General features: G+C 32.4%; 2 protein-coding genes and 1 long non-coding RNA gene across 4 annotated transcripts; 2 read left to right on the top strand and 1 right to left on the bottom strand.

Moving 5' to 3' along the window:
• Nucleotides 1–11597: 11597 nt before the first annotated feature.
• LOC101256448 (monolignol oxidoreductase AtBBE-like 13) lies at nt 11598–13329 on the top strand. The gene has a single exon (XM_004233104.5). It carries the CDS (start codon nt 11670–11672, stop codon nt 13275–13277), a length of 1608 nt encoding a protein of 535 aa, XP_004233152.4. The 5' UTR covers nt 11598–11669; the 3' UTR covers nt 13278–13329.
• Nucleotides 13330–15095: 1766 nt separating this feature from the next.
• LOC101264289 (berberine bridge enzyme-like 22) lies at nt 15096–17042 on the top strand. The gene has a single exon (XM_004233835.5). It carries the CDS (start codon nt 15275–15277, stop codon nt 16853–16855), a length of 1581 nt encoding a protein of 526 aa, XP_004233883.1. The 5' UTR covers nt 15096–15274; the 3' UTR covers nt 16856–17042.
• A 2090-nt stretch (nt 17043–19132) lies between these two features.
• On the bottom strand, nt 19133–60378 carry LOC104645901 (uncharacterized). 2 transcript variants are annotated; one of them, XR_011214730.1, is made up of 7 exons: nt 60250–60378; nt 59985–60178; nt 51045–51238; nt 35178–35371; nt 26365–26558; nt 20446–20627; nt 19136–19842 (listed from the first exon to the last, which is right to left on the bottom strand). It is a non-coding gene; the product is annotated as an uncharacterized lncRNA (long non-coding RNA). The 2 variants fall into 2 exon arrangements; XR_011214731.1 differs by lacking the exons at nt 59985–60178; nt 60250–60378 and adding an exon at nt 51310–51438 and having other exon boundaries at nt 19133–19842.
• Nucleotides 60379–60597: the final 219 nt, after the last annotated feature.

Below are 60597 nucleotides of genomic sequence, written 5' to 3'. Positions count from 1 at the left end.
ATACAATAAAGACAATCCGTCTAGATAAGGATGGTGAGTTTACATCTCAGGCATTTAATGATTATTGTATGTCTACTGGTATAACAATTGAACATCCAGTTGCGCATGTTCACACTCAAAACGGTCTAGCAGAATCATTGATTAAACGTCTGTAATAGCTAGACTATTACTAATGAGAACAAAGTTATCTGTGTCTATGTGGGGGTATGCTATTTTGCATGCAGCAGCACTTGTGCGCATAAGGCCGACCAATAATCATGAATTCTCCCCATTACAATTGACTTTTGGTCGAGAGCCAAACATTTCCCATCTTAGAATATTTGGATGTGCGGTGTATGTCCCAATTGCTCCACCACAACGCACAAAGATGGGGCCCCAAAGAAGGTTGGAGATATATGTTGGGTATGAATCTCCTTTAATCATAAAATATTTGGAGCCTATGACTGGAGATTTATTTAAGGCAAGATTTGCTGATTGTCATTTTGATGAATCAGTATACCCAACATTAGGGGGAGAACATAAGTTGTTGGGAAAAGAGATAGATTGGAATTCATCTCTATCTCATCTGGATCCTCGAACAAACCAATGTGAGCAAGAAGTTCAAAGAATAATTTATTTGCAGAACATTGCAAATCAGCTACCAGATGCATTTACTAATCTTCCAAGGATTACTAAATCGCATATTCCAGCTATTAATGCTCCATTTCGAGTTGATATCCCGACGAGACAAATTGTTAAGGTAAATGAGTCTAGACCACATTTAAAGCGTGGTAGATCAATTGGTTCCAAGGATAAAAATTCTCGAAAGAGAGAAGGAATAAATGATCATGGGTTGAAAGAAATTTCTCAAGATGAGACCAAGTCATAAAATATGATGATAAAAAGGTTCAAACTTCTGAAAACAATGAAATTTCAATGAATTATGTCTCGACGAGAAAGTTGTGGAACCGAAATAATGTTGTGATTGACAACATATTTGCCTTTAATGTTGCTATTGAAATAATGCAACAAGATGAAGATTTTGAGCCAAATCTGTTCACGAATGTAGACAGAGAAATGATTGACCAAAATGAAAGGATGCAATTCAAGCTGAATTGACTTCACTAGAAAAACGTGAAGTTTTCGAACTAATAATCCGAACACCTGAAGGTATCAAGCGAGTGGGGTACAAATGGGTTTTTGTACGAAAAAGAAATGAGAAAGGTGAAGTCATGAGATATAAGGCCCGACTCGTTGCTCAAGGTTTTTCTCAAAGACCTAACATTGATTATATGGAGACATATTCTCCAGTGGTAGATGCAATCACCTTTAGATATCTCACAAATCTGGCAGTTCATGAAAAACTTGAAATGCGTCTAATGGACGTTGTCACAACCTATCTATATGGCTCATTGGACCACAACATTTTCATGAAAATTCCTGAAGCATACAATGATTCAAGAGAAACTTGTTCAATAAAGCTTCAGAAATCTTTGTATGGATTAAAACAATCAGGATGGATGTGGTACAATCATCTGAGTAAATATTTATTGAAGAAAGGGTACAAAAATGACCCGATTTGTCCCTGCATTTTCATTAGATGGTTGAGGACTGAATTTGTTATAATAGTTGTGTATGTTGATGATTTGAGCATCATTGGCACTCGTAAAGAGCTTTTAGAAGTTGTTGAGTGTCTGAAAAAAAATTTGAAATGAAATATCTCGGCAAGACAAAATTTTGTCTTGGCCTACAGATTGAGAATTTGTCAAATAGAATACTTGTTCATTAATCAACATACACAGAAAAGATACTAAAGCGTTTTTACATGGATAACTCACATCCATTGAGTACTCCAACGGTGCTAAGATCGCTTGACATCAATACAGATCCATTTCGACCTCAAAAGAATGATGAAGAGCTTCTTGGTGATGAAACTCCTTATCTTAGTGCGATTGAGGCACTAATGTACCTTGCTAACAGTACTCGACCAGATATCTGTTTTGCAGTAAGTCTACTAGCAAGATTCAGTTCCTCCCCAACAAAAAGACATTGGAATGGTGTTAAACACATACTTCGATATCTTCGAGGGACCATGAACATGGATTTATTCTATTCCAATGAGTCCAAGTCAGAACTGATTGATTTACGCAGATGCAGGGTATTTATTTGATTCGTATAAAGCTCGATCACAAATATGCTATTTGCTTACATGTGGAGACACAACCATATTTTGGTGATCAATGAAGCAAACGTTGGTAGCCACTTCTTCAAATCATGCAGAAATAATAGCCATTCATGAGATCAATAACCCATCATATTGAGAAAATGTGTGATTTTTCTTTGAAAAAGAATATACCAACCACAATGTACGAAGATAATGTTGCATGTATAGCTCAATTGAAAGGAGGATACATCAAAGGAGACCGAACAAAGCATATCTCACTAAACACTTTTTCACGCATGATCTTTAACAAAATGGTGAGATAGAAGTTCAACAAATTCGTTCAAGTGATAATCTTGCTGATTTATTCACTAAGGCATTGCCAACATCAACGTTGAGAAGTTGAGATACAAGATTGGGATGCGCCGTCTTCGAGATATCAAGTAAAGTTTTCATCAGGGGGAGTGAAATACACGTTGTACTCTTTTCCTTAACTATGGTTTTGTCCCAAGTTGGGTTTTCCTGGTAAGGTTTTTAACGAGGTAACATTCAAAGCGTATTATGAGATATGTGTACTCTTTTTTCTTCACTAGGCTTTTTCCCACTGGGTTTTTCCTAGTAAGATTTTAACGAGGCACATAATGTATGGATAAGCAAGGGGGAGTGTTGTAAATCCATTGTATAGTATATATGGATTATCCATTAGATTTATCCACTATTAAATGGGTTCATGTATAGGTGCTTCCAAGGTGATAAAAACTTCTAAGATAACTATGTATCTATTAATTATATGACTTTTGGAGTGATATCTCAACACTATAAATAGAGAATCACTCACCATTTGGAAGATATACTTGAATAAGAAAATTATCTCCTCTATCTTATACTTCTTGTCTTTTTCTTCTTATATTCTGAGCTTTCTTTACAACAATATGTTATTTGTATACCTATGTTGAACAAATTAAAATCACATTAAATTTTGATATGTTTTATTGGATGCACGTTTAAATTTTATATTTGCCTAATCACCCCATAAACTTGGTAATTTAAATAGCCTGACCCTTCTAAACGCTAATGTGACAAAGAGCGTGAATACGCTCTCTTTTAGGCGTGTGGAAGAGAAGGAAAAAAAAGGAGCAACTTACAAAAATGACTACATTTATAGGGTTATTGAAGTTCAATATCTATAAATATGTTATTTACTAGAAATGACTACACTTTATGTCAACTAGGTGCATGTTTGTATAATATTTTATTTTATTTTATCGTTATTATTATTATTTATACAATGCACTAAATAAGGTATGCTATGTTACCATAACTTTCAAGTACCAACCATTTATTATGTTCATAAATAATCATTATTAAATTACCAACTAATAATTACAATTTACATACTGTATGCAAATATGATTGATTCACATAAAACAAAAGGTTGTATTTATATTTCTAAATACAATATATTCACTAAATACTAATCATAAAGGTATTCATAAAATTTTGAATATAAAAGTTTATTCATGTCTTTTTCTCGTTGTATTTTTGCATATGTTTTTTATTTTTATTTATTTATTCACTAATACAATTGTAATTAAAATAAATAAATAAGAAAAATGTCACTTATACAATTAGCATATGAATACTTTGAATTCAAATTGGTGTTTCTATTTATAAAACTTAAAGTATTAATATATCAAGGATACAAGTATTTATAAAATTTTAATGTATTAATACATCAAACAAGGTAAAGTAGTACAATTTTAGCATATAAATACAGCAATTTGAAAAATGGACACACTATTGTTAACAAAAAAAATGAATACACCAATATACTATAATATGAATACACTGTTGTTAAATATGAAAATGGAAAAACAATAGAATGCGTATGTATCAAAGTGTGTAAGTATTCGACTATATAAAAATTTAAAAAATCAACAAAACGTCGATTTATTTTTTGTGAAGTTCTCTATAATACTTGAGGCTTGACGTTAATTTAGGTATTTATTTATAAAAATATAGTATTGATGTATCCAACTATACTTGTATTGCCTAATCAAATTGGATAAATTACTTATGTATCCAAATATATTTGTATTCGCAAATCACCATTTTATTAATATTACAATACAATTATCTATGTATATAAGTATTATTAAATATAAACATTTGACATTTGATTGAACCACAAATATAAGTATAAATATATGTATAATGAATTGAACCACAAAAATCACTCCTAGAATCATACAAACGGATCTTGAATTGGAAGGAATTGGAAGGAAAATACAAAAATGTCACGACCCAAAATGGGCCGCGAGTGACACCCACACTTATCCTACTATGTGAGCGAACCAACTAATCTAAACCCCATCATTTCAAACATAATGAACTAAATACATTGCGGAAGACTTAAAACTCATTAACAAAATAAATCAAATAACTTCTAAAAACTCAAACACTTATTATTATCCCCAAAATCTGGAAGTCATCATCACAAGAACATCTATCCTCAAATTACTAATCTAAGAGTATCTAAGAAGCTAAAATACATAAAAAGCTAGTCCATGTAGGAACTTCAAGGCATCAAGACATGAAGAGGAAGATCCAGTCCAAGCTAGAAGCATTAGCTCACCCTGAAATCCGGAGTAATGAAGACTAGCTAGAGTTGCGGTTGAGTTGAAGACGACGGTATGTTTGCTGCACTCCACATATAACAAAGAAAGAAACATACAAGTAGGGGTCAGTACAAAACACAAGTACTGAGTAGGTATCATCGGCCAACTCAAAATAGAAAGCAATATATATCAGATAATAATATAAAATCAACTACATTACTCAACATGTAGCAACAACAAGTACTATAATCGTTAATAAGTACCGCCAAGTTCACACATGAGGACTCAAGCCTCAATACCATACTCATTTGGGAATTAGGTTCATTAGATTGAGTATATTAACATCTTTCAAGATTCATCACCTTTATTCTTGTGTTGGTACGTGACACTCCGCTCCCCTACTACTATGTGTCGGAACGTGACACTCCGATCCCCTAGTTCTACGTGTCGGTTCGTGACACCCGATCCCCTAATTCTACGTGTCGGTTCGTGACACCCGATCCCCTAATTCTACGTGTCGGTTCGTGACACCCGATTCCCTAATTCTACGTGTCGGTTCGTGACACTCGATCCCCTAATTCTACGTGTCGGTGCGTGACACCCGATCCCCTAATTCTACGTGTCGGTTCATGACACCCGATCCCCTAATTCTATGTGTCGGTTCATGACACCCGATCCCCTAATTCTACGTGTCGGTTCGTGACACCCGATCCACTAATCTCATTCTATTAATTCGTCAAGCTTTCTTTTATACCAAGGCATCATCAATCTCATTACTTTAGTTCATCAAGCCTTCTTTTATACCAAGGCATCATCAATCTCATTACTTTAGTTCATCAAGCCTTTTTTTATACCAAGGCATCATCAATCTCATTACTTTAGTTCATCAAGCCTTCTTTTATACCAAGGCATCATCATTAATAAGGGGTTTTCAAGATTTGGGATTCAATAGCTTCATCATACTTATTTCATCACAATTATATAATTACATTCATGCAAGCATACAATTAAGCATATAGAAGACTTTACAATACAACCCAACACATATCATTCGCTATTAAGAGTTAACTACGAATAGTATAAAAACCATAACCTACCTCCACCGAAGAATTGCGATCGAACAAGCTAATTCCCCCAAAGCTCTGTTGTCCCCTTCGTTCCTCTCTCTCTCGATCGATTCTCTTTCCCTCTCCTTGTTCTTTCTATTTTTCTTATTCAAACCCTCTTTCTTTTACCCTAATTAACATATAATTAAGTATCAAAAATGGTAAAAGTAGCCCACTAATTAATTTAAGGTTATCTCCTTTAACCCTCAAGAAATTGGATTATTAATATTCACCCACTAAATTTATAATTATAGCAGGAATAGTCCAAAACGTCCCTTAAAACATTTAAAGAATTCCGACCCAGCCTGGGATTACATAGTCTGTGACGGGCCGTCGTGCCTGCGACAGTCCGTCCTGCTGCTTCCGTCACAGAGTTCAGAGACTAGATTTTTACCAAGGGTTTGTGACGGTCCGTCCTGCCACTTCGTCGCGAAGTTCAGAGAGTCGATTTCAGTACCCAAATTTCAGAATTCTAAGTGTTTTGGAACGAGACCCCCACGACGGTCCGTCGTGCCCATGACGGTTCATCGTGGGATCCGTCGACTTAGCCAGTTTTTCCAGAAATAAAATTTGTTGCTCAAAACGAATAAACAGGTCGTTACAAAAAAAAATCTGTAATATAGGGATATTGATGAAAGAGAATGTATGAGTACATAATTAATTATGACTTTAATAAATAATTTTCCTATTTATTATTTATTTATATTAAATATGAAAAGAAACTGATTATTGATATATAATTAAATTTGCTATTTATTGTATAGTTATAGTCATATAACATAAAAAAATTAAACTATAGCTATATTATTTAAATGTATATTGAAGTTTGCCATATTCCGTAGTTTTTCCAAAAAAAAAACTCTACTTTAAAATTGGATATTATTCAACTATTATTTGTTACATGATATTATACGAATTTAAAATATGGTACTATAAGTAGAACTATCAAAATGGATTTGTCTTGCTATATTGGTCTAACTCAATCCTAGTATTAGATGATATTTGACTCAATTTTTCAGCCCATTTAGAAATAAGGCTTTTTAGCCCAATCTTATTGCGTCCGCTGACCTCGTAGCAACCCGCAAAACTTAGATGCTAGCTCTCGGACTGTGAATTTTAAAAATATTTAGTATATATATTTTTAAGTAGTGTTTTACTTGTTAAGATATTATCAATAAATATTTTTAAAATATCAATATATAATCAAAAGTATATTTTTTACTTATCTTTTACATTTTAGGGTCATTAACCCACTTTGTTTTTGTATTAGCTCAAGTCCATTAATCCTTACTCCATTATAACTATGAATCTTTGACCTTTTTTTAATTCCCCCCCCCCCCCTAATTTTTCACTTCTCCTTTATCGTCATGTTTATGAAAATAGTGATCATATAATGGTTTTTTCTTGGATGAAACTTATGAATATTGTATCTTGACTATTATGTATTATTTTGTAAATATTCAATGAAGTATGTGTAATCATCAATATTCATATTCTTTCTAAGAGGAAAATGTTGTCCCTTTTTTTGTTGAAGGGTCAATCCGTCCTAATCCGTGGCCCGCTTAGATTTGGGTTGGACTGCTATTTTATAGACTCTTCAATTAAAACGGTCAGCTCGTTCCAACCCATTTAACTCCCTAACCTGTTAGAGTTGAGTTGGATTCGGTTGGGCTAGTCCATTTAAACAGCTTTAAGTATAAGTTATCCATTAACTCTTATCGGACTACCAATAAGATTGTGATGAAGTAGTAAGTACTTCTCCATTCATTCTTAATCAAGAGATTTTGAGTTTAAGTCTCCTTAGACCAGATGTCTTTACCGAGGTAGTAAATAGTATTTTTTACATTCAAACACTAATCAAATATGGATTATCATTGTTTTCACTGTCCCGAAAACATTGGAAGAAAATTTCTTCAAACATGAAAAAAGCATCCCATTATTTAATGTGGTGTAAATGTATGATTTAATCAAAGATCATAAGTAATATCATCTAGTGTTTAAAGGACTGTTATAATATTTGAGTATTAAAATTTACTTTTAGTACTTTATAAAATAGATGCCCAAATAGAATTTAACAAACAATATGAAAATATTTTTAACATTTTACTGAATAGGAAAAATTGAAATTATTAGGTCATAAAAGTTTTAACAAATATTATGTTAATCTCAAATGTTTTTTAGAACATTCCTTTAAGTCTGTGAATGATTTTACAACATTACTTAAGTCTATGAATGATAGAGATGTGTGCAAGATGGCTAGGTTATTATCAATATAAACAAATTTGAAATGAGAACATATACAAACTTTAATATATATATGGCAGAAATTATTTTTTTAAATAGCAGTGAAAAATAAAAGATATTTTTTAAAAAATATTTTTCATTCACCAATCCACTATTAAAAAATATTTTCAAAAGATATTTCTATTCACCAACTAAATAAGAAAAAATAAATTTAAAATTCACTTGTTTTTCAAAAAACTATTTTCTAGAAACATTTTCCTTTCCGCCAAACTCACCCTTAGATTCCAGAAGATTAAATACAGTTCACTAATAATAATATATATATATATAGTAAGTCATTCAAAATTTTGAATATATTACTAAGACTTACTCTAGAAAAAGTGTACTCAATATGCACTAATAAGCTTAACAATCTTTAGGATTATAAGAGCAAAAATTTGCTAACATCATCTATTATCCTCTCTATATTTCTTTACAGTTTTTGCATAAAGAATAGATTTTTTGTCTTTGGATGCCAACTTTAAAGTGTAATGATTTGAACATCAATAATCGAAATAACGAAACTTCTAACTAAATAAATTATTAAAAAAAGGGATAATTTAATAATTTAGAAGAAAAGTAAATAAGTAATGAATTGATATTTTTGATTAATTTTGTAGTAGTAAAAGTAAAATAAATATATATTTATCTTTTGAGTTTCTCATTATTTTTAGCAGAAACAAGACAAAATCATTCACAAATACTTTTGTAAAAAATCTTTTAATAGGATTGAAGCTATTTGCTTTCTTGGAGAAATCTAAAATTGATATTTTAACTTATCAAAAAAACATTATTAAAAAACTTAAAAGCAATTATAGTACATCATCATAGTAAATAAAACATACAAAAAAAAAAACCTTATTATATATGAATTCTTTCTATGGATACTAAAGGAAGTATATCATCTTTTTACTGAAATTTCAATTATTGATTTTATTTCTACATATAAATTATTGATTGTTTTTTTCATTTCAGAAGGATAATAATAATAATAATAATAAATAATAATAATAATTGATTTTCCTTTTTTCTCTAGAAAAATGGATAACAAATTATTATAAATTAAGACTCATGTTTTTTCACTTAGTAACATCGATCCACCTTCATATAAATTAAGAGACCAACTAATTTTTTGAAAGATATTTTTGTTAATTTTTTTTTTTTTGAATACACTACCATATGAAAGCTCTATTTGAGTTTACAAAGTTGCATTTTGGTTGTATCAAATTAAGCATTTAAAAAGCACTTTATTGCAATGTGTAATTAAGTGCTTTCTTTCACCATCATTGTCACTAAATAACATTATTACTTTGTCTTACAACTAGTCAGATTTGAAAGAAATTTAATACTTCCTCTATATATATATATATATATATATATATATTTTTTTTTTAAAAAAATATTTTAACCTATTAATTATTGTAATTTATAATATTTCTTGTATTGTTTTTCTATCATACAAATTTTATTTCAAAAGATTTAAAGCTTTTAGATTTAATTCATAATTAAAGTTTCAAAATTTAAAATCTTAAAATTTTATTTATGTAATATAAATTGAGACAGAGTAAATTCTCCCTCCATACAAATTTATGTTTGGGCAGGCATGGTCGGAGTCGACTCAAATCCAAAAAAGTTTTAGATTTAAGGGTTGGACTTTGAATTTTATTTTCAATATTTGAGAAATTCTTTAGTATTATAAATTTTTACATATTCAAAAAAGTTATGCATTGTATTCAGTCTTACTCATATCATATTTTTTAAAAGTTAATAAATTCATTTCAAAAGGTAAATAGATTAATACCCTACTATTTTGTGGAAACTTACATAAATCTATTAGTTGAGGACTAATTACTTAGATACATTTAGTTTGTAATATTAAGTGTAAATCATTCTAAATATATACATATATATGTATCTAATATGTTATCTAGTGTGATTTTCATATATCTGGAATACAAACAAATCTCGCTCATCTCCCTCTCAATCTTACTTGCTTGTCTCTGTCTATTTTTGTGTATATGATAGTAAAAATACATGTATTTAAGTATAAGATAAAAAAAAACTCTTAAATAGTGATAAATTAATTAATGTGATGTAAAATAATATATATGGATAATAGAATAACTTCAATTCTTGTTAATAATAAAAAGTCACAGGAATCAAAATATTAGGTGAACTTTGGAGGAGACAATCAAGGGAAAAACATTCATTTCTAGGTGAAAAAGAGAGAGTAAATGATGGTTCTTAGTCAAGAAAGCATAAATCTTTTTTTTCAGTCTAAAAGATTTCCTTTCTTTTCTTCTAAAGCTCCAATTTACTTTGCCACAAGTCCACGATCAAAGTTCCAAGTGTCTCCATACTACTTTTGAGGGATCATTCATTAATTATCTTTTCCTAAATATTATTTCCTTCTACTTTTAATTCTGACGATTTCTATTTTTAGAGTCAAATGATAAGTATTTAAGCTAACATTCTATAATGTACTTCTTCATCCTATTAATATGCAAAAACATGCAATCTATAGTACTTTTCTTATAATTTTTGAATATCTAAATTTTTTGTTAAAAAATGTTAAATTAATGTAATATGATTTCACTTTAAAAATTAGTCAAATTGACTTTCAAAAAGCGTAATATGTCAATCAAAAGTGGACATACGGAGTAGTAGTAATAGTATTAATTGCACATTCGGACACTAGTCAAATCTCGGTTCCTTTTTAATTATCGAAATTTACTTTTTGAAAGTCAAACGATAAGAAATTTGACTAATATTTTAAGATGTATTTTTATCATATTGATGTGAAAAATATTGCAATTATATAATACTTTTCGTATAATTTTTGAATATCTATTTTTCTTTTAAAAATAACTAATTAATATAATCTAATTTAATAGTAAAAGTTAGACATATTGATTCTCAAAAAACGCAACATCCATGACAACTAACAAGAAGCGGTGGTATAAACTTTACTGCTTGAGAGTAGTGTTTATTGTATTGATATGTATGTGTATTTATACAAGATAGTAAACAAAAATAAAGGAAAGAATCAACTAATAAAATTTTTATAATCTTCTCTTAATTACAATAAAAACTAAATCACTATTAAATTTTTTATAATCTTCTCTTAATTACAATAAAAACTAAATCCCTAATGAGATATTAAGATATTGAATTTCAACGAAGATACATCCTAATATCAATCTGAAATATATATTATATATTATCGCTAATAAGAGAGAGTGAATAATGATATGTGCAATATGTCATACAGAGTCAGCATCAAATCTCGGCTTTATTATAGTTAAAACTTATCCGCCTTGACTGTTCACATCAAGCCAATAATGTATGTCATGTATTTAAATTTATTATTTTATTTTTAATTAATTTACATGTGCTTTACTTTATTAAAATAATAAAAATCACATTGATTTGATGTAAACACTCGGTGCAGATGTTTTATTATCAATATATAAACACCATCAACCCCTTACATTTTCATCAATCAAAAAAAAAAAGAAGAAGATGTTATCAATTATGGCTTCTTCAAACTGTACTGTGATTACATTAATCCTAATCTTATTGTGGAGTTCTTCTTCTGTTCTTTCTGATACAACAATCCCTGAAAAATTCTACCAATGCATTTGCAAGAATTCTGATTTCTCTGACCCTTTTTCCTCTGCTTTCTATACCCCAAATGATGCTTCTTTTAACACAATCTTGAACTCAACAGCTCAAAATCTCAGGTGTTTGATGCCATCAGTACCTAAACCTGACCTTATTTTCACTCCAATAACAGAACCCCATGTCCAAGCATCTGTAATTTGCGCGAAAAAGCTCAATCTTCAGCTGAGAGTTAGGAGTGGAGGCCATGACTATGAGGGGATTTCATACATTTCTGAAATGGGGTTTCCTTTTGTCATCGTTGATCTTTTGAAGCTTCGAGGGATCGATGTGAATACAGAGGAGAATTCAGCTTGGGCTCAGGCTGGTGCTACTGTTGGTGAAGTTTATTATAGGATTTCAGAGAAAAGCAAGACTCTTGGATTCCCTGCTGGACTCTGTACTAGTTTGGGTATTGGTGGTCATATTACTGGTGGTGCTTATGGTTCCATGATGAGGAAATTCGGGCTTGGAGTTGATAATGTGATCGATGCTCGTATAGTCAATGCAAATGGTACCATACTCGATAGACAATCGATGGGGGAAGACTTGTTTTGGGCTATTCGCGGAGGTGGAGGAGCTAGTTTCGGGATCATACTTTCATGGAAAATGAAGTTAGTTACTGTTCCATCGGTTGTCACTGTTTTCACTGTCTCGAAAACACTGGAAGACGGAGCAACAAAGGTTTTATACAAGTGGCAACAAGTTGCTGACAAAATCGACGATCGTCTATTCATGAGAGTAGTTATCAATGTTGTAGACAAAAAACAGGCAAAAGGGGAAAGAACGGTTCAAACAGCTTATAACTCATTGTTTCTTGGAAATGGTGAAACTCTTCTGCGAATAACGAACGAGTCTTTCCCTGAACTGGGATTGACGCAAAAAGATGTAACAGAAATGAGTTGGATAGAGTCGATTCTGTACATTGTAGGGTACGCGAACAACACGCCACCAGAAGTACTCCTGCAGGGGAAACCACAATTCAAGAATTACTTCAAAGCTAAATCAGACTTCGTAAAAGTGCCAATACCAGAAACAGGACTCGAAGGGCTATGGGAATTGCTATTAGAAGAGGACTCGCCATTGATGATATGGAATCCTTACGGAGGAATGATGGCGAATATATCAGAATCAGACACCCCATTCCCACATAGAAAAGGGGTGATTTTCAAGATTCAGTATTTAACTCTATGGAATCAACCTAATGAAGAATTAGCCACGAAGCACGTCCATTGGATGAGGAAACTCTACAATTACATGACTTCTTATGCATCTATGTATCCAAGAGAAGCCTATGTGAATTACAGAGATCTTGATTTAGGAATGAATCGTAATTCGAGCTTTGCACAAGCTAGTGTGTGGGGGAACAAGTATTTCAAGAACAATTTTCACAGGCTGGTGCAAATAAAAACTGTAGTGGATCCAGAAAATTTCTTCAAACATGAACAAAGCATCCCAGTAAAGGGATGATTGATGTTCTAAGTTTATATTTGGCTAATAGTAATAATATCTTTTACTTAAATGCTGTTTAATATGGTATAATATATGGTTTAATCAAGATCATATAGTATAAGTAATTTCACTAGTGTAATATTTGCTTATTAAGACTTCAAAGTTCAAAGTAACAATTTTGATATGAATATAGGAAGTTCTAAGTCGTTAGGACAGATTATGATAGTGTTGTTTGGTACACGATATAAGGTAGGATGTTTCAGATTTAATCATGTGATATCTAACTTTATTCTGTCAAATTTGGGATTGTTTTATCGCATTAGTCTAAACATTATAATCTCAAGATAATTTAGTCCGCATATCAAAATAACGCAAAAATATGCATACAAGTTCTTCTAGATAGAGATTATACATAAAGTATGAGTTATTAAGTGGTGAATCATAATCACAATTAATGTAAGAGGATTTAGAACAATGGGCCTTAGACTAAATAGTAAAGGGGTGTTTTAAATGGCCAGATTTAAAAAAAAAAAACTATTTGTCCCCTTATATTTAGTTAAAATATTAAAGGTAAAAGAGTGAAAATAGTTAAAAGATAAAATATTATTCTGGCCAATTTTTTTTTTTCAAATAGTAAGTGACATATTTTGAATTGACTTTTGATGACCAATGTACCTAAAATTCATATTAAGTCAATAAAACATGCACAAATGTCTCTTGTACAATGAATTTTGTAATTGACTTGCAAATTCTTATCGCATGTGCCTAGGAGCCAATATCTATCTAACTTTGTGCAGAACCTGTGGAGGCAAATTGGTGTACGTGTCAAAAGTTATATATTGTTGGTGCTTTGTAACAGATTATTAAAAAATAATTTTTAACGGTAATAAATAGATATATTAAAAAAGGGTGTTTAAGTTTTTATCGATATTAGTTAAGTGACATTAGATCCAATGTCCCTAAAGCCTTTAGGCACATATATAAAGACTACTAATTGCAGCTAAAAATACATATTTAACAGCAATTGCTAATTAATTGTCGTTAAAGCTCATTTTTGTTTATATATTAATTTCATGAGCAAAAACGAACATTACGATGTAACAGATGTCACTTGATGTCAAGTTAAATGACACATTTATATATTATTAGTAATAAATCCTATATGCAATCTAACAAATAGATTCATAAAGATAATACTCTCTCCGTTCCATTTTATGTGACACTTTTCGTATTTCGAGATTCAAACAAGTCTATCTTAGACCGTAATCTTTTCATAGATTCTTATAATATTTTGAATTGTCAATTAACGTGACTTATAGTACTCTTTACGTAGTTAACAAATATATAAATTTCATTTCAAAAAATATGAAAATTTTATACGCAAATGTCTAGTCAAAATTAAATTATTTGACTCTCAGAAAATAAAAATGTCACATAAAATGAAACAGATGACGTAACTTAGAGATTACAAATTAAACTATATACTGATAGTGTGAGCAATTTTTTATGTTCTTAATATATATATATATATTTAGATATTCCAAGATTTTTTCAACTACAAGCTAAGTGACAATCAGCATTCGGCAAAGTGATATATTTTTTTAAAAGTATTGTAACATATTCCCAATGTTGCATTCTCCACCTAGAAATTTCCAAATTACTTACTGAAGTTCATAAAAATAAATAAATTAAAACCGACTGAATTACAAGAAGACAAACTACAATTCCTCAACTACTTCTAGATAACTTCTCATTGTTCTTAACGAAGTGTCTTGCATTGATAAATTAATCGAATATCGTTAGTATACGCTCTACTCTTTTCAGATCTAACTGATTACATCGAGTATGTTTTTGAAGTATAGCATGCAATACTTATAATAAATCCTCAAAATATTACTCTCTTTCAACAAAATTGCTTGTTCATATATATGTTAGATGTTTGAATAATTTCAATTTCAAGTACCAAAAAAATCCATGATATACCTAAATTGCTCTTCCTTTGATGATATCAAAACATGGTTTATTGTATAGTACTACTAGTTTTCTTTCTTCTTACAATTACACCAATTAGCTATGGAAATCTTCAAGATTTTGCTACATGCATGTCTCTTCACACTACTTCAACTTCTTCAAGTGTTGTTCATTCCCAACAATCATCTTCATATACATATCTTCTACAAGAATCTCAACAAAATCCAAGATGGTTAAATTCAACATCACTACTTAAGCCATCATTCATAGTGACACCAAAGACACAAAATGAGACCCAAGGGGCAATTCTTTGTGCCAAGAAACATGGTTTACAAGTTAGAGTGATGAGTGGAGGTCATGACTATGAAGGACTATCTTATCTTTGCAAAAAACCTTTCATAATCCTTGATTTAGTCGATTATCGATCGATTAACATCGACATAGAAAATGAAACTGCTTGGATTCAAAGTGGTGCAACTATTGGTGAAGTTTACTATAACATAGCCAAGAAAAGTAACATTCTTGGATTTCCAGCTGGCTTATGCCCAAGTGTTGGTATTGGTGGACACTTTAGTGGAGGTGGCATTGGCACTATGATGAGAAAATATGGCCTGGCTGCTGATAATATTATAGATGCCAATTTGGTTGATGCAAAAGGTACAATTCTAAACAGAAAAACAATGGGAGAAGATGTATTTTGGGCAATTAGAGGAGGTGGAGGAGCTAGTTTTGGAGTAATATCAGCCTGGAAAGTGAAACTAGTTCGCGTTCCATCTCTCGTCACAGTTTTCACAATTCACAAGAGGTTAGATCAAGAAGGTGTCGAGCTTGTACATAACTGGCAATACATAGCTAGTAAGCTACCCGAGGGTCTCTTCATTCGAGTACTCATTCAACAAATCGATAGAATTGATGGCCAGGGGAATGTGAAGCTACCTGAAGTCTTGTTCAATTCACTCTTCTTAGGACTTAAATCCGACTTGATTTCTCTTATGAACGCGAATTTCCCTGAATTGGGATTGAAGATGGAAGATTGCACGGAGATGAGCTGGATACAATCCGTCCTCTACTTCATCGGTTACAAAAAAGGCGAACCACTAGAAGTCCTGTTGGATAGAAAAACACAATACAAAAGCAACTTCAAGGCAAAATCAGATTTCGTCGTTGAGCCAATGCCTGAAAGTGTTTTCCAGGGGATTTCAGAGAGGTTTTTGCACAAAAAACTTGTTTTCATGATAATGGATCCATTAGGAGGGAAAATGGATGAAATTGAAGAATATGAAATACCGTTTCCTCATAGAAAAGGGAACATTTACAACATACAATACATAGTGAAATGGGATTCAAATGAGGGATCCAAACAATACTTGTATTGGATTCAAAATCTTTATAAGTACATGGAGCCATATGTGTCGAATTCACCAAGAGCATCTTATCTCAACTATAGAGATCTTGATTTGGGAATTAACCAACAAGGTAATGACTCGAGTTATGGACAAGCTATCATGACTTGGGGTACCAAGTATTTTAAAGGTAACTTTCAAAGACTGGCAAAAGCAAAACATCAAATTGATCCAAATAACTTTTTCACAAATGAACAAAGTATTCCTCCTCTTTGTTGTTAGTAACAAAATATATGACTTCAACAACTTTTATTATAATAGTTGGCATGTTATTATTGTTCATCAGACAAAATAAATCATAAATGCCATTGCAAAAACTACTTTCAGTTCAAGTAGTCATAAATGTAAATGCAACACGTTTCTAATTACACACACAAATGTACCTGATCGCGCAAGTAATATAATAGTCCTAAAACAGGAGGAGCTTATAAACAACACACATATTTATATTGCACCAGAAACTAATAAATCTCAATTAAACATAAATAAGAAATACCATAAATAACAAAATCCTAGTAAGGAATTCCAAACTACTAAAGGATCCTGATTTTGGTTTATTTCCTAAAACTTTTCTAATTTTTCACCAAACATGATTATTATAACGTAATAACACAAACTTATGGATATTTGATATTTTTTTAAACTTATGTGTATAAATCATATATATTTTTAAATAGTCAAATATTCTTTCCAAAATTTATAACTAAACACATGGTGAAACTTCACCCAAAATTTTTTAACAAACATATTTAAAAATAATATATAGTCAAACACTAACTAAAACGCACGTAGAAAAGTGATTACAAAAATTGGAAAATTATTCTACGGACAAACAGATTATTAACTAATTTATGCTTATACAGTTATACTAATGACCTTTCAAATAAATATGAACAAATATATGTCCAGATTTAACGTTATTTTTTACTCCAATCTTCATTTAATATAACTATCAAACAAATAAAAACTATGCTCTTTCAAATAATAGCATATAATCACAAATGACGTGATCTCCCAATAACTATAATTATTTATTCAGGTTGGGAATAGAATGGACTGCAATTTTGTCGAAAAAATAATACTAATATATTCAATTTATTGAAAAGAAAAAAAAAAGAAAATAAATATCGAAGTCCATGCATTAGTAACATCTTGACATTTTTCTTTTTTCTAGTTCTATAAATTGACTTCTTTCTTTAAGTTTTAATGAAATCCCATGTCATTTTTATTACAATCTGAAATTTTTTATTATAATATTCTTCAATCTCAGTCGATCTTCCAATTTCCTTAAGCATCGTTCTATTTTATCTAGCAAATCATATATCATCATATTCATGTAAGATAAAATACAATACAAGCTCTCAGTGTACTCTTTGTCATACACTGCTTCACCTCTTAAACAGTCGAAAGGTTATTACATCAATGCCCTCACCAAGCACGTGGACTAGGTAAAATCTCGCACAATGTTCATCAGTGATAACCCCACAAACTCATTTGATCTCATATATACTCAATTTTAACTTACTGATAAATCAGTAACTACAAACTCACGAACAAACATAAAAGCATCATTCAATGCTAACAATTCGTATGCAACATTCTTATTGCGCCTTGCAATCCCAGTGACCTCTACTATTTTCCTTATTCTACTCCGACAAAAGTTATAAAAGGGATCCTCAAATGCAACAACTCTTATCAATAAATTACGAATACTAATAACAATCTAGCACATTTACTGTATCTCTTCATATGCAAATGAATTGATGAGTGTTGATTTGCATATGAAGAGATACAATGAATGTGCTCGATTGTTATTAGTGTTAGAAGAGTTATTGCGCTTGAGGATACCTTGTATAACTTTTGTTGGAATAGTATAAGGGAAATTAGTAGAGGTCATTGGGGTTGCAAGGTGCAAGAAGAATATTGCTAATGAATTGTTAGCATTGAATGATGTTTTTATGTTTGTTCGTGAGTTTGTAGTTGCTGATTTATCCAGTAAGTTCGAATTGAGTATGTGATCAAATGAGTTTACGGGGGTTATCACTGATGAGCATTCTGCGTGATTTTACCTAGTACACGTGTTAGGTGAAGGAACTGATGCGACAACCTTTCGACTGTCCAAAGCGATGAAGTATTGTATGACAGAGAGTTATCGAGAGCTTGCATCGTATTTTATGTTGACTTGCATGTCATGACTAGCAAAATCATATATCATAACATGCAAGTTAGATAAAATACGATGCAAGCTCTCCATGTAGTCTCATTCATACACTGCTTCGTTGTAGATATTGTTAATGAAAAATGATACGGATATTGTTAAAAAAAATGATATGGATATTGTTAAAATCTAATAAAACCTCATTATTTTCATGTAGATTAGTTATTGATGATTTTCTTTTGATTTTTCAAACAGAAATCAAAAATCAATGTACATGGAAAAACAACTCCTAAGTTGGTCAGAACGAATATTAACATTCTATAAATGCATGGAGTCATATTTGTGAACACTTCAAGCAACATTCATAGAACAAACATTGTCATTCTATTAATAGAGTTATATTTGTGAACTCTTGAAGTAACATTCATTGAATGCCACCGACGAGCTAGGAACTATCATAGATTAGCCGTTGATGATCTTCATAAATATTAGTCAACTTTATTGTATTCTGAATGACTTCTACCGAATCGATAGAATGAGTTTGAATTTCGTTAAAACATAAGCGAGAAGAACTAATTTACATGATTTGAAAGAGATAATTGTCGAAATGATTATTAATGTATGTGCTTCGGACTTATTTATTCTTTTCCCCCCCAATAAATTAAGAATATTATTTATTGAACAAACAAATACTCATAGTCTAATACTACTTTTCAGAAAGCCAATCCAAAAGATCTCTAAAATAGAAAGAATTTATTACAACTTTCTATTATGAGCAATCCTATTTAATTATAAAATTGTTGAATTAAGTAAAAATATTTATTAGCTTTTTTTTTTTAAGTTCTTCATATATGATCTCATTTCTTTAATCTCCTTTTGTATTTGTATACTTGTACCTTTCTTGTTTACATTTTGGCTTGAATTATTTTCTCCGGTAAAAGAAGTTCACAACCCATGGGCCATCAACCATGCCACGTGGTAGCTTGCTTGTAGAGGTACTCCAAATAGTAATTGTAAATTCCTTTACTTGCTTCAAGTGCATTTCATTGATCTAGAATAAGAACCGGTAGTCAACATCACCTTTTATAACCTAAATCTTGCTAAAATTTTTATGTCCTCTTTGTGTTTGTTACATTATGCGAACGAGTAGTAATACAGAACAATGTTAAGTACTAAAGTTCAATCTTTAATAATTATGACAGCAAAAAATTGTGATATTATGTTTATAGTCACTCATTATACATTATGACAAAAAATTTATCCCATGAATCAAATAATCGATACAGTTATCAAATTGCTGCAATTAAAGGGTTGATATTAATGTTGTCATTTAAAAATGATAAATGCTTCAAATGTAGAAAAATTATGAAATAAAAATACTTTGTCATTAAAAAAAATCAGAAACCAAAAGTGTTAATTAAAATGATCTCATAATTATAAATCTATTATTGAAGGTTTGCAACCATAGAAATTTAAAGGGGGTGAACAAGGACCCGACCCTTTTATTAGGTATGTTTTGGGAATAACAACTTCTATAATTTAAAAGTTTTGTGAATTCAAATATAAAATTTCAAATTGATGAAAAGATTTTTCCACCAAAGGAAAATGATATAGTTTAATGGTGGAAATTAATAAAGAAGGGAGATGGGGTTACCCTATCAGATCAAAAGACATATGAAGGATCGATGTTATTGAGGCCATCAGTAGTGAAAATCGCATAGACAAAGCTTGAATCATATGGTTATTACGAGTTTTTCCTTTTCTTTTCAAAGCTACAGTAGAGGAGATGGTCTTTTGTTCCTATATCAAAACCATGTTAATCAGTGGAGCAAATATCTGCAAAAGAGGAAAAAGAGGTCAGAACAAATAAGAAAAATGGAAAAGTGCAAAAGATATAGTAGAGGTCCACCTCTGCGAGTTAAGAAAGATAAATTGTGGTATAAACAGGACGAAGATGTGATGATCTATCGCATAAGAAGGAGGAAGGTGGTGTTGGTGAAATCACCCTGTAGCGGCGACATTGGAGAGGAAGAAAGAGATTTAAAGTTTGAAAACCTAGCTACTAGGTTGTTATTTAAGGAGTGGTCGGTTCAATTTTTGGATTGGGCCAGATATTTTTTTGGGTTCGCTAGGCCAACTTTGTACGAAATTATTAAGTTAATAAAAGAACTTCAAGATTAGACATTTAAAAGAAGGCCTTTTATGACTTTGAAAATGAGAAAAAGACTATGTGGAGGTGATGAGAGTGACACCACTGCCATGAATTGACTGATTTGAACAAAAATCGTCATATCTCGTTAGGATTGATTTAATTACGATTGTTATGTTCTATTTGGACAAGAGGATGAATGTGAGAAATAAGGGTAATTAAGGGTTATAAAGTTCGTGTAAGTGAGCCAGAGCATCAAACTTCTCAGATTTGGGTATAGAATGACCTTTAATTTTGCAAAAAAAAATGATAATATCTACAATTTATCTGAAAAAAAAAAAGATCAAAGACCATACATTAATGTCATTCTCTATTTTTAGTCCTATAATTTGAATCTTTTCTCTTGATTTTTTAACAAAATCCTTATTCTTTTCATTACAATCTAGAAATTTTGGCGTATCATAAAACCCCTTTTCACTTCACTTTAAATTATAGATGCCGTATACATACATATACATACAAATTTTGTTGATTATTGAAGGACCAAAACTATTGATGGTATAATTTTTTAGACTATTTGAATACTTAAAATTATTTTCTATTTTTTTATATAACCGCACATAATATAATCACCACTAGAACTATCTTCCCTTTTTTTTACCAAGACAATTTTATTTTCTTATAAGAACCAAAAGGTTCAAATACAATTATCTGATGATATTTACAAATTAAAATTATTATAATTCTATCATTGTTTATAACATAACGATGAGACTCAATTATTTTCATCATTGTATACAAAAATTTAAATTGTATATATGTAAAATATACACGTACATAATTGTTGAGATGTTTTTTTTAAGAAATGAATATCAGTTACATATATTTTTTCGCTGATTCGCTATGAAACTCATTCTTTTTCCAAAAGAAAAAGACTTGTGGGATCGATTGGCATATGAAAAATAAGAGATAATAATCCAGGATAAAATATAAATTATTTTATTTTGTATTTGGTTAGAGGTGTTAAATTAGAGAACCTATCTTACACAAATATTTCTAATATTTTTACTTTCTTCTTATATTTTGAAATAATTTTATTTTGTATCATTAATTCATAATTTCATACCTGATTTTAAGTTAGACACAAAAAGATTCATATTTATTCTATCGGATACACAGAAATAGGGAGAAGGGCTAGTAACAATGGTACGAAAGCTAGCAAGATTTGTCTATATATCTCATATACATACAAATCACATTATATACACACTAAATACATGTATATGTATGAATCTAGTGTAACTCATATGGATATGGAATATCAAACAAATAGGAGAGTGGCGAGCAAGATGGGAGGGAGGCTAGGGAGAGTTGTCTATGTATCCAAGATAAATGCAAATCCACTTAAATACAGTATATCTAGAACAAATTACGCACAACTATGTGTATTCAGAGATACGTACATCTGAGCGTATCAAAATCTAATATGATTCATAATAATATAAATTAGTGTATATCTAAATAGTTAACTTATAAACTAGCAAGACTTCTGTAAGTTTATCCAATTAGATTAGTCTTGAGAATATCTTTTTCCTCATTTAATTAAAATAATAATAAAAAATAATCAAGTGACTTGATTAAAAAAAATCGAAAGTTGCTAGTAAGTGTGTGGGGTATTTTTACCCAATTGCCCAAGCCGATATCTTTCCATACAAATCGAAGCAAAATGAGGTTTATATGTTATTACATTAGTTTTATATTTCCATGATTTATAAAAATATTATATGAATTAATATTGGATGATATGCTTTAATTAATGTGTATTAGCCGTTGGTAATGAACTCATCGTCTTCAAATTCTGAAAATAGAAATATGGAAACTTCAAGTCATTAGGACAGTTTTTGATAGTGTTGTTTGGTATACGATATAAGGTGGAATATTTCAGACTTAACCATGTGATATGAGATATCAACAAGGTAATTGATCGAGTTATGGATAAGCTATCATAACTTAGAATACCAAGTATTTGCGTTAATACCTTAGATAAGTTTATCATTTTTTTAGAATAATAACTCTCCATTAAATCTAGACTAATATAATGTAGTATGCAGAATTAAACTTAGACCAATATGACATAATCTGCACAATTAGACTTAAGTAGGTTCTTAATGAAGGACCTATTTTTTGAATTTAAAACAAAAAATTACAAAACGTGGAGAAAAAAGAAAAAATTAAGAGACAAGGAAAACAAAAGCGTACAAAAAAATTCCAACTCAGGATGCAAGACATCCAATGCAATGCAGCGCCATTGCCAATTGCACTTTCATTTAAGAGGTGTCCTTTTAATTTATATTACCATTCAATATTTTTTTTTAATTATGAGTATATTTTGTAAAATTTTTCAACGAAGTCGTGTCAGGTGACACCCTTTACATATACATAAATCCACTCCTCTCTGCAATCATCATTGTAGCTTCATAGTTGTGGAGGTTGAAATTGATAGTGTGTCGGTTGTTGCCAAAGACACCGATCATGTCGAAGCGAGTGTATTTCTTTTTATGATATGCCAAATTTTTCAGATTGTAATGATTAATGACGAGGATATTATAAAAATTTAAAAGAAAAAATTAAATTTATTCAGCAAAAAGAGAAAAGTCAAAATAGTAATTAATGGGTAGGCTTTGGTCTTTTTTTAAATTTATTTAATTGTGAATATAATCATTGACAAACAAATACATACAAACTAAAGAAATAGACCATCTCCCAATAAGGGAGCCCAATCCAAAAGACTTCAAACTAGAAAAAACTTATTACAACTTTCTATTGTCAATAAGTATATTCAGTTACAAAATTGTTAAATCAAATAGAGACATTTATTACTTTAGTCGTTCCATATTAGATGAACATCTTACTAAACTATTTGTCACATTTTACTTTATCATTTAAAAAATTAGAATAAAATTAATTAATTTTTTCTCATTTTACCCCTATAACTAATATGACCTTTGGATGTTTAAAAAGAATTTGAAAATCTATTTTTTTCAAAGACTAATTAATAAGAACAAGGACAAAATAATAAATTTAATTAATCTATTAATGATTCCTTAATCATAGTGTAAAAAAAGTCCATCTAACATGAGAAAGGAGAAAGCAACTTTTTTGAAGTCTTCATATGTTCAATCTGTTCTTAGTAATTGAGCCTACTCATCAAACTTATATTTAAAAAAATAACAATATTTATAAATTACGAGGAATAAAAAAAGAAAAACGACCAAAGTCATAAATTAATAACAATCTTGACCATTCTCTCATTTTAGACCAATAAATTGAATTTTCTTTCACTCAAGTTTTGATAAAAGTGCGTTATTTTTATTATAATCTAGAAATTTTGACTTATTATAAAACCCCATTTCACTTTACTTGGACATGATCAATTCATATGCAATTATCATCATACTACCGTCATTAGTGCACCCTCTGTCATACACTGCTTCATCGATGCAAGCTCAGTGTACTCTATGTCATACATTATTTCACCGCTTGGACAGTCGAAAGGTTGTTGCATCAATGCCCTCACCAAGTATGTGTACTAGATAAAATCACGCACAATGCTCATCAGTGATAACCCCCGCAAACTTATCTAATCTCATACTTAATATTAACTTACTAGTAAGTCAACAACTACAAACTCACGAGCAAAACATAAACCATCATTCAATGCTAAATTAGCAACATTCTTATTGCACCATGCGACCCCAATGTCCTTTACTATTTCCCTTATACTACTCCAACAAAAGTTATACAAAGAATCTTCAAGCGCAACAGCTCAACTCAATAACTTACATAACACTAATAACAATCGAGCAGGTTCATTGTATCTCTTCATTGATGAGTGTTAATGTGTATATGAAGAGATACAACGAATGTGCTCGATTATTATTAGTGTTCTGTAAGGCATTGAGAAGATTTCTTGCGCACGAGGATCCATTGTATAACTTTTGCGGAGTAGTATAAGAGAAAATAGTACAGGCCATTGGGATTGCAAGGTGCAAGAAGAATATTGCTAATGAATTTTTCGCATTGAATGATGCTTTTATGTTTGTTTGTGAGTTTGAAGTTGATGATTTATCTACTAAGTTAGAATCGAGTAATGAGTTTACGGGCTTATCACTGATGAGCAATGGGTGTGATTTTACCTAGTACACGTGCTTGGTGAGGGCATTGATGCAACAACCTTTCGACTGTCAAAGAGATGAAGTAGTGTATTAGAGAGACTCAGAGAGTACATTTGATCAACTTGATTTTATTCTTAATGACTTCTACCGAGTCGATAGAATGGGCTAGGATTTCATTAAGACATAAGAGTGAAGATCTAATTTATATGATTTGAAAGAGATATTTGTCAAAATGATTATTAATGTATATCTTAGACTTTTTTATTCTTTTTTCCCCCAATGAATTAAGAATATTATCATTGGACAAACAAATACACGTAGTCTTATACTACTTTTCAGAAAGCCCAATCTAAAAGACCTCCAAAATAGAAGGAATTTATTATAATTTTCTATTACGAGTAATCCTACTTATTTAATTATAAAGTTGTCGAATCAAATAAAAATATTTATTAGCAATTTTTTGAGTTCTTCATATATGTTCAAACCTTTCTTTAATCTCCCTTTGTATTTGTATACTTGCACCTTTCTTGTCTACTTTTTTGGTTTCAAACATTGTAGGTTATTTGCTTTTTTATTTGTATTTATGTACTCCAAATAGTAACTTTAAATTCATTTATTTGCTTCAAGTGCCTTTCATTGATCTAAAATAAGTACTAGTAATCAACATCATCTTTTATAACCTAAACCTTGCTAAATTTTTAATGTTCTCTTTGTATCTGTTACATTATGTGAACGGGTAGTAATACGGATTAAAGTTAAGTATTAAAGTTCAATATTTAACAATTATGACAACAAAAAATTGTGATGTTTTGTTTATAGTCTCTCTGCATACATTATGACTATAAAATTTATCTCATGAATTAAATAATCGATACTATTATCAAATTGCTGCAATTAAATGGGTTATTTCATAGTAATGTTTTTTTCAAAAAATGATAAATACTTCAAAGATTTACAAAAATTATAAAATAAAAGTACTTTGTCATTAAAAAAAAAAGATAAAACAAAAGTGTTAATTAAAACGATCTCATAATTATAGATCTATTAATGAAAATTTGCAACCATAAACATTTAAAGAGGGTGTACAAGGACCCGACCCTTTTAGGAGATATGTTTCGGGAATAACAACTTCTTTAAAAATTTAGTGAATTTTTAATTTTAGATTTCAAACCAATAAAAAGATCGTTTAAACAAAGGAAAAGGATATAGATTAATGGTGAAAATTAATAAAGAAGATAGATGGGTTTACCTTTTTAGACAAAAGACGTATGAAGGATCGATGTTTTTGAGGCCATCAGTAGTAAAAATCGCATGGACAAAACATGAATCATAATGATTATTACGTGTTTTTCCTTTTCAATTTGAAGCTTTAGTAGAGGAGATGACCTTTTATTGTTCTATCAAAACAGTGTTGGTAACCATTTCATCCATTGGAGCAAATATCTGCAAAAGAGGAAAAAGAGGTCAGAACAAATAAGAAAAAGGGAAAAATTCAAAAGATAGTGGATGTCCACCTCTGACACCTAAGAACGATGAATTGTGGTGTAAAGAGGACGAAGACATGATGATCCATCGCATAAGAAGGAGGAAGGTGGAATTAGTAAAAGCACCCTCCAGCGGCGACATTGGAGAGGAAAAAAAGAGAGTTCAATTAAAAAACCCTAGCTATCTAGGGTTATATTTAAGAAGGGGTGGTCCGTTCAATTTTTAAATTGGGCCCAATATTTTTTTGGGCTCATTGGGCTTATTTTGTACGAAATTACTAATTCAACAAAGAACTTCAAGCTTAGATATATAACAAAAATAATGGTTTATATGGCTTTGAAAATGAGAAAAGGACTATGTGAAGTTTATAAGAGTGGCAACACTAGCGTTAATCGATTTATTTGGATAAAACCAATAGATCTCGTTAAGAGTGATTTGGTTAAGGTTGTTATGTTGTATTTGGACAAGAGGATGAACGTGAGAAATAAGGGTGTTTAAGGGTGATGAAGTTCGAATAAGTGGGTCAGATCATCAGACTTCTCAGATTTGGGAATAAAATGACCTTTAATTTTACTGAAAAATGATAATGTTTACAATTTATCGGGAAAAAAGAAGATTAAAGCCAATACATTAATGAACATTCTCTATTTTTAGTCCTATAATTTGAGTCTTTTCTCTTAAGTTTTTAACAACACACTTGTTCTTTTTATTAAAAATTTTAGCTTATCATAAAACCCTTTTTCACTTTACTTTAAATCATCGATGCCATATACATATATATAATTCAAATTTTGTTGATTATTGAAGGACCAAAGCTATTGACAGTGTAATTCTTTAGACTATTTGAATACTTAAAATTATATTTTAAGGTTTTTTATATAAAAATACATTATATAATCACCACTAGAACTATCTTCCCATTTTTTTAAGACAATTTTTATAACGACCTGTTTAGTCGTTTTGAGCAGAAAATTTTAGTTCTGGAAAAACAGGCTGAGACGACGGAACCCACGACGGCCCTTCATGGACACGACAGACCGTCGAGGGTGTCTCGTTTCAAAACACTTAGAAACTCTGAAAAATGGGTACTGAAATCGACTCTCTTAACTTCGTAACGGAATAGAAGGACGGACCGTCACAAGCGTAACGGACCGTCACAGACTCTTCAGAGAATTGAGTCTCTGAACTCTGTGACGGAGCAGCAGGACGGACCGTCGCAGGCGCGATGGGCCGTCACAGGCTGCGTAATCCCAGGCTGGGTCGGATTTCTTTAAATGTTTTAAGGGGCGTTTTTGACTATTCCTGCTTTAATTATAAAGTTAGTGGGTTAATGTTAATAAGTCTAATTACTTGGGGTTTAAAAGAGGTAAACTTAAGTTAATTAGTGGGTTATTATTGCCATCTTTTATTCTTAATTATATACTAATTAGGGTAAAAGAAAGAGGGTTTGAATAAAAAGAAAATAGAAAGAACAAGAAGAGAGAGGGGGATCGATCGAGACAAGAGGGAAACGAAGAGAAAACAAAGCCTTGAGAAAAATTGCTTGCTTGATCACGAATCTTCAGTGGAGGTAGGTTATAGTTTTTATACTATTCGTAGTAAACTCTTAATAGCGAATGATATGTACGGGTAGTATTGTAAACCCTTCTATATGCTTAATTGTATGCTTGCATGAATGTGATTATGTAATTGTGATAAAATAAGCATGATGAAGCTATTGAATCCTAAATCTTGAGAAACCCTAATCTACTTTGTTAATGATGATGCCTTAGTGTAAAAGAAGGCTTGATGAACGAAAGTAGTGAGATTAGGGGATCGAGTGTCACGTTCCGACACCAGGATAGAATGAGGATCGGAGTGTCACGTTTCGACACCAGGATAGTATATGGATCGGGTGCCACGTTCCGGTACCAGGATAGAATGAGGATCGGAGTGTCACGTTTTGACACCAGGATAGTATATGGATCGGGTGCCACGTTCCGGTACCAGGATAGAATGAGGATCAGAGTGTCACGTTCCGACACCAGGATAGTATATGGATCGGGTGCCACGTTGCGGTACCAGGATAGAATGAGGATCGGAGTGTCACGTTCCGACACCAGGATAGTATATGAGGGGCGGAGTGTCACGTACCGACACGAGAGGAATAAAGATAATGAATCTTGAAAGATGTTAATATACTCAATCTAATGAACCTAATTCCCAAACGAGTATGATGAGGAGGCGTGAGTCCTCATTGATGTGCTTGGTGTTGTAACCAAGGGTTATGGTAATTGTAAATGCTGCATGCTAAGGATATTAGTTGATTTTATGATGTTACCTGATATATACTGTTTTCTATTTTGAGTTGGCCGATGATACCTACTCAGTACTTGTGTTTGTACTGACCCCTCTACTTTTATGTTTTCTTCTTTGTTATTTGTGGAGTGCAGCAAACGTGTCGTCGTCTTCAACTCAACCGCAATTCTAGCCAGTCTTCAATTACACCGGATTTCAGGGTGAGCTAATGCTTTTAGCTTGGACTGGATCTTCTTCTTCATGTCTTGATGCCTTGAAGTTCCGGCATGGACTAGCTTTTACTTGTTTTAGCTTCTTAGAATACTCTTAGTTTAGTAATTTGATCACAGATGTTCTTGTGATGATGACTTCCAGATTTTGGGGATAATAATAGTTATTGATTTTATTAATGAGTTTAAGTCTTCCGCATTACTTTCTGTTGATATTATATTGAAATGTTAAGGTTTAGATTGGTTGGTTCGCTCACATAGGAGGGTAAGTGTGGGTGCCAGTCGCGATCCGATTTGGGTCGTGACAATTTTATTTTTTTATAAGAACCACAAGGTTCAAATGAAATCTATCTGACAATTTTTACAAATTTGCTATAAATCAATCATTATTTATAACATTACGATGTGATTCAATTATCTTCATCAGTGTATACTAAAATTTAAATTGTATACATACATAATTGTTGAGGTGTTTCTCAAAAAAATGAATTTTAGCTAATAAATATTTTATTTTCCCTGATTCGTTATGAAGCTCCGTCTTTTTCCAAAAGAAAAAGACTTGTTGGATCGTTTGGCATAGGGGTTTCAAATAGGCGGGTTGGGTTAAAATTGGAAATATTAAAATAGGTTTAAGTAGAAATCAGATTCAATCTTGACCTGCCCAAGTTTACTCTGGGCTCAAATGGTTGGGTTCAAATGGGCTAAAAATGAGTTGGGTCTTGACCCGTCAAATCTGATTCGATTAATCAGAATAATTTTAACATAGTGATATTTAACTTTTATAATCACAATTTTCGGAATTCAACTCAAGATTTTTTTTTATAAATAGATAAATTCTGAAAGATGTTAAATATAATAATTCATACTTTTAATATAGGAACATATCGTAGTAAAGAGTTCTAAAATGGGTTGAAATTGGATATTGAATTGGGGCTCAACAGAAGATTCTCTTTAAATGTGTTAGGTTTGAGTGGGTTGAGATTGAGCCCACTGTAAATTGTCTTGAGCCCCACCCTTAAAATTTTGGGCAGATTGGACGGGTTACCTATGTTTGAGTTCTTTTTTGACACCCCTAATTTGACATATAGAAAATTAGAGATACTAATTCAGGATAAAATATTAATTATTTTATTTTGTATTTGGTGAGAGGGGTTAAATTAGAGAACTTATCTAATCATACAAATATTTCTAATATATTTACTTTTTTCCTATATTTTGAAATAATTATATTCTGTATCATTAATTAGTGACGTCAAACTTGATTTTAAGTTAGATTCACCAAGATTCATATTTATTCTACCATATACACAAAAATAGGTAGAAAGGCGAGTATCAACGGGAGGGAAGCGGGCGAGATTTGTCTATGTATCTCAGATACATACAAATCACATTAGATACACACTAGATACATGTATACGTATGTATCTAGTGTATTTTACATGTATATGAGATATCAAACACATAGGAGAGTCGTGAGCAAGATGGGAGGGAGGCGAGGGAGAGTTGTCTATATATTCAAGATACATGCAAATCCACTTGGAACAGTATATCTAGAAAAAATTGCGCATAATTATGTGTATCCTGGAGATACGTACATCTGAACGTATCTGAATGTATCAAAATCTAGTCAAATTTGAAATATTATAAATTAGCGTTTATCGAAATAATTAACTCATAAACTAGTGAGATATCTTTAAGTTCTCCAATTAGATTAGTCTTGAGATTATTTATTTCCTCATTTAAATTAAAATAATAAAAAATAATAAGTGACTTGATAAAAAAATCCAAATTTTCTAGCAAGTGTGTCGTTTTTTTTACCCGATTGCCCAAGGCGAAATCTTTCGATACAAATGGAAGCAAAATAGGTTTATATGTTATTACATTAGTTTTATATTTCCATATTTTATTTTTAAAAAATATTATATGAAGCAATATTGGATGATATGTTTTCATTAACGTGTATTAGTCGTTGGTGGTGCACCCATCATTTTCAAATTCTGAATATAAGAATATAGGAACTTCAAAGTCATTAGGACAAATTCTGATAGTGTTGTTTGGTACAAAATATAAGATGGGATATGACAAACCAAATTATGTGATAGGATATATCAACAAGGTAATTACTCGAGTTATGGATAAGCTATCATGACTTGGGGTACCAAGTATTATATAGATGACTTTCAAAGATTGGCAAGAGCAAACCATCAAATTGAACCAAATAACTTTTTCACAAATGAACAAAGTATTCCTCCTCTTTGTTGTAAGTAACATCTTGACTTTTCTCTTTTTTCAAGTTCTATAAGTTAACTTCTTTTTTTAAGTTTTAACGAAACCCGCATCAGCTTTATTACAATCTTTTTACCATCATATAATCTTTTCTTTAACTCTACTTCGACATGACCGATGTCGTTCTGCAATCAGTGGCGTACACATATTTATTTCAAAGCAAGGACAAAAATGGCTCAAGAAAAAATCAATGAAGCTTTAGATTTAGACTTCCAAAAAATTGAAGCCCATTAATAGAGAACTTGAAGAAAAAAAAATTCAATTAAAAATATAAAATTTTAATTAAATTAAAAATAACAATGGTTTTAAATTGGATCGCTCACACCTTCATATTATTAAATAAAGTTTTATTCAATATTATATAAATGATTGTATTTCAACTAAGATTAACATCTTTAACAGAAAATGGAAAAAAAAGAAGAAGTTATGGGACCTTATATTTAAAATTGGTTTAAAACACTAATTCTGATGGAAGACCTTTGTTAAGAATACCAAAAAAATAAAATACATTGTAATAATTAATATTATATTAAAAAGGATGGTTCAAATAATATTAATAAAACTAAACTTAAATATATTCTACCATTCTCTCCGAAGAGATTTCAAATATTTTGAGAGGTATATATAATATTATCATTAAAAACACGACTATATATATATATATATATATATATATATATATATATATATATATATATAAATTAGGAGAGAAGAAAAACAAAAGCGTACAAAAAAATTCCAACTCAGGATGCAAGACATCCAATGCAATGCAGCGCCATTGCCAATTGCACTCCCTTAACATAAATCGACTCCTCTCTGCAATCATCATTGTAGCTTCATAGTTGTGGAGGTTGAAATTGATAGTGTGTCGGTTGTTTCCAAAGACACCGATCATGTCGAAGCGAGTGGATTTCTTTTATGATATGTCAAAATTTTCAGATTGTAATAATTAATGATGAGAATATTATAAAAATTTAAGAGAGAAAATTAAATTTATTCAGCGGAAAGAGAAAAGTCAAAATAGTAATTAATGGGTAGGCTTTGGTCCTTTTTTTAATTTATTTAATTGTGAATATTATCATTGACAAACAAATATATACAAACTAAAGAAGCAGACCACCTCCCAATAAGGGAGTCCAATCCAAAAGACTTCAAACTAGAAATAACTTATTACAACTTTCTATTGCCAATAAGTATATTCAGTTACAAAATTGTTGAATCAAATAAAGACATTTATTACTTTCGTCGTTTCATATTAGATGAACATCTTACTAAACTATTTGTCACATTTTACTTTATCATTTAAAAAATTAGGATAAAATTAATTAATTTTTTCTCATTTTACCCCTATAACTAATATGACCTTTGGATGTTTAAAAAGAATTTGAAAATCTATTTTTTTCAAAGACTAATTAATAAGAACAAGGACGAAATAATAAATTTAATTAATCTATTAATGATTCCTTAATCATAGTGTAAAAAAAGTCCATCTAACATGAGAAAGGAGAAAGCAACTTTTTTGAAGTCTTCATATGTTCAATCTGTTCTTAGTAATTGAGCCTACTCATCAAACTTATATTTAAAAAAATAACAATATTTATAAATTACGAGGAATAAAAAAAGAAAAACGACCAAAGTCATAAATTAATAACAATCTTGACCATTCTCTCATTTTAGACCAATAAATTGAATTTTCTTTCACTCAAGTTTTGATAAAAGTGCGTTATTTTTATTATAATCTAGAAATTTTGACTTATTATAAAACCCCATTTCACTTTACTTGGACATGATCAATTCATATGCAATTATCATCATACTACCGTCATTAGTGCACCCTCTGTCATACACTGCTTCATCGATGCAAGCTCAGTGTACTCTATGTCATACATTATTTCACCGCTTGGACAGTCGAAAGGTTGTTGCATCAATGCCCTCACCAAGTATGTGTACTAGATAAAATCACGCACAATGCTCATCAGTGATAACCCCCGCAAACTTATCTAATCTCATACTTAATATTAACTTACTAGTAAGTCAACAACTACAAACTCACGAGCAAAACATAAACCATCATTCAATGCTAAATTAGCAACATTCTTATTGCACCATGCGACCCCAATGTCCTTTACTATTTCCCTTATACTACTCCAACAAAAGTTATACAAAGAATCTTCAAGCGCAACAGCTCAACTCAATAACTTACATAACACTAATAACAATCGAGCAGGTTCATTGTATCTCTTCATTGATGAGTGTTAATGTGTATATGAAGAGATACAACGAATGTGCTCGATTATTATTAGTGTTTTGTAAGGCATTGAGAAGATTTCTTGCGCACGAGGATCCATTGTATAACTTTTGCGGAGTAGTATAAGAGAAAATAGTACAGGCCATTGGGATTGCAAGGTGCAAGAAGAATATTGCTAATGAATTTTTCGCATTGAATGATGCTTTTATGTTTGTTTGTGAGTTTGAAGTTGATGATTTATCTACTAAGTTAGAATCGAGTAATGAGTTTACGGGCTTATCACTGATGAGCAATGGGTGTGATTTTACCTAGTACACGTGCTTGGTGAGGGCATTGATGCAACAACCTTTCGACTGTCAAAGAGATGAAGTAGTGTATTAGAGAGACTCAGAGAGTACATTTGATCAACTTGATTTTATTCTTAATGACTTCTACCGAGTCGATAGAATGGGCTAGGATTTCATTAAGACATAAGAGTGAAGATCTAATTTATATGATTTGAAAGAGATATTTGTCAAAATGATTATTAATGTATATCTTAGACTTTTTTATTCTTTTTTCCCCCAATGAATTAAGAATATTATCATTGGACAAACAAATACACGTAGTCTTATACTACTTTTCAGAAAGCCCAATCTAAAAGACCTCCAAAATAGAAGGAATTTATTATAATTTTCTATTACGAGTAATCCTACTTATTTAATTATAAAGTTGTCGAATCAAATAAAAATATTTATTAGCAATTTTTTGAGTTCTTCATATATGTTCAAACCTTTCTTTAATCTCCCTTTGTATTTGTATACTTGCACCTTTCTTGTCTACTTTTTTGGTTTCAAACATTGTAGGTTATTTGCTTTTTTATTTGTATTTATGTACTCCAAATAGTAACTTTAAATTCATTTATTTGCTTCAAGTGCCTTTCATTGATCTAAAATAAGTACTAGTAATCAACATCATCTTTTATAACCTAAACCTTGCTAAATTTTTAATGTTCTCTTTGTATCTGTTACATTATGTGAACGGGTAGTAATACGGATTAAAGTTAAGTATTAAAGTTCAATATTTAACAATTATGACAACAAAAAATTGTGATGTTTTGTTTATAGTCTCTCTGCATACATTATGACTATAAAATTTATCTCATGAATTAAATAATCGATACTATTATCAAATTGCTGCAATTAAATGGGTTATTTCATAGTAATGTTTTTTTCAAAAAATGATAAATACTTCAAAGATTTACAAAAATTATAAAATAAAAGTACTTTGTCATTAAAAAAAAAAGATAAAACAAAAGTGTTAATTAAAACGATCTCATAATTATAGATCTATTAATGAAAATTTGCAACCATAAACATTTAAAGAGGGTGTACAAGGACCCGACCCTTTTAGGAGATATGTTTCGGGAATAACAACTTCTTTAAAAATTTAGTGAATTTTTAATTTTAGATTTCAAACCAATAAAAAGATCGTTTAAACAAAGGAAAAGGATATAGATTAATGGTGAAAATTAATAAAGAAGATAGATGGGTTTACCTTTTTAGACAAAAGACGTATGAAGGATCGATGTTTTTGAGGCCATCAGTAGTAAAAATCGCATGGACAAAACATGAATCATAATGATTATTACGTGTTTTTCCTTTTCAATTTGAAGCTTTAGTAGAGGAGATGACCTTTTATTGTTCTATCAAAACAGTGTTGGTAACCATTTCATCCATTGGAGCAAATATCTGCAAAAGAGGAAAAAGAGGTCAGAACAAATAAGAAAAAGGGAAAAATTCAAAAGATAGTGGATGTCCACCTCTGACACCTAAGAACGATGAATTGTGGTGTAAAGAGGACGAAGACATGATGATCCATCGCATAAGAAGGAGGAAGGTGGAATTAGTAAAAGCACCCTCCAGCGGCGACATTGGAGAGGAAAAAAAGAGAGTTCAATTAAAAAACCCTAGCTATCTAGGGTTATATTTAAGAAGGGGTGGTCCGTTCAATTTTTAAATTGGGCCCAATATTTTTTTGGGCTCATTGGGCTTATTTTGTACGAAATTACTAATTCAACAAAGAACTTCAAGCTTAGATATATAACAAAAATAATGGTTTATATGGCTTTGAAAATGAGAAAAGGACTATGTGAAGTTTATAAGAGTGGCAACACTAGCGTTAATCGATTTATTTGGATAAAACCAATAGATCTCGTTAAGAGTGATTTGGTTAAGGTTGTTATGTTGTATTTGGACAAGAGGATGAACGTGAGAAATAAGGGTGTTTAAGGGTGATGAAGTTCGAATAAGTGGGTCAGATCATCAGACTTCTCAGATTTGGGAATAAAATGACCTTTAATTTTACTGAAAAATGATAATGTTTACAATTTATCGGGAAAAAAGAAGATTAATGCCAATACATTAATGAACATTCTCTATTTTTAGTCCTATAATTTGAGTCTTTTCTCTTAAGTTTTTAACAACACACTTGTTCTTTTTATTAAAAATTTTAGCTTATCATAAAACCCTTTTTCACTTTACTTTAAATCATCGATGCCATATACATATATATAATTCAAATTTTGTTGATTATTGAAGGACCAAAGCTATTGACAGTGTAATTCTTTAGACTATTTGAATACTTAAAATTATATTTTAAGGTTTTTTATATAAAAATACATTATATAATCACCACTAGAACTATCTTCCCATTTTTTTAAGACAATTTTTATAACGACCTGTTTAGTCGTTTTGAGCAGAAAATTTTAGTTCTGGAAAAACAGGCTGAGACGACGGAACCCACGACGGCCCTTCATGGACACGACAGACCGTCGAGGGTGTCTCGTTTCAAAACACTTAGAAACTCTGAAAAATGGGTACTGAAATCGACTCTCTTAACTTCGTAACGGAATAGAAGGACGGACCGTCACAAGCGTAACGGACCGTCACAGACTCTTCAGAGAATTGAGTCTCTGAACTCTGTGACGGAGCAGCAGGACGGACCGTCGCAGGCGCGACGGGCCGTCACAGACTGCGTAATCCCAGGCTGGGTCGGATTTCTTTAAATGTTCTAAGGGACGTTTTTGACTATTCCTGCTTTAATTATAAAGTTAGTGAGTTAATGTTAATAAGTCTAATTACTTGGGGTTTAAAAGAGGTAACCTTAAGTTAATTAGTGGGTTATTATTGCCATCTTTTATTCTTAATTATATGCTAATTAGGGTAAAAGAAAGAGGGTTTGAATAAAAAGAAAATAGAAAGAACAAGAAGAGAGAGGGGGATCGATCGAGACAAGAGGGAAACGAAGAGAAAACAAAGCCTTTAGAAAAATTGCTTGCTTGATCACGAATCTTTGGTGGAGGTAGGTTATAGTTTTTATACTATTCGTAGTAAACTCTTAATAGCGAATGATATGTACGGGTAGTATTGTAAACCCTTCTTTATGCTTAATTGTATGCTTGCATGAATGTGATTATGTAATTGTGATAAAATAAGCATGATGAAGCTATTGAATCCTAAATCTTGAGAAACCCTAATCTACTTTGTTAATGATGATGCCTTAGTGTAAAAGAAGGCTTGATGAACGAAAGTAGTGAGATTAGGGGATCGAGTGTCACGTTCCGACACCAGGATAGAATGAGGATCGGAGTGTCACGTTCCGACACCAGGATAGTATATGGATCGGGTGCCACGTTCCGGTACCAGGATAGAATGAGGATCGGAGTGTCACGTTCCGACACCAGGATAGTATATGGATCAGGTGCCACGTTCCGGTACCAGGATAGAATGAGGATCGGAGTGTCACGTTCCGACACCAGGATAGTATATGAGGGACAGAGTGTCACGTACCGACACGAGAGGAATAAAGATAATGAATCTTGAAAGATGTTAATATACTCAATCTAATGAACCTAATTCCCAAACGAGTATGATGAGGAGGCGTGAGTCCTCATTGATGTGCTTGGTGTTGTAACCAAGGGTTATGGTAATTGTAAATGCTGCATGCTAAGGATATTAGTTGATTTTATGATGTTACCTGATATATACTGTTTTCTATTTTGAGTTGGCCGATGATACCTACTCAGTACTTGTGTTTGTACTGACCCGCCCTACTTTTATGTTTTCTTCTTTGTTATTTGTGGAGTGCAGCAAACGTGCCGTCGTCTTCAACTCAACCGCAATTCTAGCCAGTCTTCAATTACACCGGATTTCAGGGTGAGCTAATGCTTCTAGCTTGGACTGGATCTTCTTCTTCATGTCTTGATGCCTTGAAGTTCCGGCATGGACTAGCTTTTACTTGTTTTAGCTTCTTAGAATACTCTTAGTTTAGTAATTTGATCACAGATGTTCTTGTGATGATGACTTCCAGATTTTGGGGATAATAATAGTTATTGATTTTATTAATGAGTTTAAGTCTTCCGCATTACTTTCTGTTGATATTATATTGAAATGTTAAGGTTTAGATTGGTTGGTTCGCTCACATAGGAGGGTAAGTGTGGGTGTCAGTCGCGATCCGATTTGGGTCGTGACAAACTTGGTATCAGAGTATTAGGTTCGTTGGTCTCATCACACAAGAACGAGTCTAGTAGAGTCTTAAGGAACGGTAGGGGGACGCCTTTACTTTTCTTTGAGAGGCTATAAGACTTTAGGAAAATTCCATTCTTTCATTCTTTCTTTCGTGCTATTACTTGGGTCCAATTGGTATCTAGGTGATACAAATTGGTATCTGACCATCTTCACTCTATTTCGCAGATGGTTAGAACAAGAGCAACAACCGCGCCAACATCAACATCAACAAGACAAGATGCGTCTGAGCCAGCCACTGAGACTGTAGCTCTAAGAGGAGCAGTGGCAAGAGGCCGCGGTAGAGGTCGCGGGAGGACGTCCTCTAGAGGAAGAGGACGAACGCCTGGCCCATCTGGTACTAGGGCGGTGACTCCTCCACCGACTGAGGAAGTAGTAAGAGAAGGGGAGGATGGGGAGAATGAACAAGTGCAGAATGAGGAATTGCCACCCCAACCTACCCCAGAGATGATCAATCAGGTTCTTGCTTATCTTAGCGGGTTATCTGATCAAGGCCAAGCGCCTCTAGTGTTTTCTGCACCAGCACCTCAGGTTCCGGAGGTACAACATGCGGCTACTATGGCTCACCGCATGGATGCCTCATTGGAAATAGGCACATTTCCTCGTCTGACTACAGGGCCTATAATGACAAATGATCAGCATGAACTTTTCAGTAAGTTTTTGAAATTGAAACCTCCAGTCTTCGAGGGTGCTGAATCTGAGGGTGCCTACGATTTTCTGGTTGACTGTCATAAGCTACTACACAAACACAAGATGAGTATAGTAGAACGGTTTGGTGTTGAATTTGTGACTTATCAGTTTCAAGGGAACGCCAAAATGTGGTGGCGGTCACATGTTGAGTGTCAACCAATAGAGGCACCACCTCTGACTTGGGCATCATTCTCTAGCTTGTTTATGGAGAAGTATATTCCCCGGACTTTGAGGGATAGGAAAAGAGATGAGTTCTTGAGTCTAGAGCAAGGTAGGATGTCGGTGACTGCATATGAGGCTAAGTTTCGTGCATTATCCCGGTATGCCACCCAACTATGTTTCAGTCCACAAGAGCGGATTCACCGTTTTGTGAAGGGGTTGAGATCAGAGTTGCGGATTTCAGCCTTAGAGGTAGCGGCTACAGCGAAATCTTTTCAAGAAGTGGTAGACTTCGTGATAGAGGTAGAGGGAGTGAAGCCAGATGACTTCATCATGGCAACGACATCAAAAAGGTTTCGAAAGGGAGGTGAGTTTAATGGTTCTTATTCTAGAGGACAAGGTTCAGGAGGTTACTCAGTTCGACCAATTCAGTCTTCACTACAGACTGTAGTTGGGGGTCCATCTCAGACCGGTCAACACTTCTCTGAGAGACCTATGCTTGAATCCGGAGAGTGTTATGGATGTGGGAAGACTGGACACATTAAGAGGTATTGTCCAAAACAGAGTTACAAACCTCCAAATGTTAGAGGTAGAAGTGGTTATGGAAGAGGCCGTCATTCTGGAGGACGCGGTGGTCGAGGTAATGGTGGTCACCAAAACGGCCGGGGTGATGGGAAAACTGGAGCCACTACATCACAACATGGTAGGGTCAACGGACAGACAGGTGAGAGGGCCCATTGTTATGCTTTCCCTGGGAGATCTGAAGTGGAGACATATGATGCTGTCATCACAGGTAATCTTTCGGTTTGTGATTGCATGGCTTCTGTATTGTTTGATCCTGGATCCACATTTTCTTATGTATATTCTTCATTTGCTACTGGTCTTAATTTACCTTGTGAAATACTTGACATGCCTATTCATGTTTCTACTCCGGTGGGTGAGTCTGTGATAGTTGAAAAAGTATATAGGTCTTGTTTGGTGACTTTGTGGGGAGCAACACTTATGTAGATTTGGTTATCTTAGAAATGGTTGACTTTGATGTAATTCTGGGTATGATTTGGCTTTCTCCGAATTTTGCGATCTTGGACTGTAATACTAAAACTGTGACGTTAGCCAAGCCTGGGACAGATCCGTTAGTGTGGGAGGGCGACTACACTTCTAATCCGATTCGTATCGTCTCCTTTCTTCGTGCTAAGAAAATGGTTAGTAAGGGTTGTCTAACTTTCTTAGCACATCTCAGGGATGACACTACTCAAGTACCTTCAATTGAGTCGGTTTCGATAGTCCGCAAATTTTTAGATGTGTTTCCTGCAGACCTTCCTGGTATGCCACCGGATAGAGATATTGACTTCTGCATCGATCTTGAACCGGATACTCGCTCCATTTCTATACCCCCTTATAGAATGGCTCCCGCGGAGTTAAGAGAGTTAAAGGCACAACTTCAAGAGTTGCTAAGCAAAGGCTTTATTAGACCAAGTGCATCTCCTTGGGGTGCTCCTATGTTATTTGTGAAGAAAAAGGATGGGAGTTTCCGGATGTGCATAGACTACAGACAGAACTATTAAGAACAAGTATCTCATTCCTCGCATTGATGACTTGTTCGATCAGTTACAAGGTGCTTGTGTCTTCTCTAAGATTGACTTGAGATCCGGTTATCATCAATTGAATATACGGGCAACGGATGTGCCAAAGACTGCTTTTCGGACCAGGTACGGGCATTACGAATTTGTAGTGATGTCTTTTGGTCTTACGAATGCCCCTGCTGCTTTCATGAACTTGATGAACGGGATTTTTAAGCCATATTTGGATCTCTTTGTGATCGTATTTATTGATGATATACTGATATACTCAAAGAGCAAGAAAGAACATGAGGAGCATTTGAGAATGGTATTGGAAATGTTGAGGGAGAAAAAGCTTTATGCCAAATTCTCCAAGTGTGAGTTTTGGCTAGATTCAGTGTCCTTCTTGGGGCACGTGGTGTCGAAGGATGGAGTGATGGTGGATCCTTCTAAGATTGAGACAGTGAAGAATTGGGTAAGACCTACTAATGTGTCAGAAATAAGGAGTTTTGTTGGTTTAGCTAGCTATTACCGTCGATTTGTCAAGGGATTCTCTTCCATTGCTTTCTGATTGACGAACTTGACTGAGCAGAATATTCCATTTGTATGGTCGGACGAGTGTGAAGAAAGCTTTCAGAAGCTCAAGACTTTGTTAACTACTGCACCAATTCTCACCGTGCCCGTGGAAGGTAGGAATTTCATTGTCTATTGTGATGCATCCTATTCTTGTTTGGGTGCAGTGCTAATGCAAGAGAAGAATGTAATTGCTTATGCTTCAAGGCAATTAAAGGTGCATGAACGCAATTACCCGACCCATAATTTGGAACTGGCTGCGGTAGTGTTTGCATTAAAGCAATGGAGACATTATTTATATGGAGTTAAGTGTGAAGTCTACACGGATCATCGTAGCCTACAGTACGTCTTTACTCAGAAAGATTTGAACTTCAGACAGAGGAGATGGATGGAACTACTGAAGGACTACGACATCACTATCTTGTATCATCCGGGAAAGGCTAATGTTGTGGTAGACGCCTTAAGTAGAAAGGCTGGGAGCATGGGAAGTCTAGCTCACTTGCAAGTTTCTAGACGTCCATTGGCTAGAGAGGTTCAGACTCTGGCTAACGACTTGATGAGGTTAGAAGTAAATGAGAAGGGAGGATTGTTGGCTTGTGTGGAAGCAAGATCTTCTTTTCTTGACAAGATTAAGGGAAAACAGTTTGATGATGAGAAACTAAGCAGAATCCAAGATAAGGTATTGCGAGGAGAGGCTAAGGAAGCACAAATCGATGAGGAAGGTGTTTTGAGAATCAAGGGGAGGGTATGTGTACCCCGAGTAGATGATTTGATCAACACTATTCTGACAGAGGCGCATAGTTCAAGGTATTCTATACATCCTGGTGCAACCAAGAAGTACTGTGACCTAAAGCAACACTTTTGGTGGAGTAGAATGAAGCGTGATATTGTTGATTTTATTGCCAAATGTCCAAACTGTCAACAAGTAAAGTATGAACACCAGAGGCCCGGAGGGACACTTCAGAGAATGCCCATTCTTGAATGGAAGTGGGAGAGAATTGCAATGGATTTCGTGGTTGGTCTTCCCAAGACAATGGGTAAGTATTGACTCTATTTGGGTGATTGTCGATAGGTTAACTAAGTCTGCTCATTTCATTCCGGTCAAGGTAACTTACAATGCAGAGAAGTTAGCCAAGCTTTACATCTCGGAAGTGGTGCGATTGCATGGGGTTCCACTCTCCATCATATCAGATAGAGGTACGCAGTTTACTTCTAAGTTTTGGAAAACATTGCATGCGGAATTGGGTACTAGGTTGGACCTTAGTACTGCGTTCCATCCTCAGACCGATGGTCAGTCTGAGAGAACGATTCAAGTGTTGGAGGATATGCTTCATGCATGCGTGATAGAGTTTGGTGGCCATTGGGATAGCTTCTTACCCTTAGCGGAGTTTTCATACAATAATAGCTATCACTCAAGTATTGATATGGCTCCATTCGAAGCATTGTATGGGAGGAGATTTAGGTCTCCCATTGGTTGGTTTGATGCATTTGAGGTTAGACCTTGGGGTACTGACCTTTTGAGGGATTCATTGGAGAAAGTGAAATCTATTCAAGAAAAGATTTTAGCGGCGCAAAGTAGGCAAAAGGAATATGCAGATCGAAAGGTTAGAGACTTGGATTTTATGGAGGGTGAGCAAGTCTTGCTGAAGGTTTCACCCATGAAAGGGGTGATGCGGTTTGGTAAAAGAGGTAAACTAAGCCCAAGGTATATTGGTCCCTTTGAAATACTTAAGCGAGTAGGGGAGGTGGCTTATGAGTTAGCCTTGCCTCCAGGGCTGTCCGGAGTGCATCCGGTATTTCATGTGTCTATGTTGAAAAGATACCATGGGGATGGAAACTACATCATTCGTTGGAATTCAGTTCTGCTTGATGAAAATTTGTCTTATGAGGAGGAGCCTGTTGCCATTTTAGATAGAGAAGTTCGCAAGCTGAGGTCAAGGGAGATTGCATCCATCAAAGTTCAATGGAAGAATCGACCCGTTGAAGAAGCCACTTGGGAGAAAGAGGCTGATATGCAAGAAAGATATCCACGCCTGTTTACAGATTCGGGTACTCTTTTTTCGCCTTGTTTTTCTTCTTATGATCGTTCGAGGATGAACGATGGGTAAATTGGTATCTATTGTAACGACCTGTTTAGTCGTTTTGAGCAGCAGATTTTAGTTCTGGAAAAATAGGCTGAGACGACGGAACCCACGATGGCCCGTCATGGACACGACGGACCGTCGAGGGTGTCTCGTTTCAAAACACTTAGAAACTCTGAAAAATGGGTACTGAAATCGACTCTCTTAACTTCGTAACGTAATGGCAGGACGGACCGTCACAAGCGTAACGGACCGTCACAGACTCTTCAGAGAATTGAATCTCTGAACTCTGTGACGGAGCAGCAGGATGGACCGTCACAGCGCGACGGACCGTCACAGGCTGCGTAATTCCAGGCTGGGTCGGATTTCTTTAAATGTTTTAAGGGGCGTTTTTGACTATTCCTGCTTTAATTATAAAGTTAGTGGGTTAATGTTAATAAGTCTAATTACTTGGGGTTTAAAAGAGGTAAACTTAAGTTAATTAGTGGGTTATTATTGCCATCTTTTATTCTTAATTATATGCTAATTAGGGTAAAAGAAAGAGGGTTTGAATAAAAAGAAAATAGAAAGAACAAGAAGAGAGAGGGGGATCGATCGAGACAAGAGGGAAACGAAGAGAAAACAAAGCCTTGAGAAAAATTGCTTGCTTGATCACGAATCTTCGGTGGAGGTAGGTTATAGTTTTATACTATTCGTAGTAAACTCTTAATAGCGAATGATATGTACGGGTAGTATTGTAAACTCTTCTATATGCTTAATTGTATGCTTGCATGAATGTGATTATGTAATTGTGATAAAATAAGCATGATGAAGCTATTGAATCCTAAATCTTGAGAAACCCTAATCTACTTTGTTAATGATGATGCCTTAGTGTAAAAGAAGGCTTGATGAACGAAAGTAGTGAGATTAGGGGATCGAGTGTCACGTTCCGACACCAGGATAGAATGAGGATCGGAGTGTCACGTTTCGACACCAGGATAGTATATGGATCGGGTGCCATGTTCCGGTACCAGGATAGAATGAGGATCGGAGTGTCACGTTCCGACACCAGGATAGTATATGGATCGGGTGCCACGTTCCGGTACCAGGATAGAATGAGGATCGGAGTGTCACGTTCCGACACTAGGATAGTATATGGATCGGGTGCCACGTTTCGGTACCAGGATAGAATGAGGATCGGAGTGTCACGTTCCGACACCAGGATAGTATATGAGGGGCGGAGTGTCACGTACCGACACGAGAGGAATAAAGATAATGAATCTTGAAAGATGTTAATATACTCAATCTAATGAACCTAATTCCCAAACGAGTATGATGAGGAGGCGTGAGTCCTCATTGATGTGCTTGGTGTTGTAACCAAGGGTTATGGTAATTGTAAATGCTGCATGCTAAGGATATTAGTTGATTTTATGATGTTACCTGATATATACTGTTTTCTATTTTGAGTTGGCCGATGATACCTACTCAGTACTTGTGTTTGTACTGACCCCTCTACTTTTATGTTTTCTTCTTTGTTATTTGTGGAGTGCAGCAAACGTGTCGTCGTCTTCAACTCAACCGCAATTCTAGCCAGTCTTCAATTACACCGGATTTCAGGGTGAGCTAATGCTTCTAGCTTGGACTGGATCTTCTTCTTCATGTCTTGATGCCTTGAAGTTCCGGCATGGACTAGCTTTTACTTGTTTTAGCTTCTTAGAATACTCTTAGTTTAGTAATTTGATCACAGATGTTCTTGTGATGATGACTTCCAGATTTTGGGGATAATAATAGTTATTGATTTTATTAATGAGTTTAAGTCTTCCGCATTACTTTCTGTTGATATTATATTGAAATGTTAAGGTTTAGATTGGTTGGTTCGCTCACATAGGAGGGTAAGTGTGGGTGCCAGTCGCGATCCGATTCGGGTCGTGACAATTTTATTTTTTTATAAGAACCACAAGGTTCAAATGAAATCTATCTGACAATTTTTACAAATTTGCTATAAATCAATCATTATTTATAACATTACGATGTGATTCAATTATCTTCATCAGTGTATACTAAAATTTAAATTGTATACATACATAATTGTTGAGGTGTTTCTCAAAAAAATGAATTTTAGCTAATAAATATTTTATTTTCCCTGATTCGTTATGAAGCTCCGTCTTTTTCCAAAAGAAAAAGACTTGGTTGATCGTTTGGCATAGGGGTTTCAAATAGGCGGGTTGGGTTAAAATTGGAAATATTAAAATAGGTTTAAGTAGAAATCAGATTCAATCTTGACCTGCCCAAGTTTACTCTGGGCTCAAATGGTTGGGTTCAAATGGGCTAAAAATGAGTTGGGTCTTGACCCGTCAAATCTGATTCGATTAATCTGAATAATTTTAACATAGTGATATTTAACTTTTATAATCACAATTTTCGGAATTCAACTCAAGATTTTTTTTTTATAAATAGATAAATTCTGAAAGATGTTAAATATAATAATTCATACTTTTAATATAGGAACATATCGTAGTAAAGAGTTCTAAAATGGGTTGAAATTGGATATTGAATTGGGGCTCAACAGAAGATTCTCTTTAAATGTGTTAGGTTTGAGTGGGTTGAGATTGAGCCCACTGTAAATTGTCTTGAGCCCCACCCTTAAAATTTTGGGCAGATTGGACGGGTTACCTATGTTTGAGTTCTTTTTTGACACCCCTAATTTGGCATATAGAAAATTAGAGATACTAATTCAGGATAAAATATTAATTATTTTATTTTGTATTTGGTGAGAGGGGTTAAATTAGAGAACTTATCTAATTATACAAATATTTCTAATATATTTACTTTTTTCCTATATTTTGAAATAATTATATTCTGTATCATTAATTAGTGACGTCAAACTTGATTTTAAGTTAGATTCACCAAGATTCATATTTATTCTACCATATACACAAAAATAGGTAGAAAGGCGAGTATCAACGGGAGGGAAGCGGGCGAGATTTGTCGATGTATCTCAGATACATACAAATCACATTAGATACACACTAGATACATGTATACGTATGTATCTAGTGTATTTTACATGTATATGAGATATCAAACACATAGGAGAGTTGTGAGCAAGATGGGAGGGAGGCGAGGGAGAGTTGTCTATATATTCAAGATACATGCAAATCCACTTGGAACAGTATATCTAGAAAAAATTGCGCATAATTATGTGTATCCTGGAGATACGTACATCTGAACGTATCTGAATGTATCAAAATCTAGTCAAATTTGAAATATTATAAATTAGCGTTTATCGAAATAATTAACTCATAAACTAGTGAGATATCTTTAAGTTCTCCAATTAGATTAGTCTTGAGATTATTTATTTCCTCATTTAAATTAAAATAATAAAAAATAATAAGTGACTTGATAAAAAAATCCAAATTTTCTAGCAAGTGTGTCGTTTTTTTTACCCGATTGCCCAAGGCGAAATCTTTCGATACAAATGGAAGCAAAATAGGTTTATATGTTATTACATTAGTTTTATATTTCCATATTTTATTTTTAAAAAATATTATATGAAGCAATATTGGATGATATGTTTTCATTAACGTGTATTAGTCGTTGGTGGTGCACCCATCATTTTCAAATTCTGAATATAAGAATATAGGAACTTCAAAGTCATTAGGACAAATTCTGATAGTGTTGTTTGGTACAAAATATAAGATGGGATATGACAAACCAAATTATGTGATAGGATATATCAACAAGGTAATTACTCGAGTTATGGATAAGCTATCATGACTTGGGGTACCAAGTATTATATAGATGACTTTCAAAGATTGGCAAGAGCAAACCATCAAATTGAACCAAATAACTTTTTCACAAATGAACAAAGTATTCCTCCTCTTTGTTGTAAGTAACATCTTGACTTTTCTCTTTTTTCGAGTTCTATAAGTTAACTTCTTTTTTTAAGTTTTAACGAAACCCGCATCAGCTTTATTACAATCTTTTTACCATCATATAATCTTTTCTTTAACTCTACTTCGACATGACCGATGTCGTTCTGCAATCAGTGGCGTACACATATTTATTTCAAAGCAAGGACAAAAATGGCTCAAGAAAAAATCAATGAAGCTTTAGATTTAGACTTCCAAAAAATTGAAGCCCATTAATAGAGAACTTGAAGAAAAAAAAATTCAATTAAAAATATAAAATTTTAATTAAATTAAAAATAACAATGGTTTTAAATTGGATCGCTCACACCTTCATATTATTAAATAAAGTTTTATTCAATATTATATAAATGATTGTATTTCAACTAAGATTAACATCTTTAACAGAAAATGGAAAAAAAAAAAGAAGTTATGGGACCTTATATTTAAAATTGGTTTAAAACACTAATTCTGATGGAAGACCTTTGTTAAGAATACCAAAAAAATAAAATACATTGTAATAATTAATATTATATTAAAAAGGATGGTTCAAATAATATTAATAAAACTAAACTTAAATATATTCTACCATTCTCTCCGAAGAGATTTCAAATATTTTGAGAGGTATATATAATATTATCATTAAAAACACGACTATATATATATATATATATATATATATATAAATTAGGAGAGAAGGAAAACAAAAGCGTACAAAAAAATTCCAACTCAGGATGCAAGACATCCAATGCAATGCAGCGCCATTGCCAATTGCACTAGAAGCACTTTCATTTAAGAGGTGTCCTTTTAATTCATATTACCATTCAATATTTTTTTTAATTTTTTTTATATGAGTATATTTTGTAAAACTTTTCAACGAAGGCGTGTCAGGTGACACCCTTAACATAAATCGACTCCTCTCTGCAATCATCATTGTAGCTTCATAGTTGTGGAGGTTGAAATTGATAGTGTGTCGGTTGTTTCCAAAGACACCGATCATGTCGAAGCGAGTGGATTTCTTTTATGATATGTCAAAATTTTCAGATTGTAATAATTAATGATGAGAATATTATAAAAATTTAAGAGAGAAAATTAAATTTATTCAGCGGAAAGAGAAAAGTCAAAATAGTAATTAATGGGTAGGCTTTGGTCCTTTTTTTAATTTATTTAATTGTGAATATTATCATTGACAAACAAATATATACAAACTAAAGAAGCAGACCACCTCCCAATAAGGGAGTCCAATCCAAAAGACTTCAAACTAGAAATAACTTATTACAACTTTCTATTGCCAATAAGTATATTCAGTTACAAAATTGTTGAATCAAATAAAGACATTTATTACTTTCGTCGTTTCATATTAGATGAACATCTTACTAAACTATTTGTCACATTTTACTTTATCATTTAAAAAATTAGGATAAAATTAATTAATTTTTTCTCATTTTACCCCTATAACTAATATGACCTTTGGATGTTTAAAAGGAATTTGAAAATCTATTTTTTTCAAAGACTAATTAATAAGAACAAGGACAAAATAATAAATTTAATTAATCTATTAATGATTCCTTAATCATAGTGTAAAAAAAGTCCATCTAACATGAGAAAGGAGAAAGCAACTTTTTTGAAGTCTTCATATGTTCAATCTGTTCTTAGTAATTGAGCCTACTCATCAAACTTATATTTAAAAAAATAACAATATTTATAAATTACGAGGAATAAAAAAAGAAAAACGACCAAAGTCATAAATTAATAACAATCTTGACCATTCTCTCATTTTAGACCAATAAATTGAATTTTCTTTCACTCAAGTTTTGATAAAAGTGCGTTATTTTTATTATAATCTAGAAATTTTGACTTATTATAAAACCCCATTTCACTTTACTTGGACATGATCAATTCATATGCAATTATCATCATACTACCGTCATTAGTGCACCCTCTGTCATACACTGCTTCATCGATGCAAGCTCAGTGTACTCTATGTCATACATTATTTCACCTCTTGGACAGTCGAAAGGTTGTTGCATCAATGCCCTCACCAAGTATGTGTACTAGATAAAATCACGCACAATGCTCATCAGTGATAACCCCCGCAAACTTATCTAATCTCATACTTAATATTAACTTACTAGTAAGTCAACAACTACAAACTCACGAGCAAAACATAAACCATCATTCAATGCTAAATTAGCAACATTCTTATTGCACCATGCGACCCCAATGTCCTTTACTATTTCCCTTATACTACTCCAACAAAAGTTATACAAAGAATCTTCAAGCGCAACAGCTCAACTCAATAACTTACATAACACTAATAACAATCGAGCAGGTTCATTGTATCTCTTCATTGATGAGTGTTAATGTGTATATGAAGAGATACAACGAATGTGCTCGATTATTATTAGTGTTCTGTAAGGCATTGAGAAGATTTCTTGCGCACGAGGATCCATTGTATAACTTTTGCGGAGTAGTATAAGAGAAAATAGTACAGGCCATTGGGATTGCAAGGTGCAAGAAGAATATTGCTAATGAATTTTTCGCATTGAATGATGCTTTTATGTTTGTTTGTGAGTTTGAAGTTGATGATTTATCTACTAAGTTAGAATCGAGTAATGAGTTTACGGGCTTATCACTGATGAGCAATGGGTGTGATTTTACCTAGTACACGTGCTTGGTGAGGGCATTGATGCAACAACCTTTCGACTGTCAAAGAGATGAAGTAGTGTATTAGAGAGACTCAGAGAGTACATTTGATCAACTTGATTTTATTCTTAATGACTTCTACCGAGTCGATAGAATGGGCTAGGATTTCATTAAGACATAAGAGTGAAGATCTAATTTATATGATTTGAAAGAGATATTTGTCAAAATGATTATTAATGTATATCTTAGACTTTTTTATTCTTTTTTCCCCCAATGAATTAAGAATATTATCATTGGACAAACAAATACACGTAGTCTTATACTACTTTTCAGAAAGCCCAATCTAAAAGACCTCCAAAATAGAAGGAATTTATTATAATTTTCTATTACGAGTAATCCTACTTATTTAATTATAAAGTTGTCGAATCAAATAAAAATATTTATTAGCAATTTTTTGAGTTCTTCATATATGTTCAAACCTTTCTTTAATCTCCCTTTGTATTTGTATACTTGCACCTTTCTTGTCTACTTTTTTGGTTTCAAACATTGTAGGTTATTTGCTTTTTTATTTGTATTTATGTACTCCAAATAGTAACTTTAAATTCATTTATTTGCTTCAAGTGCCTTTCATTGATCTAAAATAAGTACTAGTAATCAACATCATCTTTTATAACCTAAACCTTGCTAAATTTTTAATGTTCTCTTTGTATCTGTTACATTATGTGAACGGGTAGTAATACGGATTAAAGTTAAGTATTAAAGTTCAATATTTAACAATTATGACAACAAAAAATTGTGATGTTTTGTTTATAGTCTCTCTGCATACATTATGACTATAAAATTTATCTCATGAATTAAATAATCGATACTATTATCAAATTGCTGCAATTAAATGGGTTATTTCATAGTAATGTTTTTTTCAAAAAATGATAAATACTTCAAAGATTTACAAAAATTATAAAATAAAAGTACTTTGTCATTAAAAAAAAAAGATAAAACAAAAGTGTTAATTAAAACGATCTCATAATTATAGATCTATTAATGAAAATTTGCAACCATAAACATTTAAAGAGGGTGTACAAGGACCCGACCCTTTTAGGAGATATGTTTCGGGAATAACAACTTCTTTAAAAATTTAGTGAATTTTTAATTTTAGATTTCAAACCAATAAAAAGATCGTTTAAACAAAGGAAAAGGATATAGATTAATGGTGAAAATTAATAAAGAAGATAGATGGGTTTACCTTTTTAGACAAAAGACGTATGAAGGATCGATGTTTTTGAGGCCATCAGTAGTAAAAATCGCATGGACAAAACATGAATCATAATGATTATTACGTGTTTTTCCTTTTCAATTTGAAGCTTTAGTAGAGGAGATGACCTTTTATTGTTCTATCAAAACAGTGTTGGTAACCATTTCATCCATTGGAGCAAATATCTGCAAAAGAGGAAAAAGAGGTCAGAACAAATAAGAAAAAGGGAAAAATTCAAAAGATAGTGGATGTCCACCTCTGACACCTAAGAACGATGAATTGTGGTGTAAAGAGGACGAAGACATGATGATCCATCGCATAAGAAGGAGGAAGGTGGAATTAGTAAAAGCACCCTCCAGCGGCGACATTGGAGAGGAAAAAAAGAGAGTTCAATTAAAAAACCCTAGCTATCTAGGGTTATATTTAAGAAGGGGTGGTCCGTTCAATTTTTAAATTGGGCCCAATATTTTTTTGGGCTCATTGGGCTTATTTTGTACGAAATTACTAATTCAACAAAGAACTTCAAGCTTAGATATATAACAAAAATAATGGTTTATATGGCTTTGAAAATGAGAAAAGGACTATGTGAAGTTTATAAGAGTGGCAACACTAGCGTTAATCGATTTATTTGGATAAAACCAATAGATCTCGTTAAGAGTGATTTGGTTAAGGTTGTTATGTTGTATTTGGACAAGAGGATGAACGTGAGAAATAAGGGTGTTTAAGGGTGATGAAGTTCGAATAAGTGGGTCAGATCATCAGACTTCTCAGATTTGGGAATAAAATGACCTTTAATTTTACTGAAAAATGATAATGTTTACAATTTATCGGGAAAAAAGAAGATTAAAGCCAATACATTAATGAACATTCTCTATTTTTAGTCCTATAATTTGAGTCTTTTCTCTTAAGTTTTTAACAACACACTTGTTCTTTTTATTAAAAATTTTAGCTTATCATAAAACCCTTTTTCACTTTACTTTAAATCATCGATGCCATATACATATATATAATTCAAATTTTGTTGATTATTGAAGGACCAAAGCTATTGACAGTGTAATTCTTTAGACTATTTGAATACTTAAAATTATATTTTAAGGTTTTTTATATAAAAATACATTATATAATCACCACTAGAACTATCTTCCCATTTTTTTACGACAATTTTTATAACGACCTGTTTAGTCGTTTTGAGCAGAAAATTTTAGTTCTGGAAAAACAGGCTGAGACGACGGAACCCACGACGGCCCTTCATGGACACGACAGACCGTCGAGGGTGTCTCGTTTCAAAACACTTAGAAACTCTGAAAAATGGGTACTGAAATCGACTCTCTTAACTTCGTAACGGAATAGAAGGACGGACCGTCACAAGCGTAACGGACCGTCACAGACTCTTCAGAGAATTGAGTCTCTGAACTCTGTGACGGAGCAGCAGGACGGACCGTCGCAGGCGCGATGGGCCGTCACAGGCTGCGTAATCCCAGGCTGGGTCGAATTTCTTTAAATGTTTTAAGGGGCGTTTTTGACTATTCCTGCTTTAATTATAAAGTTAGTGGGTTAATGTTAATAAGTCTAATTACTTGGGGTTTAAAAGAGGTAAACTTAAGTTAATTAGTGGGTTATTATTGCCATCTTTTATTCTTAATTATATGCTAATTAGGGTAAAAGAAAGAGGGTTTGAATAAAAAGAAAATAGAAAGAACAAGAAGAGAGAGGGGGATCGATCGAGACAAGAGGGAAACGAAGAGAAAACAAAGCCTTGAGAAAAATTGCTTGCTTGATCACGAATCTTCAGTGGAGGTAGGTTATAGTTTTTATACTATTCGTAGTAAACTCTTAATAGCGAATGATATGTACGGGTAGTATTGTAAACCCTTCTATATGCTTAATTGTATGCTTGCATGAATGTGATTATGTAATTGTGATAAAATAAGCATGATGAAGCTATTGAATCCTAAATCTTGAGAAACCCTAACCTACTTTGTTAATGATGATGCCTTAGTGTAAAAGAAGGCTTGATGAACGAAAGTAGTGAGATTAGGGGATCGAGTGTCACGTTCCGACACCAGGATAGAATGAGGATCGGAGTGTCACGTTTCGACACCAGGATAGTATATGGATCGGGTGCCACGTTCCGGTACCAGGATAGAATGAGGATCGGAGTGTCACGTTTTGACACCAGGATAGTATATGGATCGGGTGCCACGTTCCGGTACCAGGATAGAATGAGGATCGGAGTGTCACGTTCCGACACCAGGATAGTATATGGATCGGGTGCCACGTTCCGGTACCAGGATAGAATGAGGATCGGAGTGTCACGTTCCGACACCAGGATAGTATATGAGGGGCGGAGTGTCACGTACCGACACGAGAGGAATAAAGATAATGAATCTTGAAAGATGTTAATATACTCAATCTAATGAACCTAATTCCCAAACGAGTATGATGAGGAGGCGTGAGTCCTCATTGATGTGCTTGGTGTTGTAACCAAGGGTTATGGTAATTGTAAATGCTGCATGCTAAGGATATTAGTTGATTTTATGATGTTACCTGATATATACTGTTTTCTATTTTGAGTTGGCCGATGATACCTACTCAGTACTTGTGTTTGTACTGACCCCTCTACTTTTATGTTTTCTTCTTTGTTATTTGTGGAGTGCAGCAAACGTGTCGTCGTCTTCAACTCAACCGCAATTCTAGCCAGTCTTCAATTACACCGGATTTCAGGGTGAGCTAATGCTTCTAGCTTGGACTGGATCTTCTTCTTCATGTCTTGATGCCTTGAAGTTCCGGCATGGACTAGCTTTTACTTGTTTTAGCTTCTTAGAATACTCTTAGTTTAGTAATTTGATCACAGATGTTCTTGTGATGATGACTTCCAGATTTTGGGGATAATAATAGTTATTGATTTTATTAATGAGTTTAAGTCTTCCGCATTACTTTCTGTTGATATTATATTGAAATGTTAAGGTTTAGATTGGTTGGTTCGCTCACATAGGAGGGTAAGTGTGGGTGCCAGTCGCGATCCGATTTGGGTCGTGACAATTTTATTTTTTTATAAGAACCACAAGGTTCAAATGAAATCTATCTGACAATTTTTACAAATTTGCTATAAATCAATCATTATTTATAACATTACGATGTGATTCAATTATCTTCATCAGTGTATACTAAAATTTAAATTGTATACATACATAATTGTTGAGGTGTTTCTCAAAAAAATGAATTTTAGCTAATAAATATTTTATTTTCCCTGATTCGTTATGAAGCTCCGTCTTTTTCCAAAAGAAAAAGACTTGTTGGATCGTTTGGCATAGGGGTTTCAAATAGGCGGGTTGGGTTAAAATTGGAAATATTAAAATAGGTTTAAGTAGAAATCAGATTCAATCTTGACCTGCCCAAGTTTACTCTGGGCTCAAATGGTTGGGTTCAAATGGGCTAAAAATGAGTTGGGTCTTGACCCGTCAAATCTGATTCGATTAATCTGAATAATTTTAACATAGTGATATTTAACTTTTATAATCACAATTTTCGGAATTCAACTCAAGATTTTTTTTTATAAATAGATAAATTCTGAAAGATGTTAAATATAATAATTCATACTTTTAATATAGGAACATATCGTAGTAAAGAGTTCTAAAATGGGTTGAAATTGGATATTGAATTGGGGCTCAACAGAAGATTCTCTTTAAATGTGTTAGGTTTGAGTGGGTTGAGATTGAGCCCACTGTAAATTGTCTTGAGCCCCACCCTTAAAATTTTGGGCAGATTGGACGGGTTACCTATGTTTGAGTTCTTTTTTGACACCCCTAATTTGACATATAGAAAATTAGAGATACTAATTCAGGATAAAATATTAATTATTTTATTTTGTATTTGGTGAGAGGGGTTAAATTAGAGAACTTATCTAATTATACAAATATTTCTAATATATTTACTTTTTTCCTATATTTTGAAATAATTATATTCTGTATCATTAATTAGTGACGTCAAACTTGATTTTAAGTTAGATTCACCAAGATTCATATTTATTCTACCATATACACAAAAATAGGTAGAAAGGCGAGTATCAACGGGAGGGAAGCGGGCGAGATTTGTCTATGTATCTCAGATACATACAAATCACATTAGATACACACTAGATACATGTATACGTATGTATCTAGTGTATTTTACATGTATATGAGATATCAAACACATAGGAGAGTCGTGAGCAAGATGGGAGGGAGGCGAGGGAGAGTTGTCTATATATTCAAGATACATGCAAATCCACTTGGAACAGTATATCTAGAAAAAATTGCGCATAATTATGTGTATCCTGGAGATACGTACATCTGAATGTATCTGAATGTATCAAAATCTAGTCAAATTTGAAATATTATAAATTAGCGTTTATCGAAATAATTAACTCATAAACTAGTGAGATATCTTTAAGTTCTCCAATTAGATTAGTCTTGAGATTATTTATTTCCTCATTTAAATTAAAATAATAAAAAATAATAAGTGACTTGATAAAAAAAATCCAAATTTTCTAGCAAGTGTGTCGTTTTTTTTACCCGATTGCCCAAGGCGAAATCTTTCGATACAAATGGAAGCAAAATAGGTTTATATGTTATTACATTAGTTTTATATTTCCATATTTTATTTTTAAAAAATATTATATGAAGCAATATTGGATGATATGTTTTCATTAACGTGTATTAGTCGTTGGTGGTGCACCCATCATTTTCAAATTCTGAATATAAGAATATAGGAACTTCAAAGTCATTAGGACAAATTCTGATAGTGTTGTTTGGTACAAAATATAAGATGGGATATGACAAACCAAATTATGTGATAGGATATATCAACAAGGTAATTACTCGAGTTATGGATAAGCTATCATGACTTGGGGTACCAAGTATTATATAGATGACTTTCAAAGATTGGCAAGAGCAAACCATCAAATTGAACCAAATAACTTTTTCACAAATGAACAAAGTATTCCTCCTCTTTGTTGTAAGTAACATCTTGACTTTTCTCTTTTTTCGAGTTCTATAAGTTAACTTCTTTTTTTAAGTTTTAACGAAACCCGCATCAGCTTTATTACAATCTTTTTACCATCATATAATCTTTTCTTTAACTCTACTTCGACATGACCGATGTCGTTCTGCAATCAGTGGCGTACACATATTTATTTCAAAGCAAGGACAAAAATGGCTCAAGAAAAAATCAATGAAGCTTTAGATTTAGACTTCCAAAAAATTGAAGCCCATTAATAGAGAACTTGAAGAAAAAAAAATTCAATTAAAAATATAAAATTTTAATTAAATTAAAAATAACAATGGTTTTAAATTGGATCGCTCACACCTTCATATTATTAAATAAAGTTTTATTCAATATTATATAAATGATTGTATTTCAACTAAGATTAACATCTTTAACAGAAAATGGAAAAAAAAAAAGAAGTTATGGGACCTTATATTTAAAATTGGTTTAAAACACTAATTCTGATGGAAGACCTTTGTTAAGAATACCAAAAAAATAAAATACATTGTAATAATTAATATTATATTAAAAAGGATGGTTCAAATAATATTAATAAAACTAAACTTAAATATATTCTACCATTCTCTCCGAAGAGATTTCAAATATTTTGAGAGGTATATATAATATTATCATTAAAAACACGACTATATATATATATATATATATATATATATATATATATATATATATATATATATATATAAATTAGGAGAGAAGGAAAACAAAAGCGTACAAAAAAATTCCAACTCAGGATGCAAGACATCCAATGCAATGCAGCGCCATTGCCAATTGCACTAGAAGCACTTTCATTTAAGAGGTGTCCTTTTAATTCATATTACCATTCAATATTTTTTTTAATTTTTTTTATATGAGTATATTTTGTAAAACTTTTCAACGAAGGCGTGTCAGGTGACACCCTTAACATAAATCGACTCCTCTCTGCAATCATCATTGTAGCTTCATAGTTGTGGAGGTTGAAATTGATAGTGTGTCGGTTGTTTCCAAAGACACCGATCATGTCGAAGCGAGTGGATTTCTTTTATGATATGTCAAAATTTTCAGATTGTAATAATTAATGATGAGAATATTATAAAAATTTAAGAGAGAAAATTAAATTTATTCAGCGGAAATAGAAAAGTCAAAATAGTAATTAATGGGTAGGCTTTGGTCCTTTTTTTAATTTATTTAATTGTGAATATTATCATTGACAAACAAATATATACAAACTAAAGAAGCAGACCACCTCCCAATAAGGGAGTCCAATCCAAAAGACTTCAAACTAGAAATAACTTATTACAACTTTCTATTGCCAATAAGTATATTCAGTTACAAAATTGTTGAATCAAATAAAGACATTTATTACTTTCGTCGTTTCATATTAGATGAACATCTTACTAAACTATTTGTCACATTTTACTTTATCATTTAAAAAATTAGGATAAAATTAATTAATTTTTTCTCATTTTACCCCTATAACTAATATGACCTTTGGATGTTTAAAAGGAATTTGAAAATCTATTTTTTTCAAAGACTAATTAATAAGAACAAGGACAAAATAATAAATTTAATTAATCTATTAATGATTCCTTAATCATAGTGTAAAAAAAGTCCATCTAACATGAGAAAGGAGAAAGCAACTTTTTTGAAGTCTTCATATGTTCAATCTGTTCTTAGTAATTGAGCCTACTCATCAAACTTATATTTAAAAAAATAACAATATTTATAAATTACGAGGAATAAAAAAAGAAAAACGACCAAAGTCATAAATTAATAACAATCTTGACCATTCTCTCATTTTAGACCAATAAATTGAATTTTCTTTCACTCAAGTTTTGATAAAAGTGCGTTATTTTTATTATAATCTAGAAATTTTGACTTATTATAAAACCCCATTTCACTTTACTTGGACATGATCAATTCATATGCAATTATCATCATACTACCGTCATTAGTGCACCCTCTGTCATACACTGCTTCATCGATGCAAGCTCAGTGTACTCTATGTCATACATTATTTCACCTCTTGGACAGTCGAAAGGTTGTTGCATCAATGCCCTCACCAAGTATGTGTACTAGATAAAATCACGCACAATGCTCATCAGTGATAACCCCCGCAAACTTATCTAATCTCATACTTAATATTAACTTACTAGTAAGTCAACAACTACAAACTCACGAGCAAAACATAAACCATCATTCAATGCTAAATTAGCAACATTCTTATTGCACCATGCGACCCCAATGTCCTTTACTATTTCCCTTATACTACTCCAACAAAAGTTATACAAAGAATCTTCAAGCGCAACAGCTCAACTCAATAACTTACATAACACTAATAACAATCGAGCAGGTTCATTGTATCTCTTCATTGATGAGTGTTAATGTGTATATGAAGAGATACAACGAATGTGCTCGATTATTATTAGTGTTCTGTAAGGCATTGAGAAGATTTCTTGCGCACGAGGATCCATTGTATAACTTTTGCGGAGTAGTATAAGAGAAAATAGTACAGGCCATTGGGATTGCAAGGTGCAAGAAGAATATTGCTAATGAATTTTTCGCATTGAATGATGCTTTTATGTTTGTTTGTGAGTTTGAAGTTGATGATTTATCTACTAAGTTAGAATCGAGTAATGAGTTTACGGGCTTATCACTGATGAGCAATGGGTGTGATTTTACCTAGTACACGTGCTTGGTGAGGGCATTGATGCAACAACCTTTCGACTGTCAAAGAGATGAAGTAGTGTATTAGAGAGACTCAGAGAGTACATTTGATCAACTTGATTTTATTCTTAATGACTTCTACCGAGTCGATAGAATGGGCTAGGATTTCATTAAGACATAAGAGTGAAGATCTAATTTATATGATTTGAAAGAGATATTTGTCAAAATGATTATTAATGTATATCTTAGACTTTTTTATTCTTTTTTCCCCCAATGAATTAAGAATATTATCATTGGACAAACAAATACACGTAGTCTTATACTACTTTTCAGAAAGCCCAATCTAAAAGACCTCCAAAATAGAAGGAATTTATTATAATTTTCTATTACGAGTAATCCTACTTATTTAATTATAAAGTTGTCGAATCAAATAAAAATATTTATTAGCAATTTTTTGAGTTCTTCATATATGTTCAAACCTTTCTTTAATCTCCCTTTGTATTTGTATACTTGCACCTTTCTTGTCTACTTTTTTGGTTTCAAACATTGTAAGTTATTTGCTTTTTTATTTGTATTTATGTACTCCAAATAGTAACTTTAAATTCATTTATTTGCTTCAAGTGCCTTTCATTGATCTAAAATAAGTACTAGTAATCAACATCATCTTTTATAACCTAAACCTTGCTAAATTTTTAATGTTCTCTTTGTATCTGTTACATTATGTGAACGAGTAGTAATACGGATTAAAGTTAAGTATTAAAGTTCAATATTTAACAATTATGACAACAAAAAATTGTGATGTTTTGTTTATAGTCTCTCTGCATACATTATGACTATAAAATTTATCTCATGAATTAAATAATCGATACTATTATCAAATTGCTGCAATTAAATGGGTTATTTCATAGTAATGTTTTTTTCAAAAAATGATAAATACTTCAAAGATTTACAAAAATTATAAAATAAAAGTACTTTGTCATTAAAAAAAAAGATAAACCAAAAGTGTTAATTAAAATGATCTCATAATTATAGATCTATTAATGAAAATTTGCAACCATAAACATTTAAAGAGGGTGTACAAGGACCCGACCCTTTTAGGAGATATGTTTCGGGAATAACAACTTCTTTAAAAATTTAGTGAATTTTTAATTTTAGATTTCAAACCAATAAAAAGATCGTTTAAACAAAGGAAAAGGATATAGATTAATGGTGAAAATTAATAAAGAAGATAGATGGGTTTACCTTTTTAGACAAAAGACGTATGAAGGATCGATGTTTTTGAGGCCATCAGTAGTAAAAATCGCATGGACAAAACATGAATCATAATGATTATTACGTGTTTTTCCTTTTCAATTTGAAGCTTTAGTAGAGGAGATGACCTTTTATTGTTCTATCAAAACAGTGTTGGTAACCATTTCATCCATTGGAGCAAATATCTGCAAAAGAGGAAAAAGAGGTCAGAACAAATAAGAAAAAGGGAAAAATTCAAAAGATAGTGGATGTCCACCTCTGACACCTAAGAACGATGAATTGTGGTGTAAAGAGGACGAAGACATGATGATCCATCGCATAAGAAGGAGGAAGGTGGAATTAGTAAAAGCACCCTCCAGCGGCGACATTGGAGAGGAAAAAAAGAGAGTTCAATTAAAAAACCCTAGCTATCTAGGGTTATATTTAAGAAGGGGTGGTCCGTTCAATTTTTAAATTGGGCCCAATATTTTTTTGGGCTCATTGGGCTTATTTTGTACGAAATTACTAATTCAACAAAGAACTTCAAGCTTAGATATATAACAAAAATAATGGTTTATATGGCTTTGAAAATGAGAAAAGGACTATGTGAAGTTTATAAGAGTGG

This window comes from Solanum lycopersicum, chromosome 2 (assembly GCF_036512215.1).
Source record: "Solanum lycopersicum chromosome 2, SLM_r2.1".
Classification (NCBI taxonomy): domain Eukaryota; kingdom Viridiplantae; phylum Streptophyta; class Magnoliopsida; order Solanales; family Solanaceae; genus Solanum; species Solanum lycopersicum.
Note: the sequence above shows the minus strand (reverse complement) of the source record. Positions and strands in the feature narration are given on the sequence as shown.

What these genes read in the sequence shown, in the direction of transcription:
- LOC101264289 (XM_004233835.5), top strand. Translation starts at nt 15,275, where the DNA reads ATGGTTTATTGTATAGTACTACTAGTTTTCTTTCTTCTTACAATTACA.
- LOC101256448 (XM_004233104.5), top strand. Translation starts at nt 11,670, where the DNA reads ATGTTATCAATTATGGCTTCTTCAAACTGTACTGTGATTACATTAATC.